The sequence below is a fragment of the Uloborus diversus genome, chromosome 1 (genome assembly GCF_026930045.1).
Source record: "Uloborus diversus isolate 005 chromosome 1, Udiv.v.3.1, whole genome shotgun sequence".
NCBI classification, from domain to species: domain Eukaryota; kingdom Metazoa; phylum Arthropoda; class Arachnida; order Araneae; family Uloboridae; genus Uloborus; species Uloborus diversus.
This window is the reverse complement of record NC_072731.1, coordinates 146204675-146268922: the sequence shown is the minus strand read 5'-3', so window position 1 is coordinate 146268922 and position 64248 is coordinate 146204675. Positions and strand designations below refer to the sequence as shown.

Below are 64248 nucleotides of genomic sequence, written 5' to 3'. Positions count from 1 at the left end.
CCAAAAGAAGAAATCGCTATGTAGCCGTTTTTCGAATTGCTTTGCAGTGCGAATTCACTTCAGTTTAAAATTACACATAGAAGTAAAGTAAACATTCTTAGTTCTGTTTCATATTTCGGATATTTATTAATATTTGATTTTTAATACTAGGACCGTTTGGGATATTTTTCCTATTTCTTTTTTTTTTCTTTTTTACTGATTGAGTTTTGACATGTTAACATAATAAAAGTCAATTATTAAATATTGTAGATTTTTGAGGTTATTCGGTAAAATTGAATAATGTTTTTATTTGTTTTATCAGTAGCATAAGAAAGGATATGGTGTCCATGTCCAAACCCGTAACTTGAAGCTTAAAATCAGCTACTTAACTCCTACAGAATATGTTCCTATAAAATCAACTCCTATAATGGAAATTAAAATTTTTCTCTTTTGTTTAAAATATGTTTTTCTTCACCAAAATCAATTTCATGTATATGTATGCCTATGTGAAATTTAAATCAAATTACACCTGTATCTATTTACATTTTCAAGTAACCGAGTTTTGTAAGTAACCGAAAAAATGTAGTTTTTCCAACCACTGATTCTACACTCAACCAACACATAATTGCGGCTAAAGCATTAAATGTATTTTAAATGTATGAGCATCAATGGAGCTCTGTGCCAAATTTGGCAAATATAGGATTTGAACTGGATTTGTATATGAAACATACACATACTTACTCACATAGATCCATTTTATTTTATTTTTTCAAATTTTTTGTTATTTACCATCATATATATATATATATATATATATATATATATATATATATATATATATATATATATATATATATATATGTATTACAAAATGCAAACAATAAACACATAAGGGATTTACAAAATTAACAAATAAGAATACTAAAACTAATAAGACTAGGTTGATGAAGGCAGAACTCCTCAGCAGTGGAACCTTCATCCTAAGGGGGACCTTTGGGTGAACAGACCCAAAATTTTAAACTAAAAACTAAAGCGAGGATATCCAGTTCCGAAAAAGCTAGCATTGAGGAATACATAAGGCTAAACGCACTGTATGCAAAAAATGAACACAGATTTCCTGGAACTAGGTCCAAAAACTATACACTGGGGTTTCGTCTCGACTATTAGAAGCCAATGGCTATCAATAACAGTCCTCCACTTCACCACCAGCAGAAATTCAAAGGTCTTACCTAATATTCCAGGTGAGAGCTCAGTACCGTGTCCCACAATCAGTTTTCGATCCAGTCGATAAAATGTAGATCCATTCAAATAAAAAGATATTTATCCATAAAAACAGTTCCATAAAACGAGCAAAAACGACCGAAAAACTAATGTCTTAAAGCTCTTATTTTCACTTATATACTTGCCCTAATGTTTTTCAGTTCAAAATAATCGTTTTTAACACATTTTCAGCGACCCAGTGATAGCTTTACTACTTGTAATACAGTTTACAGTCCCCCCCCCCTCCCCTCATTAGAAAAGGACATTTGCTATTCTCTTCATTTTCACTTTTAAACTGTTCAAAAAAGAAAAAAACATGATTTTTTTTCTTTTTCGATTTTGAAAAGTTATTATAAAGTCCTCCTAAGACTGGGGGGCATTGCCTCCCTCCCACATAAATCCGCCCATGGTATTAAGTCATAATTAAAATAAGTACTGCATTTGAGTATGAAAGCAAAGTAAAATTGAGGAAAGTATTGCATATTTTAAGTAAATAAAACCAATTATACTTCCAGTTGAAATTGAAGGCTACTGCCTGCATATATGCTCTTGTTACTGTAAACAAAAACGAGTCTTGAATTGTGTTGCCAATTTGGAATTGAGAATTTTAAACGAGGATATTTCCCATACACAGCTTTTTCCTTTTGTAGGATTAAATGTGCCAAAAAAGCTGTAGCTACGCTTGATCAATAGATTTATTTTTATTTATTCACTCTGCATACTCACATACAAGACCGTCCAGAAGCTCTTGCTGGAAGAACGATTAAGCGAGGGGTCCTAGCAAAATACACTGGCCTCAAAAAGTTAAAGTACAACCAGTTTTTGGCTTCTAATTTGCAAATGAATGAATGTAGAAACAAGAAACTTGGAAGATATGTGCATTAAATAGTTTTTAATTGGATGCGTCGTAGAAATTTGTATAAGTGTATTGCAAAAACAATTTATAACAAAAAAAGCAATCTTGGGTGGAAAAGTCCATTCTCGAAGAAAACAGAACATCACAGTGTTAGGTAGCAAAATGTCATAGAAACAATTCAAAAATGGGTTCAAATAAGGAATGTGTTCCCCCCTAACTTGAATGCATTGGCAGCATCGATTTTTCATGCTGTTTATTAAGTTGTCGGACACCGGAATACGAAGCGAAGACCAGACACAGAAGAAGCCTTGTTCCTTCAGGCAATAGAATACAGAAAAAGAGGAATTCTAATGCTCTAAAACAGTTGTGCCCAACATACGGCACGCAAAACTAATCCATGCGACCCACTGCTATCTTCAATGTCGGGAATTAAACGTGTTCTGGAATTTCTTAACCTATTAATTTATATGCATTTGAAAATATGCAAATTTGTAAACAAAACAAGTATACTTTTGAATCAGAAGATTGATTCATTACTGAATGGTATTTTCAAAAAAGATCTGGTTTAGAAACATAAAGAACTAAACTATGTAGATTTACTTCAAAGATCCAAAATACTGTCAAGTTACGTGGATGATTAAAGGCACTATTGGACACTAAAAGGTAACTTTTGAAGCAAATTTATTGAAACTTAGTGATGACTCATTCAACCTTTGTCCCATTCAATATCATTCTGCCTGTTTTAAAAAAAAATATTGGGCATTTAAGCATCATCATATTCGCTTCACTGCATTTTTACTTTACTTAAATTTATATGATGAAGACAAATAAGAATAGTTTAGTTTTTTAAATGTGCACTTATATTTTTTCCATTACGAGTAAGTGCTTCAATGAGGCTGTGGCATTTATATAGACGTTTTGCTAATGCTCATTTCCAAATATTAACAAGTTTGAGATTAAATAGTGCTATTGTCTTCGTGTTGTAACGAGGTCATGAAAATTTTCATTGAAGTCGTGAAAAAGTCATGGAATTTTTTCATCCAAAAAGAGTATGAACCCTGTCACCCTTGAGTTCTTTTGATTGAGTATAATGTAATGCATGTAGTATGTAAAATAATTCTCAGCAGAGAAAACCATTTCAGATTTAATAAATGAAAAATATATAATTTATTTTCTTTTTCTTCCCTTGCAAATTGAACTGTATGTGAACATTTTTTTTTTACTAGAATTGATGCTTGTGACAGTACTAATTTAACTTCCTTTTCCCATTTTACAGTTTTTATGCAATATAGTAACAAGTCTCATATGACGCAGTGAGAAGCAAAGGGATGTAAATGGCAAAATTAAAAATTTTGAGATAACCAGTACAAATGGTCGATGAACCTATCCTCTGTCTTGGAGCAAGATACAGTACTAGTAGCCTTGGTAGGTACTGTTATACAGCATGATTTAGAAAAACTTTTCAATGAAAGTCTACCTTGGACATAATCTTTAAATTCCCTTTACTCACACAAAACTGGAAAATATCCACTCATATCCCTTTGCTTCTCACTGCTTCAAATGTTCTATAATGATGATTTTGCTTTGTTGTTTTTATTTTTAATTATGAGAAATGTAAATGCACTCATTCCTGTGCTTTTTGCTATTTTAATTAAGTGTTTGTTATCAATAAATTTATTTTATTAACTAATTCTAAGTAACTATTTGTTCCCAACAATCAATAAAATCAAAAGAATATGTTTAGATGTGCATTGGAGTATGTTATGATGATGGTGGATCTTTTATCCTGCTTAGGGTTCGAAACTATCATGATATTTTCGAAAATATTGAAAATATCCAATATTTTGATATATATTGGATATTTTTATATATATCCGATATTTTCAATTAGCCCAAACTCAAGTCTTCAAAATAGTAAATGCATCTTTAAAACACTCTTTATTTTCTTATATTGTTATTACAATATGTAGACTAAATTTAAGGTTTCTTTTATTATTTATATCTAACATTTCATTTGACATTTTAATCAATTTTAATGGAATTAATTTATCATTAGCTGTTTTACTCATTTTTCTTCTGTTAGATAGTTTTACACAGTTATAATATGATTCAGAAATAAAAAATCTGTATCAGTTGGTGCATAGTCATAGAACATTTTCTTTTTTTCTGACCAAAGTTTAATATTAAATTAGGCACTTTTAATCGGAATTAAAATTGTTACATTACTAATAATTCTATGAATTTAAAATAAAAAAAGAATACTATAGTACTTTGTTATATTAATAATATATTAATACATCTTAAAAATATAGTACATAACTTTTTGGTTATTTTTAAAAATAAATGAACAATATTACTTTGATTAATATAATTTTTGTATTGAAAATACCATGGTTGAAAAAATAAATACCAAAATATCATGATATCTTCAAAATAAATATTGGATATATATCATGATATATATTGGCGAACCCTGATCCTGCTCCCCCTCCTCAATTTGGAAAATTTCTGTGTGTGCACTGATCTAAAAGTCTTAGTTATAGAGTTTCACTTAATTTTTTACCATTTTCAGCATAGTATAAAAATTTCCAAGAAACATAAAAATAGCTGATAAGTTTTATAAACAAGTATGATCAAAATGTCAATTGGCAAACATTATGCAAATTCATAATTTTTCTCCCTCTTCAGTACAAGGTGACCTATAGAAATCATGGTAACTTTATATATATGTTACTGTAAAACAACAAAAATGGGTAAATATCAACATTTGATGGTGAATGACATACCAAACACTGTTTACTTACCAAATACATGGGTGAAAAAATAAATATTTCTGTTGAACCCCTGGTGAATGTTTACATTCTCCAATTCCAGTTTTGCATGGTAAAACACACACACACACACACACAAATGTATATATATACTGGAACAAAATAAAAGAAAATTTTTAAAAAAATAAAATCAAATGGAGTAAACCACCAGCCCAACAGTTGAAAAATTAAGAGACTCATTGTCTCAGTACAATTTTGAAAATTCGCATTTAGAATTTTTATGTAAGGATCTTAAACTATAAAGTTGGTTCGATCCAAGATAAGAATTCTTGTTTTTGCACTTTCAGTTTCCTACAAAAATCTTTTAACAATCTACGTCTTTCTAAATTTCACAATAATCTCTTGGATTTTTTTTCCAGTTTGAGATCTCAATATCATTTTTTGTTTTAAATTCAATCCCCCTTTTTCCAAGAAAATCATTAACTATCATGACGCTGCAAAATATTTTGAAAATTACTTAGACCTCGATTGTAATTGTGCTAATTTTTCCGACACTGTTTTTTTCGATTTTACTTTTGGTCATGTGGTCATGTTTTAACTGGCGATCTGAATTTTCTACAGAACAACAACCTTAAACATATTTTTGCACTTGGTACCAAATTCCGTCCTAACTTTAGGATTAATTTTTTAAAGGCCTATGATACACTTTCTGGTGAACTTGATGATTTTATTAGAAGAATTTTCTGCTATATATATATATATATATATATATATATATATATATATATATATATATATATATATATATATATATATATATATATATATGTGTGTGTGTGTGTGTGTTATAGCAATTTGCATAAAAAGATTTTTATTAACATCATCATTGGTCAACTTAGCAGATTTTTTAAAATTTGCAATGATGACACGCTTTTTATTAAACAGGTCTATAAATTCATCGCTAATTTACATTATCAGAACAAATATCCGGCTGAATTTATACTTTGCTACTTGAATCTGTTTTGTAATTCTTTTCGGCAGAATCGATAATATTTTTGCCACCCCCCCCCCAGGAACTCAGCACTAAATCCGCCTATGCTTAATACTTGATGGCATAATAATATTGTGCATAGTTATTATACTACTTCCTCGTTTTGAAGGAACTAAGAATATCAGTAGAAGTTGAATTACCACTGTGAAGAGATATAATTAAATTCTCTTCATTGTTGTAATTTTGCTTGTTAGTACTATACTAGTTGAGAAAGAATAAGAAAAGTGGCTGTTGAAAGTGAGTAAATTTGTTTAACGTTCACTATCTTACTAATATAAAATCTCAATTCTGTGCTAGTATAATTATTTGCTAAAATTGCATTTATTTGCGTATTATGGTACATTAACAAAATGCATCAAGCTTAGCTACATAGCCCCTGCATAAGTTCCTACAATGACATGCATTGAACTCCCATTAAAAGTTAAACTGTGAAAGTCTGAAATCTGGTAAATGTCAACATTACCCAGTGCATATCAACATACACATATCAAAGACATCCGTAATACACTTAATATTTCTGGTGAATCACCAGTAAAAGTCAACGTTCTTTAATTTCTGTATTTTACAGTGACATATATATATATACTGCATATACATACTTTTTAAAAAGTACATACAGTAAAATCCCTCTAATGCGAACACTAACGGGACAAATTTTTTTTTGTCTGCAATAGAGAGGTGTCAGCAGAACAGGAGTTTAATAATGTTATTTGCATTGGAACTGGATAATTAAAAATTGTCCGCATAAGATGGATGCTCGTTAGGAGGGGTTTTACTGTAATTGGCAGAAACGTTTCGCTGTCAACAAATGAAGAAAATAAATATGGTCCAAATCCTGTTCCTTTTTTTTCAATGAAGGAAAAAAAGTGACAGCACTGCACAAAGGTACATACACACAATATAGTCAAGCAAGGAAGGGGGGGGGGCAAATTACGAGTTCAGTCATTTAATATTGGTTTGGGGGGGGGGGTGATAGTGCTAAGTGTACAGTAAAACCTGTAAAGTTGACCACCTTTCTATGCTGACTGCTTTTGTCAGGAACGGAATTAGTCCTGTCATATATAATGAAGAAAAACCTCTGTAAATTAACCAGCTCTCTATCTTGACCACTAATGTACAGCGTAGCAGGCCTCCACGTGGTGCACCCTGGGTTACGCTAAATCTGCTACAGCCTTTGCCACTTCTTGCCTGAAGGAATCTCTTAGTGCCTGGTCGGATAATTCTGACGGTGAAGTTTTTGCAATTTATATGTCCCTTAGGGCTGTCACTGAGATCTCTTGCCAAAAAATTGCTATTTTTGTTGACTCTCAAGCTGCAATACAATCAATCACAGACTATAACCTTTTCCCAACTGAGACTGAGTTTGAATGTAAACTCATTATTAGTTCACTTCTTGAGACCGGTAAAGACGTTGTGCTCCAATGGATACCAAGCCACAGCGGCATCCATGGCAATGAGCAAGCTGACTTGTTGGCTAAAGAGGCTTCAACATTAAATCCACCTTGCCTCTGGATACCTCTTCGAAACGCCAAGCGACATCTTGGGAACAATATCAGGCTCAAAAGAATTTCATTTCTCCGTGGCATTGCCAGCGGAAAATCTTGGGCGTGTCTTCTTGAAGACCAAACAAGACTGCAACTTTCCCTTCTCCCTAGAGTTGAAGGGGTTACGTCTTTTCGTCTCATTACTGGTCACGATTTTTTACAAGCCCATCTTTTTAAAATCGGACTGGCCGGTTCCCCGCTGTGCCCACTATGTGAAGGGACTAAGCAAATGACGGGAGCATCTTTTTGATTGCCCCGTTCTTCTCGACGTGCTGAAGGATGTCGACTTCAGAGAGCTTCCCCGCTCTGCTACTGCATCTTTGTTGTATTGGACTACAAGGTGCCTTATGTCCGAGAGGATGTTGGTGGGCGTAATTTAAAAAAAAAAAAAAACTAATGTACAGCGAATTTGGTTTGGAGTACTGTAAAAAACCCTTTGTAAGTTGACCACTCCATTTACGGGTGAGAAAACTCTGGCTAAAGTGTCGAATAATTACTACACGCAAAAGAGATTAGCCATCTGCCATCTCTAAAAAAAATGCAGCATTTTTTTCTAAAATCCATAGCTTAATCAGTCGCTCCCTTTATAGCTCAAAATCACCCCCCCCCCCCCTCCCAAAGTTTAAGAGTGCAATCTGCCCCCCCCCCCTCCTGAGAAATTTTGAAGAATTCTGCAGATATTTTGAAGATTTGAGGCTTTCCCTTCAGAAAAACTGCAGTTTTCCTGCTAAAAATTGGTGATCTTTGACCACCCGCCCTGGCAGACCAAGTGCGATCAATGCTTGGCTATGTATGTACTTTCCCTCCATACAGAAATTTTTAATATACCTTTTGAGTACTTTTTTTGTGTAGCCAGCTCTTGGTCTATCAGTTTTAACTTTTGAATTTAAACTTGAACATAACCCAAAACTAATAACAAAAACTCTCATTTTGCTTCATAAGTAAACATATTTTTACTTAATACTAGTGCTAATGTATTGAACTTGGGGAAACAAACATGTTCAAATCAAACAGATATTACAATAGGCAATTTAAATTCAAAATCCTCTAAGTATAATGTAATTGTTGTTGTGAGAAAATTATTTGAAAATCTTTGACCCTCATCAGATTCATTCTCATCGGATGATTATAAAATCGTCATTTTCCTTTAAACATCATGCGTTTTATTCAAAACAAATACAATATGCATGCGGAACATATGACGCATTTCTTAAACTGCAACATTTTTTTTTTTCCAGTTTTCTTTCTTTTCCAATTGTAGAGCTAAAAGTTGAAAAAAAAAAAAAAACACGGAATAAATCCATTACGCGAGGGAACATGAATTCAACATCAAAACAAATATTGCATCACGAATTTTTTTTTTGAGCAATCACGATTGCTAATTGTTTTCACTTGACCGTCGTTGACGTTCCGGTTCCTTTTTCAACCCCACCGTCCTCTGCAGGCGCGGCTCCTCCGGTCCTGAGCAATGTCCCCCAGAATCTGCTTCTCCTGGTCCGTGGCGTCCATGTCCTACACATACACTCTCACACACACGCACATGCCAACTTGCATACAGACAGGTCTACGCACTCACACAAGCCTACACATACACAACTATACACACCGCCCAAGAGGAGGGGCAACCTTGGAGAGACAGGAGCTGTTTCTAGAAACAAGCGAGTAGGATAGTAACCAATGAGTAGAGTCCTGTCGCAACTTGTGATTGCGAAAAACATAATTTGAATTCAAAATTTCAGAATTCAAATTATTATTATTGAAAACATAAAGAAGCTTATACTATAGAGCTCTTTTTTTTTTTTTTTTTTTGCCCATCTCCCCAGGGAGTTCAAACCTAATTCTCTCATTCGGAACTCCAGCGCTCGAATATGCTACCTTGCGGTGATTTACAAAACTGCCGATGGAACTAACACATTGCCACGTTTTAGTTCCATGTGTGTCTGTTGACGTAAACACAGGCAGTTTGTTCTGAGTATTTATTAACGCAATCGATGTGTCTTAGTTTGCTTTCAGCTACAGAAATTAATTCGTCTCTTAGTAGTATTCTCGAGCTTCTCAAAATAATGTTAGTTTTCCTTATTTCTTTCAAAAAAGTATTAAATGGTGGACGCGTAAACAAGAAAACTCTGGATTAACAAAATTGGATAACGTTATACCAGGTAAAAATTTTTATTGTATGAATTTGTAAGAATATGAGTTTTTTTTAATCTTAAATTAATTTAACTAATCATATTTTACAGCAGCATTTAGTTGGAATGGACAGTATGCAAAATATTTTCTTGGATTTATTATCGTAGAACAAAATGAAAAATGTTTAACCTAGAAAGAATTTACTTTATTCCTTTTATTCTCAGCTGAAAGGTTTCGCCAAATTTGTTTAGGGTTATAATTTTGGTATTGTGCGAGCAAAGTAGCCTTGGCGAGATTTCGCGTTTTTAGTTAAACCATTTTTAATTTTTATCATGAGTGGAATAAAATGGTTGTAAGATTACAGAATTCGATAAGTGAAAAGAAATAATGGTCAATCAACTGAAAAGAAAACTACCACCATATATCCGTGAGAATTTTGTTGATGATTTGCATAACATATGACACAATTAAATCGTAACTCAGAAATTAGAAAAATCGAAACAGAAAATTTTTAAATGAACCGATTCGGGAATTCGAAAGAAATAACTCATCTACAAATGGAAAAAAAAATAAGCGCTAGCCAAGCAAGGCAAAGAAGTATCATCTTCTTTCGATAATAATTTGTAATGTCATATTGAATTTTCTAGCATTAATTGTTGTTCTTGTCAGGCCACAATTATTATTTAGTTTTATCAAGAATTGATAAATATCGAATTCAACATCATGGAAATAGCTGCTTAGAACTACGAACTACGTAGTTTGCATTAATCTTTGACGTTTAGTAATGCTTCTTGAATTCTCATTTCTTTCTACGTGGGCCAGAATATCCACAAGACTTTTAAAATTAATTTAAAAAGAATAAAGCGAAAAAATCATACGTACGAACAAAAATCACAACACTTTTAGCATTTTCTTCGTTACCATGTGCGTTTGCTTTAGTTTTCAATTCCGCCATTAGACAGTGACTTCAGTGCCCCCTACAGTTCGTTGGAGTTGCGAATTGGTTGACATCAGTTAGTTGGTCCAAGTACATGCGATTATCATCGACCAGTAGCTCCTATCCCGACTTGCCACCTGCGATTCTCCTAAATGTTTCACTTGAATTCGATATCCAACAGCGATTGCAAATCTGGTCGATTGCGATTCTGTAGTGTTCAACTTGAATCCGGCCGTTAGCTTTTGAACCGACATTGGTTAATCGTAGTCGACAGGTAGCTCTATGCGAACATAAGCTTGGACTGAATTAAAAGTTTATATATTGTTATTTGGCAACTCCTTCTCAGCAGTCCCCTTTGCAGATTGTAAACAAAAGTTTCGGAAGTTCATTTAAATGCGGTGGTTAAATTTTTATAACGCCGCTACTCAGCAATTACAAAGGTTACAAAAAAGAAAACATGTGAAATATGGAGTTCCTTTTGTGGTCTGTCTTCTTTACAATATGCAGTCTTCTTTATTCTGTGATTTACTATCATGTTTCTAATTAATTTGGTTAAAGAAGTAACATGTTTTTTTTTTTTTTTTTTTTTTTTTTGCAGCTTTTGCTTGTTATTGGTTCATTTGGGATCGAGAAATTTGCATCGCTTCGTTATGAATTTCGGAGAAACGAAACGGTAATACGAATGGATTTTCTAAAACTTTATTGTTATTTGTTTTATGTAAATCAATTGTTCTATATCCGTTTAGACAAAATGTGGGATGGATGCTCAACCGCTCGATTTTGGAAATGAATTTGTAGGTATGCTTGATGTATTTGATTGCTCAGAAATTTCAGTACTTATAGTAAAGACATAAAATACCTTCAGTAAAGTAACTGGGTGTTGTGCTTTCTCTGACTGTTTCAAGATTTCCTCAAAGTTTTCCAAAATTAAAATCGCCCCGATTTTTATCCAAGTTACCGATAACCTTCCAATTGTTTGTTCCCAGTTGTTTTTATAAAGCATTTGATTCTTGAATTTGGCAAACATTCAGATCATTTTTGATTGAAAAAAAATTATTGGTTATTCACTATAATAGCTTTAATAATATCTTAAGTATGTCTGATCTTATTTTTGCACAGCTAAGTAAGAGTGTACATTCGTGCATTTGAAATATTCTCCCTTTCAATATTTTGTAAAACAACTCAATATCCCTTTTTGACCAAGGTTGGCAAAGTTTTGGACACTATGGTAAAAACCATCCTGACCAAAACTGTCCGAAAGTGTCCAAAACTATATTTTTAGAAAAATTGTATTCTGTGAGAAAACATAAAAAACAGAATAAGAAGTATCAAAGCAATGTTTTATATTGAACATTTATTCAATGAGAACATTCAACTTATTTTTGCCCCTGATTTTAATCTAGTTACATAGAAGTTGAATTCTTGATTAAAATTTCAATTTGCATGCATGAGTTGATTTAGTTTTTTTTTTTTTTCGATATTAGCAACCAAATTTTCTTATGTTTGTGTATGTGTACAAGTGAAATCAGGGTTGGTAAGGTTTTTACCATCCTGTTCAAAACCTTTGTGTCCAAAACTACTTTTTGAAAAATTGTATTTTATGAGAAAATATCAAAAACAGAACAAAATGTGTCAACATATTTTTACTTCCTTTTACAAAAAAGGAAGTATTGTATTCGCGAAAAAATTTTCACTCAAAAATCGCCCTTAATTTCCATTTTGCTCACCCGCAAATGAATGTTGAGTTTTTTTTTCGATTCGACCGCATGCGGAAAAGTGCCTAAGAATGTATAGACACGCGAAATATCCATTTTGACCATCACCGAGGTAATTACAACGACTTTTCTCGTGACGTCTGTATGTATGTGCGTATGTGTGTATGTGCGTATGTGCGTATGTATCTCGCATAACTCAAAAATGGTATGTCCTAGAAAGTTGAAATTTGGTACATAGACTCGTAGTGGGGTCTAGTTGTGCACCTCCCCTTTTGGTTGCTTTCGGATGTTCCTAAGGGGGTCTTTTGCACCTTTTTGGGGGGAAATCATTGTTAATTTCGATGTAAACTCAAGTGGCGTTATAATTTGTCGGACACTTGGCGATATATCGCCAGTCTTTTGGTCGCCAAGTTTTGTCGCCAACTTGGCGACAAATTTGGCGGAGTTTTTTTTTTTTTTTGGTTTCAATTTGGCCATTGTTGGTGATATTTAGAGAATAAATATTGAATCACATTAAAATAGCGAATAATGGGGAAATGACATTAAATTGGAGTAAAAGGAAGTCATGTGATGCACACATCAGCTCGTTTTTCACTATTTAATATATTTATTCAATGAATATTCAAGTACAAATATATATGTACTGATTTATACAGCTGATTTTAATCTAGTTACGTAGAAATTAAATTCTTCATTAAAAACTTCAATTTCTATACAGGAGTTTTTTTTTCCTCCATAAATCAAATTTTTCAACATTTATGCATGTGTGCAAAAGAAAGTGCTCCAAATACAGTGCAATAATTGACTTAAATGTAATGAAATAATTTTTTAGAGTTAGTATTATATTAAAAATATGAACTAAAAAAAGAATAGCACAAGTTTTATAACATAAGTGTTTAACCATTAATTTTTTGTTCTCTATTCTATGATTTAAAAATTAATTTTCGTTATAACATCATGCAAAACTTATTTGCAAAAACCTTTAAAAAAAATTAAGTTTTTTTTTTGGACTTACATATTGCACATTTAATAACATTCCTTTGAACTATAAATGGAGCTGGAATTAATTGTGTTGGTAGTGTTGTGAATTTCTTTTCATAACTGTACTAACTGTTACATAAAGAAGTTTTTATATAATAGTTATTGGTAAGTTTTTTAAGTAAAATATTTTTTTAAATGAACATTTCAGAAAAATATTATCAACTACTCATTAATTAAGCCTCATTAATATCTATATTTATGCATTACGAAGATTGTAGTAAATACAAATTGATTAGATTACACTGCTTTAGCTTTGGCATAGTTTTGGATGGTAAAAACCACCTGTCCTGTCCTAAACCAGTTTTGGACAGTCCAAAGCCCAACCCTGTTTTTGACATGTAAAAAAGTTGTTGTTATGTGCTTAGTGATGTAAAATACCCGGGTATTTATTTTTAGGGGTAAATACCCAGGGTATATACCCGGGTAAATACCCAAAATAGGTAAATACCCGGGTATTTATTTCAAAAATTTATATTCAACTAAAATACTTTTCTGTATGTATTCCATTATGTATATATACAATCAATCATATACAAAACAATAAATTTTTGCCCAAAAATTGTACTTTGATCACATGTTTAAAGAATTAATGTGTGAAACAGCTTAGCAATCTAATATGATATTCACATCAGCGGCGTACGCAGACAAATCAGTTCGGGGGGGGGGGGGGCTGAGCTCGAAAGTCTTTGAGCTGGGGGGGGGGATGCTTATGAACTGTAGCTAAGAAAAGTTCATGTATCGCTTTTCTGATATCAATACGAATGTAAGATTTCAAAAATACATCATAAAAAAAAACTTGTTCTTTATTATAATTTTTATAATTAATTTTGAAAATTTCGGGGGGGGGGGGGCTGTAGCCCTATCAGCCCACCCCCTGGGTACGCCACTGATTCACATTAAATGTGTTGGATATGCCTAATCAATGTTGATAGCCAAATTTCAGATATAAAAAACCATTCTACAAAAAGTAAAAAGCTTAACTGGTTACAAAAAAAGCAAACATCAATTTTTTAAGGTCTTTTATAACCCAGTAATATGTCCCTGCATGACATCAAAATGTAACGAAATGTTGCTCAATTTATTATTACTATTTATTTACCTATATCTTATGCAGAAATTTCCTCCAAACTTAGTTCAATTGTTCAGGTGTATTCCGTATCACACACACACATATATAGGGGAGATTAGGGATGGATGGGACACTGGGATGGATGGGACTCCTTCAATTATTCTTAAAATAAACATTGTTTTCGATTTCCGACTCTTCCACTAAATGGAGCAACCATAAAACCATGTTTGTTGCTATAAATCATTTTAGTTGCAGAGTTCTATGAATGTATATTAGAAAAAAGCTATTTTACAGCACCAAAAGTAAATAACTACTTTGTTTTCAAGGTAAGTTTTCAATCTTATTTATTGATGTTAACATAATTCTTTTTGCTGTTTTATACACTTAATAATACAGCTTTTAAAAAGTAATAGTTAAGTTAAACCTAAAAGTAGCATGCTTCTAGTAACAAGTTGTGTTACAAGAAAATGTTGTGTAAAGGGAGGGATGGGACAGTATGGTTTAGGGAGGGATGGGACATCCTTCCCTTTTAATATCTGCAGCTAAATAATTATACTGATTGTCCAAATTTTTTAATAGTTTATTTTTGGCATACTCTCTTGTTTTGAAATTGAATTGCAGAATAAAAAGCCATTGAAATTATAAACTTGATATATAAGAATATTATCAACTTCTATGATTTTTTTCGAAACTAATTTCTTTACATTGAAAGTTTACAGTAGTATGACTAAGTTTTGCTTACTCCTGTAATATTTATCAATGTAATTATTACTTTTATGTACTATATAATATACTTTCAATCAATTGGTTAGCTGTACTTCTTTGTAAGAAGTATAACAGTGGTTTCATTACAGGTTGTTTTCTCATGAAGCACATTATGCGAAGAAAAAACATATTGTTTACCAAAATGTAGTGTATTTTTGTAAAATGAAATTTTATATTGGAAAATAACATCCAGTTACTCAAATATAAACCATAAAATAATACCTTTTTAATGACTCGTGTTAAGTTTCAGACTAATTAATTTTGCTTTTCTGATTAGACATTTTAAAACACTAATAAATAAAAATAATTGATGAATGTATTTTATGAATTGAATCGGGCCCTGATAATAGAACTCTAAGAATTTCAATTATGTTGGAAGAGTTGAAAGCAAGGATAATGATGAGACCTTTCAAGTACTCTTTATGAGGAAAAATGAAAAAGGAAACTTTATCTTTTCACAAACAACAGATAGTTCTGTGATTGATAAAATCGACATTATTGCCAAGTTGCCCCCACCAAATATGGTTGGTGGAACTAGTCGAGCACAAAAAATTTTCATTTGATGCTGATTTATTAAAGTATAATGTTAGATAAAATAGATGTTCCCAATGTTCAATAAACCTTACATAAATAAATGACATACTGTCTTTGTCATTTTTCATAATATTTTTGAAAAATATGTATATGTATTTTAACTTCCAAAAATGTCCCATCCCTCCCTTACATGAGGGAGGGATGGGACATTTTTACTGCTATTGTAATTGTCTTCAGAAATGACCATTTTAATAATCACCATGAAATTTATATTTTTTAAATATATTAAAATGTTTCAACTTTCATGTCTGAAACTTTCAGTGTTATACCAGTAGAAAATAATTTATAAGAAATATTTTTGTGAGAACTGTCCCATCCATCCCTAATCTCCCCTATATATATATATATATATATATATATATATATATATATATATATATATATATATATATATATATATATATATATAAACACACATAATATACATAAACAATTAAAATTTTTAATCTTTTATTTTAGGGTTTATGCTTAAAAAAGAAAGTATTCCCCTTTTAATACTACCCAAAATTTGTTTCCAAAATGAGCAATTACTAGGTTATTTACCCTGCCTTCGGATAAATACCCAAAAAAATATTTACCTTCCCACCCTACAGGGGACAAATGCAAATGAGCAAGGCAACAGAAAAGAAAATTTTTGCTTTTTTTTTTTGCTTATTAATGTTAAAACTGTTTCTATATTTTCCATGTTATCACTTAAATATGAATAAAATAAATAACACCATAGTGTCTTAATAACTTCTCAGTTTATTCTTCCAAACATCCCTCATACTTCCTTTTTTTCATTTTGGATATGACTAACCTAGATTGTGATTTTGAAATCCTGAAGTTCATAATGAATTGCTTATACTTCTCCAATTATGACATTGAAAAGAAAGATTCTTTGGTTCACGATATGTTTCTTTCATGATTTCATCAAGTCTTTCGATAAAAAATATTATAAACTGTGTAATACATATGTATATATAAGTTTTACCAATTATTTCATATTTAGATTTTTAAAAAAAATTCTCATTCACTTTTTTGCATTTTTTATAAAATACCCAGTTTTTGGGTATTTACCCAGGCCTTGAGTAAATACCCGGGTAAATACCCAAAAAATATTTACCAACCCACTGGGTATTTACCCGATCCACATCACTATATGTGCTACAAGGCAATTGAATGAGAGAATCTAGCACCTCTTCTCCTCCCTGTAAGTTCTAACAATGCTTCTGAGACCAGGGCCGGATTTAGAAGTGTGGAGGTCCCGGGACAACAAAAGAGTGGAGGCCCCTAATCAGAGTTCGAAACGATCATCATATTTTCGAAAATATCTGATACTTTGATACATATCTAAATATTTTGATATGTATGTATCTATCCGATATTTTCGACCCGTGAAAGTTAGGATATTTTGTAAAAATTTTATTGTGAGGTCCCCTTTGTTGTGGAGGCCCCGGGGCTGTTGCCCCGCCTGCACTCCCCTAAACCGGGCCCTGTCTGAGACATCTATCTGTGACAAATATGTTGTAGCCCTGGAGGTATTTTCTGGCGAGATTTTGGAGGATGGATCAGGGACAATGGCGCAGTCAAGGTAGGGGTTTTACGAGAACCCAAGCACATTCATTTTCTTTGTTAAAACCAAAGGAAAAAGCAGAGTATTTGAGATTTCAAGTGGAATAGGTTTCAACAAAATATCTTGCTGCTTTTAATGATTGGGGAGCAGTCAGAAATTACTTTTCGATTCCTAAATATAAAAATTATATTTCATGATGAGCACCCCACCTCCCCACTGGCATAAGATAGCTAAAATGGTGTCAATAAAGCTCTACAGGGTATCATGGTCCCTCAGCACTTCCATCACTGCTAGTGATGTGGATCGGGTAAATACTCAGCGAGTAGGTAAATATTTTTTGGGTATTTACCCAAGGCCTGGGTAAATACCCAAAAACTGGGTATTTTACAAAAAAAAAAGCAAAAAGTGAATGGGAAATTTTTTTTTCAATCTAAATATAAAATAATTGGTAAAACTGATACATACATATGTATGACACAGGTTGTAATATTTTTCATTGAAAGACTTGATGAAATTATGAAAGAAACATATCGTGTGAGCCAAAGAATCTTTCTTTTCAATGTCAAAATTGGAGAAGTATAAACAATTCAATGATGAACTTCAGGATTTCAAAATCACAATCTAGGTTAGTCATTTCCAAAATGAAAAGAAAAAAAAAGGAAGCATGAGGGATGTTTGGAAGAATAAATTGAGAAGTTATTAAAACACTATGATGTAATTTATTTATTTTATTGCTGTTTAAGTGATAGCTTGGCAAATATAGAAACAGTTTTCACATTAATAAGCAAAAAAATAATAAAAATATTGTTTTCTGTTGCCTTGCTCATTTGCACTTGCTCCCTAGTACTTCATGATTCAAACTATTTTTAATATACGGAATTAGTGATGTAGGTTGGGAAGGTAAATAATTTTTTTGGTATTTATCCGAAGGCAGGGTATAATAAATCCCCTAGTACTTGTGCATTTTGCAAAAAACATTTAGGTGGTATCAAAATGTGATGATTTTCTTTTTAAAACATAAACCGTAAAATGAAAAATTAAAAATATAAAAATTTAGATATTATAATTTTTTTAATTAAAGACTTAGTGAAATCTTATCAAAAAAAAAAAAAAAAAAAAAAACCTCAGAATTTAGAATGAACTATTCTAAAACTTAAATAGGATGACAGGATAATTTACAAGAGAATTTTGATATAATTTTCGTGAATTTGTCTTTGCCAGTGGTAAATGATTATTTCCACACCAGGCATTTGTATTTTCATTACATTCTCTCCCCATTTTTTATCTTTTCAAAATTTGGCTGCCGCTTCAAAGTATGCATTTTTTGGATTTGTAGTGCATTTGCCTAACTATCCATTTGTGTTGCTTCCTCGTTCTGATACTGAATACTTTGAGATTTCCAATGCTGATGAGTTCAATCTCAAAGCAGCTTTTCTTTTTCTTTGGCTTTGTTTATATATTTTTTTTTATCCCCCCCCTTTTTTTTAAATGCTTAATTCCTTTTTTTATTTGCCATTATATATACATGAGCAGCGGAATACACCTGAACACTTGAACTAGGTTTGAAGGAAATTTCTACAAAAGATATAAGTAAATAAATAGTAATAATCAATTGGGAGCAACATTTTGTTACATTTTGATGTCATGCAGGGACTTACTACTGGGTTATAAAAGATTAGGACCTTAAAAAATTGTTTGCTTTTTTTTTTGTAACCAGTTAACCTTTTTACTTTTTGTAGAATGGCTTTTTATATCTGAAATTTGGCTATCAACATTGATTAGGCATATCGAACACATTTCATGTGAATATCATATTAGATTGCTAAGTTGTTTCACACAATTATTCTTTAAATATATGATCGAAATAGTTTTTGGACAAAAATTTATTGATTTGTATACGGTTGGTTATTTATATATATATATACATAGTAGAATACATACAGAAAAGTATTTTAGTTGAATATAAATTTTTGAAATAAATACCTGGGTAAATACCCATTTTGGGTATTTACCCGGGTATATACCCTGGGTATTTACCAGTAAAAATAAATACCCAGGTATTTTACATCACTAATCACTGCACAAATCGTTTTTAGGGAAATCTAGAGAGAAGAAGCCTACAGAGAGAGCCTACCGCACCAGATTTTCTGAGGCTCTTTACTAATTCTCATTGAAAGATTGAAACCGTTATTATTTAGCATTTGACATTCATAAATACATGAATGTATTTGAGGAGGAGGTTTTTTAAATGTTCTCGCGAAAAAAACACAAGAAATAAATATTAACACAAGTTTAATTTAAACAAGATTAAAATAAAACTAATGATAAATATTCTGTGCTTTTTCCCACTTAATTTGTTTCTTAGTGATATCAATGTGAATTATTAATTGTTTTTAAGCAGATACTGTAAATGGGTAATTACTAATCTATGGAAATTCTTTGATATTGAATAATTACGCATTGTAAATGAATTTGAATAAAGCAACAATTTTTGATTTTAAAAATCCCCTCTCAGAAAATTTTTCTGGCTGTGTCACTGATAAGAGGGGGCGGTTGCGCCCTTAAAATTTTTACTAAGAATAGCAAAAAGTGAGTAAATTCAATTTAGATAACTTAGATAATCATTTGTCTGCATTTTCAGAACAGAAAAAAAACTGATAGATAGTAATTGTTTACCTTAACTAGAGAAGTAATCTCTTCATGTGTGTTAAATATTTCAAAATTGTGTACTGTATGTTATAATGGTGCATCTTGTATGAAATGCACGTACAGTATTGAGACTGCGCAATATTTACGTGTAAACTCCATGACATTTTATATAAATTTTTATATTCATATTATAACTTAATCTTTATCTAGTAAGAGCTCGTTGATTCCTTGTACCAGAAACACATTTTAGCTACTTAATGTTATTATAAGCTTTCATCGAAACATTTTGTAAAAATACGCTAGTTTTGAAAAACATCCAACATCAAAAAATACTTTCACATCAACAAATATATCTTGAGGCTCTTGACTTGACAATCTTTGAGTGACACAAGATGGTATTCAAGAGTTAAATCTATAAAAGCTCCCTGGAAGAGTTACTGGAAAGCGACCTTTTCACAATGATAGAATATCTGATGTCATTTTAATATGTACTGACTTAGTTTGGATTTTTTATTTACTTTATTTATTCTGCAAAGTGTTTTTTTAACAATGCTACACTCTATCATAAAAATTTCAATCCGCTAATCCTAATTCTTGACTGGATAATTGAACCTCTTAGATATTAACAAATAATGGATAAATAACAAATTTTAATTTTACACTTAGTAATGTTTGCTCAAATGCATGCTTGAACCAAGTGTGGAGCTTTGTGACAGAACTTTCCATAAAAGTTTTTACTGTATACCAACATAGAATAGGTGACATAACCCACATGAAGTTGTAGTCAAAATATTAAATCAATATTTTAAATAAAATGATCAATTCAGTTTCTCAAAAAATTAAGACAGGGAGATGAGATACATTTGTCATTGGTCTTAAGTCCAATATCATGTAGGTCGGTTATAAAAAACAAAAAAAAAATTACACTTATAAGTAAAATTAATAGCATGAGGGAAGAGGAATTGTTTTGTGAATTTCGATTATAATTTTTAATGACGAAAAATAAATACTAGCCCAATTTAAAAAGCTTTCTTGGTTATTTTAAAGAGCTAGCTGTACTGGCAATAAAGCAAAACATTGGATATTGATTAAATATAGTTACAAAATTTTCTGTTCTTTCTGACTCTAAAAATGGCTGATTAAAACTTTACTGAAAAATAAAAACTAGTAGAGATATTTTGAGAGATGACTTAAATGACAAAATTAATTTAAAGCTTCAGTAGCAAAAATTTTAATTATTCTTAACAAAATGAATTATTCTTGACATGAAAACCGTTTTATTACAACTTCCTGTTAACCAGTATTTTATACTGTACTGAGGAAATTCATGTTGGAGAAACTCGACCGCCCCCCCCCCCAAACGAAATGCTAAAATGCTGCCCCTGGGATGAATGCATGGTCTAGCAGTTTTGTCGGCAGAGGCCAAAATTCAAAATACTGCTCTTTCCTCCACATGAAAAATGTCCTATGTTTTGTCCTAACAGGAATAATTACACAGATCATTTTGCTATTTAACTAATTTAATAAGAGATTTTCCATGAGCTCACATCTTTTTGCATTGAAAAAATAGGTTCATTGCAGTCTCAATTAGACCTCATTTGGAGTATGCTTCAGTTTTGGTCTCTTTATCTCAAGAAAGATATTTCTGCTTTGGAAAGGGTTCAAAGAAGGGTTGAAGTATGAAATGAAAAGGGGGGCGCTTGAAACCAGCGCGAGCACCGAGACCACAGGTCTATTGTACTATCCCCGCTTAGACTACTAAAGGAGCCCAGTAACAGAAATAAATCTCAGCAGTTGCCTAATCGAAATTCTAGGCAGTTCCCAGGGATCTACATAGTGGTATCCCAAGTGCTCAAATCTTTGTGCAGAGTAGACAAAGAAGGGTTACTGGACTAGTAACAGGACTTTCAGATTTAGACTACAATAACAGATTTAATAGACTTAATATGTATAGCCTGGAGCAAAGGAGAGCCTAGGGGATATGATTCAGTTGTTTAAATTTATCAAAATGAAAGATGTTAATGGGTTAAATTTTCTCACAGGAAGCAAGACAAGGGGACATTGTTTTAAGCTATTCAAAACTCAGGCTAAACTGGAAATTAGGAAAAATTACTTCCTTAGTAGGGTCGTGGGCACTTGGAACAGCTTACCGGAAGAGGTGGTAATGAGCAAGGGGGTGGGGGGGGGGATAGCTTTAAGATGGCCATTGATCTTCATTGGGGACTTATAAACTGACTAGGACCAGCTTAGCTGGGCCCAGAGCCTGTTGCTGGTCGTCACATTTGTATTATATAAAACACAAGTCTGTAATATTTAGTGATATCTTGCTCTTACAACACTGTTTTTTTTTTTTTTTTGTTGTTGACAATTTCTTGCTGATAATAGAATTTGTTTGTAGTATCTGGCTTAATTTATATTTTTTCATCTTGAATATATTCTGTAAAATTTAAACAAGTAGTTATAAGTAGAGCTCGTCCAAAAAAAAAACTTACATAGTGATGTAAGGTTGGCGATACATCACGATGTAGAAATTCCACCTGTAAATGACACCTGAAATCATTTGAAAAGTTAATGAAAAATATGGAAAGTACTTCACTTTTAAAAAACTCTCCCAAAAATATCTTAAATTACATTTAATCTGTCAAATTTCAATGAAAACTGAGCACAATATTGCAGGAAGGGAGCTGTTCACATACATTTCAGGTTAAATTCGACATAAATTAAGTTCACAATTTATCCTTTTCTTTTACCATTAACATTCATTACACAACATAAATAAAAATTTGTTTTTGAAAATTATAATTTTACATTTTCACATAAAACATTAAATGAAGATAAAACGGGGGTCATGACCTCCTGAATCTGCCCCCTTTAGTCTATGGGCCGAGTGCAAATATCGTTCAAGTTCGTTTACCAATCTTAGGGACTACGTGAACTTGCCTGAAATCTATTATAAATGATGAATTCAATAGAAAAACACAATGTTCACATGCTGGAATTGTCTCATTAAGTTTAAATTAGTAATTGAAACAGGAACTATGCTCCGTGGACTGTTAGCACTTACACAAAAAAAATTGTCTCTAGATGGCGCTATTAAACACAATACTTATAGTCTAAAAATTTAATAAACAGTCTTTCAACCGAAATTTTACTGTTTTGCTCAATTTTTCGTTGCAAAATATATTAATACGTTTTATATTACTTACTTTCGCTTAGTTATATTGTAACTAAAAGGAAATAAAAAATTGTATCAATCCGCAGCTCTGAATGATCTTCATCTCAAGATTTCGTCTATTACACTAGAACCAGCGCACATAGACATTGTTAAGTACAAAAAATTAGAAGGCACTTTACTTCACAAAAAAAGATATTAATGAATCACCGAATAGCAATAATTGACCAACAAAATCTTAAGAACATAAACAACTCTAACAGATGCCAATTGATGTTTAAAAAATATTATAAAATTAAACATTAGCAGACGATAAATTAAAAGCTAAAAAGTATATTTCATATCACGATGTTTTATCTTTTCCTTTTTAAATAATATTGCTTTCTGATCACAGACGATATTTTGAGCTCATTTTTAGTTTACTTTCTCGTCAAAGTAGTGTAAAATAAACGAGCTGATGTGTGCATCACATGACTTCTTTTTACTCCAATTTAATGTCATTTTCCCATTATTGGCAATTTTAATGTGATTCAATAGTTTACTCTCTAAATATCATTACCAGTGGGCAAATTGAAACCAGATTTAAAAAAAAAAATTGCCAAATTTGTCGTCAAGTTGGCGACAAAACTTGGCGACCAAAAGACTGGCGATATATCACCAAGTGTCCGCCAAATTATAACACCACTTGAGTATACATCAAAATTAACAATGATTTCCCCCCAAAAAGGGGCAAAAGACCCCTTTAGAAACACCCGAATGCAACCAAAAGGGAAGCTGCACAACTAGACCCCCACTAGGAGTCTACGTAACAAATTTCAACTTTCTAGGACTTACCGTTCTTGAGTTATGCGACATACATACGCACATACGCATATCTGCACATATGTACATCACAAGAAAAGTCGTTGTAATTAACTCGGGGAATGTCAAAATGGATATTTCGAGTGTTTATACGTTCTTATTCACTTATCCGCGTGTGGTCGGGTTGAAAAAAAAACTCAACATTAATTCGGGGTTGAGCAAAATGGAAATTAAGGCCGAATTTTGAGTGAAATTTTTTTCGTGAATACAATACTTCCTTTTTTGTAAAAGGAAGTAAAAACGAAAGTTATTAATAAATATAGAAATACCATATCTCATAGACTTAACATTGACAAAAATCAGAGATTAATATGACTGAATCAAAATGAATTAAAAGCGCAAATGTTTTTACCAGGGCTGCGGAGCTGGAGTGAAAAAGAACCAATTCCGGACTGTGACTCTTACCCTGTCCCCTCGTTTGTGCATTAACTATCAAGCAAATATTCATTGCTGATGCTTGAATAATTTAATCCAGTGGTTAATAACCTTTTTTTTCACTTGCGGGCCACAACTCACATTAATAGGAATCTCGTGAACCAGAACAAATATCAAATTTATTTATATGGTTTAAGTTTTTCTAGATAGCATGGGAAAACAAGGGAAACGAAAGACAATTACAAACCAAAATTGCTGTCTTAATTGCTACATGCTTATTTTATTGCATCTGTGTTTCAGAAATCAATTTATGACTACTTGACTTCAAAATTCATAACACCGAAAGAAGATTACTAGTATTTTTGGAAGGTTTTAGAATATATTTTTCGTTTTTTAACACTGCATACAACGACGGGGCACATGGGTCATCATTTGATCCGCGGGCTGTAGGTTGAGCACGACTGATTTAATCCATGGTCCCAATTCATCAGAACATTGGATGGACTATAAATGCGGACAGTATTGAAATACAATGGAACACTATTTCCATTGCACCAGATAATGTTCAAAAACTAGTCTCCTGTGCATGCCCGAAAACTCGGTGTTCTTCGAAGAGATGCAGTACATGCAAGACGTAAAATCGTTCATACACATAATTTTCCTCTAATGACTAGCTGTATAAACTCTCAGGATCAAAATAACTCTATACGCAAAAACAGGATAGATGAATTCAGTGATTCTGACGATGATACTTCAGAATGAAGAGTTTGCTTCTTGAAAAAAAAACTATTTTTTGATGTACATGCGTAATGTTTTTAACGTACTTGCATAATATTTTAAATGTACATGTACAATATTTTTTATGTGTTTAAAATTTCTCTTCCTCTTGCTTGTCAGTTTCACTCCTTTTCATGTATCTCTAATGGTCTGTAAAAAAATTATGAGACACTATTTTTTTGTGAACATTGGGTTTTTTTCATCTGTAGACACTAAGGGTTCAGAAAAATATCACTTTTTGTAGTTTCCGAAGTTGGCAAACGAAACCATGTTTTTAAGCATCTTTTATGCCTTCGTCCCACAGCCTACTTAAGCGACCAAATTTTGCCTAAAGTTGTATTTTGAAGGACTATGTTTCAAAAAAACTGCTTCAGACCTTTGCTTGAGCACAAAATTGCAGTTTTACCCATTCCTCCCTTTCCAATAATGAGCCCCTCCAAAACCAAAAGCTGTATCCACTCCTGAGGGGTGGGGGGCAATGCAAACTATTGCTGACACCAGTGCTACTAAAGTCACTCATCTAGGTATATGAGGGGTCAGAGTGGAGATTTAGAAAAATTTAGGACACAATTTGGACAAATTTTTGGGACAATAAATAACATATCAACAAACACAAACACTAATATTTTGAGCATATGCTTCACTTTTGTAAATTTTATTATGGACCTTTATCCTCTCTACCAGAAAACTACACAGGGATTATTTTTTTCTTTGAAGAAAAATCAGAAATAATTTCTAAGTTTTTTTTATCATAAAATGTTTGTACATTGCAGAGAGTTAGTTTTCTTTTTTTTTTTTTTTTTCATAAGATCAAAAGAAATAAGTCACACATGAAGATGAAAGTCTAGCTTCGTGAAATAGGAATTCTTGGGCTTAAACTAAGACTAAGAATCACTAATTTTGCATACTAGCTGTGGTGCTCACTCTTGAATTCAGATTTTACAAAATATCGTCATGGGGGGGGGGGCATACATTTGTATATTTTTAAGATTACAAATTTGCTTAAAACCCGACAGTGGCACCCTTTTCTTACCCTACTTGTAAAAAAAAATCCCACCAAAACATAAAATGTACAAAAATGCAAGTCTTGCTTTTTCTGTAAAATGTTGTGAGATCAGTTAAATTGTTTTTGTTAACATCTTGAGAAGCACCTGCTTAACTACTATGTCATACATAGTTTCCTCTATTAAATTGTGTTGCAACATTTATAGGGACTGTATCATTATGAGACCACTTAGTTTCTAAAATAAATACAGTGACTTGGCAATCTCATGCCAATATTACCTAATAATAGTAATCTGAGCGCTGTATTTGTGCTTGTTTACATTTTGCATCAATTAAGCCAGCAAGCACTTAAAAAGTAAATAAACAATAATGCTCTAAATAGTAGGTTTATCTGTATTTTGCACTCAAAAATTCTCGCCAATGAGACTCTCGACATGCATTTGTGGACACTCATTATACGTGTAAAAAATATAAGTAAAAAAAATCGAATAAAAAGTTACCAGTGCAGATATTGGGTTTGGGACCAGCAAAATGGTAAATACCATACTGTTACGTTAGTTTGCTTTGCGATTGCCAATTCACGAAATTTATTTCAGAAATAAAGATGTCTGTAATATTGATACAGTCTCTGTAAATGTTGCAAGGTTAATTTAATAGGAAACTATTTATAACAAAAGTTGTTGAATAGGTGCTTCTCTTGATACTAACTAAAACTTAGTTTTACATGACCTCTCACAGCTTTTTATAATGGAAGCAAGGTTTACATTTTTGTACATTTTATTAGAGACGTACCGAGTACTCGGTAACTACTCGGTACTCGGCCTACTCGGCCAATTTGCCGAGTACTCGGTACTCGGCCAAATTCTGATCAGATACTCGGCCAATACCGAGTAGTTGCAAAAAATTGAATATTGTCCAAGACAGATACTAAAATTTATAAAAAAAGAGCAAGCATTATATTCTGCAATCATTTACAATTAAAATTTATAAGTCAAATTTAAATTTTGAGAATAATGAAGTTTGTAATGCTTCAATTGAATAAATCTTTATTTTAATGTCCCCAAAGTTAATAAAACTTATTTATTAAAAATTACGCAAAAAATGTAAGTATAGAAAATATGGAATTTTTATATTAAAAATGGATTTTTGCTACAAACAAAAATTAGTTATAAAAAATGTAAAAATACATTTGCTTAAAAAATAAAACAACCTTAAAAGTACAGTGCAGGAACTCTGCAGACACGTATTTTGGCATTACAAGGAATTCCTTTTTCAATGCACAAAATGGGGGCTCGTAGATTTAAAGGCATTTGACAAAAGTCATATTTTTTTTGTTGAATGTCTTTACATTCTTTAGTTCACATGTTATGCACTGAAAAAGACGTTCCTTGTAATGGGGGGGGGGGCAGAAACACGTGTCTGGAGTGTTCCTGCACATTTGTTTTATCTGCTTTTAAAAAATTTTTATGTTTGGCAGATTAGAACTATAATTGATTGGTATACTGTGAAACCCCTCCTAACGGACACCCCTCTTATGCGGACAATTTTTAATTCCCCAGTTCCAATGCAAATAACATTATTAAACCCCTGTCCTGCGGACACCTCTATGTTGCAGAAAAAAAAATTTGTCCTGTTAGTGTCCCCATTAGAGGGATTTTACTGTAATTTGTTTTAATTCCAACTTGATTAATCATACCTTTTACTTATTTATTTTTAATTTTAAAAATTATTTTTTTGTAAAATTTTTGACACAAACAAAATTGTATATATATAATGCCTAATTAAATTTCAGCAGGAATTTAGTTTTAAAAACTATTGTATGGACAAGGAAGTTTATACTACTATTCCAATAAGTTCAAAATTCATCACATGTGTGTCTGTGGTTCTTCTTAAAACATAATTGGTACTTGGAACTCGGCCAGTTAGTGAAAGGCCGAGTACTCGGTAACTCGGTACTCGGCCGAGTAATAAAAGGCCGAGTACTCGGTACTCGGCTACTCGGCCAAAGTGCTACTCGGTACGTCTCTACATTTTATGTTTATAATAGGATCTCCTTTCTTTTTGTAGGTATTGCTTCCTAGAGTAGTGAACATCGATGGAAATGAAGCAGATTAAGGAATATTCCGATCACTGGAATTTTTGACAACAATAGTTTTACTCTGTAAAAACTGTGGAGTCAGAGGGAAAAGTACTAACTCCGACTCCCAAAATTTTACAGCCTTTGACCCAGCTTTTTTATCACAAAATCAGTCCGACTCCAACTCTGCAGCCCTGAATACATTAATTGAGTTGACGTAATGAAACAGATTAACTCTTACTTAATCGTAGGGCATCAAGAAAATTGATGACAAAAGGAAAATTACCAAGAATCCCAGTCAAAAATTTCCCATTAATAAACTTGGAAAAACTAAAATATCTTCGTATTAATTTCAGAAGTCTTGCATAATAGACAAAGTTGTCAATTGATAATTGAGACTGTTATTTGTTAGTTGGGGGAAGAAAACTTTAAATAAAGATACAAATCAAAGATGTCAGCTGATGAAGATGTCATATTTTCTCGGATATAGTCCTTAATATGCATGAAACATCTTATTTTTAAATGATGCTTTCGACTCAATGATTAAGCTTATGTCAGTTTATCTTGTAACCTATTTTTTAATCTTTACTGTACCTCGCAGACTGCTGAAAACACCAGGGGCGCCGACTTGCAAAAATTATTGGGGGGGTTAGGGGATTACGTATTCCCTTAGAGTAATCTCTCCCATATTTTCTGGTGTGTATAATCTTAACAAACAATGTGTGACACGGCGTTTTCGAAGCAAAAGAATCTAAAAATTGGTTTACAAATTTTCTGGTTCAACTTTTAAATCATATCACTTGTCTTAGTAAGAGATTTTTTTTTGTTCTATTTTATGGGGAGCCGTGCAGTGCCGTAGCTAAGCATTGATATTATAAGGTAAGAAGGACACTTGACTTGAATGGAAGGGCACTCCCAGAGACGCCGACTATTAAAACAATAGGGGGGGGGTAAACCGGGGGAAATTTTCTAAATTTGAGATGAAAGATAGTCAGTTTTAAAGTTTTCTTTAAGTATTTTAAAGTCATATAATCAACACTATAACTCCGAAAACTCGACAAGCCTGACACATATTTTTTGGCTTTGAAAAAAGGAAAAAATAAATACAAACACGCACAGTATTTTCGTAAAAAGGTAATTTAATTTACGCATGTTTTTTTTAAAGACCAGTTGGTTTTTTCATTAGTTATACCGGCTAACATAGTTAAGTGTAAACGCAGTCTCTCAATGTCTAGGTTTTTTTTTTAAAACTCAGTTGATTTTTCAAAATTTGTTTCACTTGTGTTTAATAAAAGCAAGCACTCTTGTTCAACTGCAATGATCTGTGTGAGTCCAATTGATGTAAACCGCCCAAAAATGCAAGATTGCACCATTTTTCAAACCTCATTGTATAGTGCCTTAGTACTCCTTTGGGATTTTGAAAGCATGCGGTGAGCTGGCTTCGTTGTTTTCATACTTCTTTGGTATACGTCGAAACGAAGGATCATCATTTTGTGAAGATTTTTTCTTTTAAACACCATCCCCAAAAGTATTTGAAACTAGCACGCCTCCCATTTAATATACAAATCAAACAAGATCAGCAATACTTAGATGAGCTCGCCGCAGAGCTGCCCACTGGCAACATATTTGACCCGTAAGTTCGCGCACTGGGACAAATTCTAAGTGTGCTTGCAGCACTATAACACCATCATTATTCACACTACTCATTTTCAGTTAATCTGCTTACTACCGTAATAATTATTTGTTTTAATTCATTACTGAATGTATTTTACAAGGTAAACTATCTTCAAACAAGGGAAATAAAAGATAAATTTATGAGTTTAGGAAACATAATATAACTAATACTTTTCTTGATTTATTGGGAGGGCTCTGCCCCCTCAAAAATATTTTTGAGGGGGCTCGGGCCCCCTCAGGCCCCATGGAGTCGGCGCCACTGGAAAACATTTTTGCTACTGCGGTGCCATTATATCAGCTTTTGTATATACAGTGAAACTTCTGAGGAGCAACAACCAGCCATTCTGAAAAATATCGATCATCAAGAGAGGTTGTCTTCATACCACACAGAGAAATGTCAACTTTAGAATGCTTAAACAAATTTTTCCTATTATTTGTGAACAATACATAAAACAATTGCTTATGCTTCTTTGGATTTGATTCTGCTTCTATGATTCGGTGGATTCCAGCTGTAACGGAAGGACAGTTAGTACAAAAATTCGATTTAATTTTGTCTGTGAGCATATCAAAATACATCTTTTTTCAAAAACTGATACATAGACTTTTATACACTTCATAGTAAGTTGCTAAAATCGCCAAAGCTATAAATTTTTTGTTAGTTAACTTTTTTTTAAAATCAAATTTAAAATACGGTAACAGAAGGACATTTTTGGGACATGAATTTCACGCTATCATGTTCTCCTTAAGAGTTCAGCTAAACTATAAAAAGAAAATTCTATAAAAATATGAGCACATACAGGAGTGTTCAATCATTACAATTTCACTTCTAGTTAAAAAACTATATGTTTTAAGCATATAAATTATGTATTTGTTAAGGGTAACAGAAGGACAAGAAACCCAAAACAATTGAACTTGATAAGTTTCAAATTACAAAAATTTATTCAGCTAATGCAGCAGTCTGAAACATGGTATCTAGTGCTTGAGCCATCTGTTACAATTCTGAATTCTTTAAATACTCAATAATTTTATCAGAATCCATAGAACATTTATCTCCCCCCCCCCCCCCACATTATTATGCATTTTCAAACAAGATATTTATTTCTATTCCTTCATCTTCTATGTGAAGTACATGTCCAACATTGCTCTTAGTTAATTTCCTTCCCTTCCATTCAACTAACAAAACTTGTCCAAACCGTAATGAATCCTTTGGCATATACTTATGTTTTGGTTTTTTGATTCAGCTGTATCTCCATTTAAAACATAGTTTATAACTGTCAGTCAGTTGACTTTGAAGTGGAATCTCCTTCGATTTGTGGAAGTGCTCACTATGTTCAATAACATAACTTATTACAGGGTTCAAATAGTGCATATTTTGGGCGTCAGGGTGAGAATGAATATTTCTCCATCTTTTTGAAAGTTGATCTTTGAATTTACTGATCTCTTCACAGTACCTTTAACGGTTAAAGCAATGTTCTCAACAGTCCTTTCCTGTGACTTGTGGCAACAAATCTGAAAGTAGTTTCAATATTGCATTTTTCCCAGTGGTTGGAAAAAATTCATTTTTTTTGTAGCGAACTACAACTACAACTACTTTGTTACAAATGTAGTTAACTACAACTACTTTTTTCAAAATGTAGCAACTACTAACTACTTTTGAAATGTAGTCGCTACTTCGCTATTTTTCAAAAAATAAGTAAATAAAGTGCATACACACTAGGATGTCCCATAAAAAATGAAAGCATACCCTCTTATATTTTACCTCTTATATCAAAGCAACTGTGAAAAAACTTGTATGCTAGGCCAAATCGAAAACCCCCCTTTTTTTAGAAACTCAATATTTCTGTTAATGAAGTGTTACCCTTATACCCCGCACCCCACATGTATCACAAAAACATTTATTGAAATTAAAAAATATTTAGATATTCCGCACTTGGCCTAAAACTTAAAATTGTCTTTAAAAAATTAATTTTTTCCATTTATTTTTTAAAAATTTATATATAAATTTAAATAGAATATCAAATTTAAAAATTTTTAGCAAACACATTTTTAGATCAACATTTGCAAATGAATAATAAAGAAATAATATATTTAAAACGAAAAATTGTACTTGAGAGCCAGTTTTTTTTAAGGATCAGCCAGGCTGGATAGTTGACATTTTTGATTTTGCTGAAATTTTCAGGATTCTTCCTTTAGTTAAAACTACTAAACACCTGCTTTTTTATTTTTGCAAAAAAAAAATTTTTTCTTGAAGTTTTTGGAGGTCAAAATTGAACTTAGTTTGTTTTTTCAAGAAAAACATATTGATTTACATGGGCCAATAGTTTTTACTTTAAGAGTGAACCGTGGCACTGGCAATTATTTTGTATTCTACTACATGCTCGATGTCTGTTAGTACATAATTAGTTGTGGTTGACTTCTTTCGCAAAGGGCTCAAAGTTGTACGAAAAAAGTTTTTTTCTGCAACTTTGTTCGTCGAAATCTTCTTGCGCCAACTGTGAGCCGCAGTAGTATATATTTCAGTAAAAACATTCCATAGAGTAGTATCCAAAAAGAAAAATTTGTGTGGCTGACATTTGGCCCACTGAAATATTAGACTCTGAAAATGCAGAAATCACAAAATTGCATGACTTTCAAGGTCATTAATTGCTTGTGCCAAGAGGCAGGAGATATGAAACTACCTGGAGAAGAAGCCTTTCTTGTAATAGAAACAGAATCAATTAACAGACCTATGGATAATGTTTCAAATTTTACATAATATGACTCTAAACTTTGCTCAAAGAGTGTTTTTCAGCACTTGTGAAAAAATGCTAATTACCTGCTTTTAAGTATTTATTACTATTATTTGTAACAATATTATGATTAACTTTCATGAACTAGCTAAAATGGTAACAAAAGACAACATAAACTAGGACCCAAATTGAAAATAAAGTCCAAAAACTACTCAGTATGCAACAAAAACTCTTTTTGTCTAAGTTAAATAAATACCCTTGTGAATGAAACGTAAAAAAAGAAATATAACAACGTCAAATAGCACGAATGGCAGATTACTGCAGACACGTGTTTCGGTGTAACAAGGAATGCCTTTTTCAAATCAAAAGAAATCGGCTTATGGATGAAAGACATTTGACAAAAGACATACTTTTTTTGAATGTCTTTTCATCCATAAACTCATTTCTATTGCGTTGAAAGAGGCGTTCCTTGTAACGCCGAAAAACGTGTCAACACACGTTGTCATTTCTATTTTCTATTTGTCTACTTAGCCAGACGACTTATCTTGAAACATCTCGTCTTCCCTTTCCCATTGGAGAATTATGAATCTGCTTGAGTGTATAAGGTTCAAACTGAACGAAAAAACTTATATAAAGATCAAGAGTTTGAATGGATTTCTAAGAGGTTAGGCCCGTTCCGACATCAAAAAAACATGCTTCTCATATTAATAACAAGACGCACAATTATAATATTTTCATGAAAGGAGAGGAAACTGGTATAAAATCATCTGCAAAAAGCACAACAAAAGAAATCAAAGACATACGACAGAAGCGTACGTCTTTTGTCGGATGCCTTTTCATCCATAAGCTGATTTCTTTTGATTTGAAAAAGGCGTTCTTGGTTACGCCGAAACACGTGTCTGCAGTAATCTGCAATTCGTGCTATTTGACTTAGTATTTATTTAACTTAGACAAATAGAGTTTTTGTTGCATACTGAGTAGTTTATGGAATTAATTTTAAATTTGGTGCCTAGTTTATGTTGTCTTTTGTTTCCATTTTAGTTACTTTAGGAAAATTTATTATAATATTGTTACAAATAATAGTAATAAATAATTAAAAGCAGGTAATTGGCATTTTTTCACAAGTGCCGAAAAACACTCTGAGCAAAGTTTAGAGTCAAATTATGTAAAATTTGAAACATTATCCATAGGTCTGTTAATTGATTCTGTTTCTATTACAAGAAAGGCTTCTTCTCCAGGTAGTTTCATATCTCCTGCCTCTTGGCACAAGTAATTAATGACCTTGAAAGTCATGCAATTTTGTGATTTCTGCATTTTCAGAGTCTAATATTTCGGTGGGCCAAATGTCAGCCACACAAATTTTTCTTTTTGGATACTACTCTATGGAATGTATTTACTGAAATATGTACTACTGTGGCTCACTGTTGGCGCAAAAGAAATTCATTCATTTCTGAAGAGAATGGTATATGGTAAGTGACAGAATATTAATTTTTAAAATTCAAGTGTCATGTCCCCTTTTTCCTGAAATTCACCATTTATCAAATTTTGCCAATTGTAAATTTGTTTTTAACTTTTAGGTATAAAAAAAAATAATTATTTTTTTCTTTTTTTTCCCCTGAAGAGGTCTTACATGCACTTTGAAATTGATCTGGTAAAGTTAATTTTTCATATAGTTCCCCTAGAAAGGAGGTTTTGTCGTGGGGTCTATGTGCCGAACACCTCTTTAACACTTTCTGTTGATAGTGCCTTGGAAAATTGGTCATTAACGGTAGCTGTGTAAAGTTGCCCTCACACAGAGGTTTCAATGTACAATTTATTTTCAGTTGAATAAAAGCGCGAATTTTATCCACTTTTTTTTCTAAAAATACTTATTTCTGTTTCAGTTAAAACCAGAAAATCTTGAAAAACTAGGGATTAAGAAAAAGAAAGTTGTTTTGGAAGAAGAATATGAAGTGAGAAATAAATTTTTTTATTCAGATCCCTTTATTCTTATTTATTTCTACCACATGAAATTAAGAATTGTTTAAAACTTATTAAACTTTTATTTTAGGAATACAAAAAAATTGATATTGACTCATGGGAGAACATTAGAGGTCCAAGACCCTGGGAAGAATCACAGCAAGCTCCAAAAACAAGCTGATATTTTACTTGATATTGTACTATAGTTAACAAATAGCATACTGTAAATAAAATATCACTTTTTTGTACATTGTTTAATGTTTTCAAAACAGGGTTGTAAGAGCCAGTGGTGTTTTTAACTATGGATGAAACCTGTTAAAACTGGCTTGGATAAAATCAGTTTTGGACATAGGAGGTGGATATAGGAAATAATAAATTTTGAAATAAATGAGTACCTAATTAAAGGACATATGAGACATCAATCCCATGATCAGTCACTATTCATTATTTAAGTAAAGAGTTCATTTTACACCCTAGGTAAGTAATAAATGACAGCAGGTTTATTCACATAATAGGAGAAATATGTTATAATTATTTAAAAATACCTTTTGAACAGTATTTATTTTTTAATTCTTTGAATACATGATCCCCAAAGCATAAAACTTGGCGATGTTCTGCAACTTAAAATCATTTGACCAAAATGGTTCTGCAAGTACTTCCTGCAATACACAAGCAACCAACGTGACCTTTTCCTCAAATTGGGACCCCTAAATTAAAATCGTTTTATACAGGAGGTTTTTTTTCTTTCTTTTTTTAGTTCTTAAAACTTCTGTTGCTATGTAGTTTTGTAGATCCTAAACCGATTGAGATTCTCCAAAAATATTTCATATGATTTCTAAAATGCATAGAAAGGGATTGATTGGGAAAAATAAGGAAAAGAGGAACCAAAAACGCTAGAAAAATCAGAATCTTTTTAGATTTAGAAAATTAAATTTTTGCAGAAGCTGCCGAATTTCTGCAAAATACTTCAAACTCAAGATAGAATTTTACTCAAATTCTGCAGTTCTTAAAATTCCTGACATTTTTCGCGAGCTTTCCGCCGAATTATCATAATTTCCGAGAATTCTTAAAGAAGTCTGTAGAATTTGCAAAAGTCTATCTTGAGTTGGAAGATATCAGCAGAAAAGCTGCAGTTCCTGCAAATCTCCACAGAAATCTGTAAATTTTTGCAGAAAATTTGAGTTATACTCTCACATTTGAGCAAAATTGTTCTGCAGCTCAGACGTCTGTTCTGCGACGTACGTCGCAAATTTAGTAGTATTCTGCTTTGGGGTACATGATACAAGTTTTCTGAAGAATAGCTATTAGTTTATATTGCAGGCTGTTTCGTATTTTTAATAAACGAATGTCCTTTGTTGTGAACAAATTTTGATGTTTATTAGAAAAGTTACATTTAAAACACTAAATCAGTTTTTAAAATTATTTTAATTATGATAAATAGACATCCTATTTATTTTAATTATGTATTAAAAAATGCAACATTATGCATGCAAACTGAAGTGTATACATATTAGTGTGCTTTTATACAATACATTTTTGCCCAGCTCTATGGTGGTTAAATCCAGCTTTGACTGGTTTTACACCGGTTTTTGCCAGTGGCATGGCCAAAATAGGTTTTGGTCGGCTAAAACTACAACCATGTTTCAAAAGCTTGAAATGAAATGAAATACTTATGACTGTAAAACATGTTCTGATTTCACTCTTCAGAACAAAAGTGCTTTTAATTTCAATGTAGGTATTATAAAATTTCTGCCTGTGGACTACCACCACTGAATGTATTAGGTGACTGAATGCTACTGCCACCTGAACTGAATGTACGATCTTTCTCTGAACGCTCTGGCTTTTCGTGATGACGCTTATGTTTAAGCTTGTGCTTCTTCTTCTTCTTCTTTTTCTTCTTGTGCAGTCTAGCTGCTTGACTTAAAAGTTCTAAAGCTGATGGAGGGAGTTTGCTCTCAGGAATGTCGGGAGACGGTTTTTTAAACATACTGGAATCAAAGCCGGTAGGTTGTTGACCAAAGTTACTTTGTAATCCAGGCAATGACTTTGATTGTGAATCATCAGAATAGGCTTCAAATGTGCAGAACTGTGCTGGAGCAGGAGTGGAGGTGGAATCTAAACTGCTACTGGTAGTTCTTAATAATGACATGCCAGATGCACCAGGAATTGGTATTGGCGGTCCACTGCTTTCCCTTACTCTAACTTTATTTATCTCTTGGTTTTCATCAATTATTAATTCTGCCTTGATTTTCCCATCTGAAGAGTAAAAGTTGTTGTGATTACCAAAGTGTAAGGGACTTGTTGCCTTTCGCTTTTCACCAACACTATCACCTACATCAAATTTTTCAATTTTTTACAGTTTCCAGCAGTATAGCATCAGTAGGAAAAGAATCTTCCAATTGCATACCCTCATTTGAGCCAGAGTTGATAGGAGGACGAGATTTCTTCTCTTTTAAATTAAGAACAACACCTAATTCAGGGGCTGGTAAAGCTGATGGCCTTTTTCTTCCGTAAAGTGTATGATATAAGTCCATAACAGCACATCTCATAAGTGAATCACAAGCTGTACCACAAGTCATTAGTTTCCACAGTCGTTCGACTAAATCTTCTGAATTCAATGGGTTCGGATCGGATCCTGTAAAAGGTGGTTTTTCAGTCAGCATTCTCAAAACATGGTATTGAATTGCAGGTACTGGATCGTTTTCAACTAAATCTAACAAAAAATTAAGATCCTCTTCTCTTCCATCAGCACTAGTAAAATCAACTAAAGCTTCTAAAGCTGCAATTCTGACATCATTAAACATGCCATATGCAGCATATTCTCTAAACAATGATGGATAATTAGGAAGGTGACCCATCTTTTGCAATTTTCTAATAGTCTTTAGACAACTTACAGTTACAGTATATTTGTAACTTGAAAGCAATTTTTCCATATTCAAGCATCTTGTAATTTCTTCCAAAATCAGTTTTGTATCAGATGACAAAGAGTCTGCTGTTATTGTAAGCCCCGTATGGGGTAAAACAGATATGACTGGTGTAACAGTTTCTGCTAAAGCATCAATTAATGCTGCCCTATAGTAATTGTCAGAAAATTTGTTTTTACTGTTCTCATTATATTTAAACAGATCAAGCAAAAATTTCAATACTTCTGGTGGGCATATACATTGAACAGTGCGGAGACCAGCCATAGCAACGGGGATTGTTTTTTGAAGAAAATAATGTTGTAAATTTTTGAAGTTATTGAGTCGTATAATATGCATACAAGAATGGGAACCAAAGAATTTTCTAAAGATAGTCATCATGGCTGGAGGTCCAGCCCATGTTGCAACCATTGCATTCGCTACTTTCTGAAGACAAAAACAAGCAAGGCAACGAATCTTGAAAAAGCAATGTTCATTTTCAATTGTGTAGGTAAGAGCAGAGCGAGAGGCAGGTGTAGGAAATTTTTCAAGGGCATCAATAGCCTCCTTTTGAGCTGTAACATCTCTTTCATAACGTAGTTGATACTGCCACTGGTAATCTGGCTGTTCAATTACAACTTGCCTCAGTAATAACATGTCAGGATCAATACGTATCCATAATACAGGAGAATCAGCATCCATTGCACTCAAATCCATATCCACCTCTTCTCCAGTGCATAATGGAATCTTTTTCTTTTTGTTCCTCCTACTTTTTGAATGACAAGTAATATCATGTTTAGTGGCATTTTCTTCAATTTGCAAGTTATGCTTGAACGTGCCATCTAATTCTTGAATGGTGATGGTTAAGGGCCCAACGTAACGTCTTATACCTCGACTTTGAATATCTAGTTGTTTTATTTCTAGTTCTACAGTATTTCTCTTCCTATTAAAAATGAAATTTGCAGAAAATTTTGGATGACCACCTTGTCTTACCCACTGATCTAAGAATGTATTTATATCTTTACCAGTAACAGTAAAAATTGCTTTTTGGAAACTACTAGTTGATAATAGCATATTAAACCATACATTATTAGTAACCTTCTGCTGAGCGGCATTAGAAGCTAATGATAACAATTTGTTAAACACCTGTAAAAGTAATTCTCTACCAATTCTATCTTCTAACATTCTGATAACCAAATGAGACTTTTTTGATAGAATTTTATTATACTCGGGGGACGTAGTGTGCAAATGCTGGGTTGGAAAATAGAAGGATCCATCTTTGCCCTGAGCTGCTGCAGCAACACTACCAGGGGGTAGGGACTACGCTGCAATCCAGAACTAATCCTCCATATTTCTGTTCGTACTTTAAAACTTCATGAAAATCTTCATGCACCCATAGTCTATATTCGTTGTTGCCAAAGGCTTTTTTTAGAAAGTGGCCTGAGAGGTACATGGATATACCTTTCGGTAGCCATGCATCAGACCAAGAGTTCATACTGATGAAACAACCAAAGAACTGCTCAGCTACTGCATGGGCCATTATCCTACGAGAGATATAAGTTTGATCAATTATTTGAGGAGAACTCAATAAATTAGTGCTCAAAATGGTTAAAGTTGCATAAGGCCTGGAATCTTGAAATGCCTCATCAACAAATACTTGTTTATAGCAAGTATATGGATATCTGCTGGATAGAAGTTCTTCATAAAACTCAAATGCTTCATGTAAAAAACTTGTGGTATGTTTTAAAAGGGGTAGCAATCGAGGCAAACAAAAATGCGTAACTTCATGCATTTGTGGATCTACGAATATTTCAAAAGGTCCAACAGCAAGTCCTATATTGGGGGCACATGTAGGATTCGATAAGCTGTAATGATAAGTCTTTTTTCGCATATCACCAGTGTACACTGTTTCTATAAGATCACCACTTGAAACTGCAACCATCGATGCATCAACAGTAAATTCCATCCTCCATGTACAAGGTTCAGAAAAGGAATCAACGCAGGGGAACCATAAGCGTGAAGAGTTATCAGTGCTGTAAGTGAACATATGAGCACATCGCTCAGCCATGCTTCCTTCACAGTCAGGTACTACAAAATGGATACCACCTTGTGGTTTCTCCAGAGCAAATTCTATGCTGATTCGAAAAGATTTCATTTCAGTCACAAGATGCATCATGTCAGGAGGTATTTTGATACTGATTTCTCCATTACCTTTGTCAGAGTCAACAGAATTCACTACTTCTAAATGACATGAATTAAAATGATCGATGCTTTTTTGTTTTGTTTCGCCTTGACAGATGTCCAAACATGGATCATTGTAATTAAATTGAGCATCATGAACGTCATTGATAGCTATTTTATAAATTCGTATCTGTTTAGCATTCAATCTGATGCGTCTGAAGTCATTTTTTAAAGGGATTATTGTCAATTCGACAAAACCGATGAGGGACTGTCTTTGAAAATTTATTTGCGTTATGCATAGCACTTGATGAGACAATTTATAAGGCCGAATCACTGAATCTGTTGATTTCTCAACCTTCTTCATTTTCTTTTCTAGTAGATTTTGAAAATTTTGCTTATTTAAAATGCATTGTATGACCAAAGTCGCTTAACACCTCAAACACAAACATTTTCCAAACAAACACTGCAGACTGCAGTAAATAAACAAAAAAGTAACGAAACGAAGAAGTTGAAGTTATTGTATATTAGTGATTTCCTAATTTAAATTCTCGTGATACAAACCCTTTTTTGTTATTTATTACATGATCAGGGGTAAAATGAAGTCATGTTTTCGAAAAATAACATGTTTAATAGCTGTTTAAAATTGTGAAAAATTTAAAAAAACTTCTCAATCACAAACGTTAAGTTGAGTTGAAATACGTGATTATGATCTTTTTATTTATTTACTTTTCGCTGCTCATCGTGTATTTTTGATTTTTTACGTACATGTATTTATGATTTCTTTGTCATTTCAGGGAATAACTGTTGTTTATATTTGAAACTTTTTCTCTAAATATTAGAAACATATTTTTCAAAGAGTAGTATCTCATTATTCTAATATGGCTACCGAAGCTAGAAGCTTGGTTTTGCCGATTGAAGATATGAAAACATTGTTGAATCATAATGTTCCAGTAGAAGATAGAGCAGTAAAGATCCGTTTATAATTGTTATAATCCCAAATGAGTATCAATAATTCTAATGCTTTATTATCTTAATGAATGACAGTAACGGTTCTTTTTTTTTTTTAATATAAAAAGTATTAACCTTAATTTTTGCTAAAAATGCTTTACGTATTACATTTTTTCAACACATTCGTGGCTTGTTTTTTTCTTTTATTAGTCATAAAATGATCAAAAAGTTTGAACAGACCTTCGGATATTGGGGCAGCTCATACTTAATGCCTGGACTAGTGTTAATTAATACCAGTGCAATTGTTAAAAATATTGTCTATGTTAAAAATGTTTTAATCTGTTGTTTTTCTTTTTTCTTTTTTTTCATTGCTACTTTTACAACATGGTCAGGTTAAAGGTTTACCCTGACTACATTGCAAAAGTATGTTAAAAATAAATTTAGTTTTTTAAATGATCATTTTGATGCCTTTCCCTAATGGGTCCAATAATAAATTTATTAATTTAAAGTGTTGACCCCCAATATTATTTCAGAAAATAGAAGTAAATTTTTCATCAATATTGTTTTATTACAATTCTGGTACATTAATTATCTTTTTTTTTTCCAATAAGGTTTTCTTTGCTCTATGATGTACTCAGTCTATGTTTATTTGATGTTTCTAGACCTACCAGCTGCAATATGAAGCAGAAGTTGCATCGAATAATATTGATTTTCAGACAAAATTTCAGTATGCGTTTTGCCTTATCCATAGTTCTAATCGCAACGATATAAAGAAAGGAGCACTTATGTTTGAAGGTAACATCATTTTCGATTTCCTAATTGTGATTTTTAGTTTTTTCATGCAGAAAACTACAACAAAATTTTATTTAAACTTTTCTTATTTGTTTATCAAGCATCCCAAAAGCAGAATACTTTGTGATGTTCTGCAACACAAAATCATTTGACCAAAATTGTTTTACAATATAAATTCATACATTATGAATTTAGCTTCAGAATATTAGGATTTCATGCAGAGCTGGCCTTAGCAAATGCGGGGCCCAATTGGAAAATTTTGATGTGGGGGGGGGGGGCTTTACAGAATGGTTGCACAAATTTGAGCCGTGCTTCTTCATAAATTTCAAAAAGCGAGCAAAGATTTGAAGCTGCCACAATTATCCAGCTTCTTTCGATTTCCTTCATCAAGTTTTATTTATTTTTTTAAAGAAAATAATGAATGAATACCCTCAAAAATAAGTGTGGGTTCCAAGAAGTAAAATAAGCTTCGAAATTCTTTATGAGCCACGCAATTTATCGCTTTGACAGAAAAGTGTATATTAAAATTTAAAAATGAAATTTTGCATATGAACATTTGCAAAATTTAGAACACTGCACCTAATATTGCATAACTTATATTATTTTACTGCATTTTTCTTAATCTTATTTCATCCTACTCTTGATTTCTTACCTAGATTTAAAAATAGGCAATTGTGCTGTAATCTGATTTTGATACCTGCCTTTCAACACCTTAGTCAAAAGCATGATCTTGCAGTTGAATAATTTAATCTTAATTCTGTGCTCCCAAATATTTCCTACTTATGAATTATGTATGTATTGCCCATTAAGTTTAGGATGAAAAAACTTTCAAAAGTTAAATAATGGCAATTATCTAATCCTTGAAGTTGATTTTTCATTTTATAAACAGCTCTTCACTAGATACATTCCAATAAATTTGTTTTTAAAGTAAATTACGTTTCAAATGATAATTACTGATGTTTTCAAATTTCAAATTTTCAATAGGTAAACCTTGGACTATTAAAAAATTGTAGTATTCCAATGCTTGAGTTTAAAACTTCTGTAGCAAAAAAGCTAAAACCGGGAAAAAAGCTTGAGCAAAATGCTGAAATATTGAAGATGGTTATTCACATATCTTTCTAAATGCTTCCATGTTTTTCATCTTTAGTTAAATACTAAATTCAAAATTCCACCATGACACCTTGAAAGAAATAAAGTACACAGTAGCGCTTTGTTTTATTATTATTATTTAATATGAAATAAAAAGTTTTAGAATTTTGCTTACTATTGAGAGAACACGAGTTTAATTTTCAAAATGGGACAACCCCCCCCTAATAATGCATTTATTAGAGGATATACTGACTTTAAAAACATATTATTACTTATTATTTGAGTAAAAAGGTAAATTCATGTCAAATCATCCAGGCCATGCAACCCATCATCTCCGATTTTTTTCAAATTTGGTATACTTGTAGATTTTTTTATGCTAATTATGAAAATATAAATTATTTTCATATTTTTGAAGGGCTTGAAAAGTTACAAGCCTTTAAATATATTATAATATATTTTTGCCGCCTTTTCATTGGCACAAACACGTGTATAAATGGCTATAACTCATTAACAAATTATCACAGAGCTTTGATTTTTTTTATAGTGCAAGAAAATATTACTTGCAATTATTTTCTTACGCTTCATATGAAACAGAATTTATGCAACACTCATCGATGTTTACCCTTATCGAATTGAAAATACATCAGCTGAAGTAAGTTCAAAAACATGGAGTAATATTTCATGTTATTATTCATTTATTTATTATTAAGTTTATTTATTGATAAGATTATTCATAGATATTTTATATCATACTTTTAATAGTTTCGGATTCAAATTTAATGTTTTCGGTGTGTACTGTAAGTCAAAGTGGTAAATACCTTCATTGATAGATAATCTTATCTTATTCTGATTTTTGTATTTATTTTGCACACACCTAAATTCTCATGTTGTGGCCCCTTTTACACGTTTTGACTTTCATTTTAAGGAAAATGCAGTTTAATAAACTATATTTTTGAAAGGAGTTGATTTTTTTTTGGGGGGGAGGGGACCGAAAATAAAAAATTGTGTTTTTAACAATTGCCTGTGAATGGCCCACCGAGATTTTTTTACCAGATGTTTTAATACACCTAGGGGTACCTGTGTACAAAATTTGGTTAAAATTGAAGAGGGTATACTTTGAATAAATTTCTGTCAAAGTTACTCCGTTTTCGAGTTAAAAAATTAAAAGTAAACCCTCACAGAAATTTGAAAAAAAAAAAAAAAACAAGTTAAAACCAGTTCAAATTCAATTTTACATCATACTGAACAAAATAAAAAAAAATTCAAAGCTCTGTAACAATTTGTTATTGAGTTATAGCCATTTATACCCGTCTTTGTATCAATCAAAATGGCAGCAAAAAAAATCATCTTGACATATGTTTAAAGGCCTGTAACTTTTCAACCCCTCCACCAATCCGAATATAATTTATATTTTCATAATCAGCATCAAAAAATCTACAAGTACACCGAATTTGAGAGAAATCGGAGATGGTGGGTGGCATTTGCAAAAAATTCTGGATGATTTTACATGAAATGACCCACAATTTTCTTCATTAAGTTTAGTAGTTTAAATAATATTTTCGCAATTTGCGAAAATTGGACCATTACGGAAATCCTGGTGTGTTCATTTTATATATTGATAACTTTTAAAAGCAGCACCTGGCATATGGGCTTTACTAAAGTGTTACGCATGTCATGATATACAACATTCTCTTCATTGCTTCACGCAGATTTGGTAAAAATTTTAACTATGTTTTTTCAGAAATATTCAAGGAAGGAAATGAAGAAATTAAAAGAGATAGTTTGTTTTACTTGGCAGTTGCAGAAACAAAACAGAAGGTTAGTTTTATGTCTATTGCAATATTTATTTCTTGCATTTGCATGCTACGTTTTGTTATTTATGTATTTGATTATTAATGAATAAAGCATTTTCAAAGCAATGCTATAAAATTTCTAAAAATAAAATAATTTTTTTTGTCCATTAATAAAGTATGTAAGACATGGATTTTTATCATGAATCATTTTAGTGTTTTCCCACATTATATAAAAGGGGGGGGGACGGCAGGTTGATTGCTATCTAACATGCAATCACAAAACAAATTTTACTCAATCTGAAAAAGTTGTTGTACAACTTTTACTGTGTTGTAGTTTTTTAACAAAACTGCAGTGAAGCTTTTCTTTATGTATTTGCTGAACCCAAGCAGAACATCTGCTCTGAGGTGTCTTCTCTTCAGAGTTAAAGACTATATCTTGTTGCACAATACACAAGTTAATTTTTTTTCACAGTATCGGAAGCTGGAGATTTTGTGGTGGGGTAATGATAACATAGTCAGTTTCATGAGACAGGAGATAAACACTGGAGTTGGAGGGCTTTTTTTTCATTTCAGTGAAACTTTTAAAGTTATTTAATGCCTCTTTTAATTTATTTGGCATATTATTTTGAAATTTTGTGGTTTGACTTATTTATCTCACGGAATTTTTATATTGAAATGGATCTTTTGTAATTTGCTGTGTTGCCAAGATTTTTGAAAATTCGGCCTCAACCACTTTGCCCAAGTTGCCCAATGTCACAAAAACCCATTTTAACCAAAAGTCTCCTTCAGTTATGCTTCTAAAATAATATTCTACAACAGTGGTTCCCAAACTTTTTAAGCCACGGAACTCTCAGTAATTTGCTTTTATTTCAAGGAACCCCATTTTTGTTTATGACTGAAACACATAAGTGTTAAGGATCTAGGTGTCAAATGATAAAGGTGAAAAATCATCATCATTCGGCTTTCTGTCCGCCTGTTTGTGTTCAGCATGTATTTGACTGATTTCTTGAGAGCAATCTAACTCAAAAAGTAATGCATGAAATTGAAAGAAACTTTATATACATATGCATCTTCAAGTGAGCAGACCTTGATTAGTTTTGGCACTAATCTCTTCAGAGGTTGACCCAATCAAACAATTTCCACTTTAAGCGTGATTGCTGTCTGTCAAACAATAACAAAATGATTTGCATAAAAATTGGTACCGCATATATGTACCTATATGGGAGAAGTGGAGATCAATTTGTGCCACAAATCATTTCAAAGAGGTGACACAACAGAATGCTTTCTTCGTCAAGCATTACTCCTTATATCTCGAAAAATAACAGAAGAATTAAAAACAAACTGAAATACAAGGAGACTTCAACTGATATATTTGTGGAAGTGCGTTTGGTTTTGGTGCGTATTGCTCAAGAGAAGGTCTTTGAAAGCCTTAGTTGTCCAGCATGACTGATGTTTTCTTTCAGGACTCAGTGCCTGTGCAGTGTTTTTACACATTGACATTTAATTTTTCCAACTATGTTGTGATGATACATAAATTTGTATTTCCTCCAAGACAGCAAATTACGCCAACCTGGCTGATATAAATCATATCATTCAAATATCACCATAAAACTGAATTTTGGTAAATGTGATAAGATCAGGGGTAATTGTGTTCCGATATTTTACCGAATTTCCGGTATTTTCGGACGTATTTCCAGTATTTTTATGTCCGAAAATACCAGAATTATGTTTTTTTGTTATGCTTTTATCTCCCTACCTCTGCATTTTTTTAAAAATTATATAATACTCATCAAATATACCTGCAAGAGCCTTAAGATGGACACCTATCCCTTAAGATGGACAAATGTCAAGATAATTTTGTATAACACCAGCTCAAAAGTAACTTTGCAACTCATTAAAATTTTAATCAAATGTACACACACTATTTTGACTCTGACTATTGAACTATTTAATACTATGGCATAGGTGCACTTAAGTAATAGGGGCCAAAGATTCCCCCCCCCCCCCATTCTCGCTTTAAACTTTCAGGTATTTATTTTTTGATAAGCTCACAATCACCCCTTTAATATGTAAGTATCAATTACTCATATGAAATGCAGAGAGGAGAGTTTCGTTGTGTCCAAATAATACTTCAATGCACACCCCAGGGTCATCTGTAATGGCGGATTTATCCTGTCGAAAATTTCGAGGGCTCTTTATGACCCCTGAAGAGAGTACAAAAATGCACATGATATATGTTTTATTCAGTTCTGTGGAAGACAAAAGGCCTTAAATATGCATTTACCTGCCCCCAAACCTATAAATCTGCCACTGGTCCTCCGTACCTATCACAGAGGTTGTTTTAACAGTTTTTAAGGTGGCCCTAAAGACAGCTTTTTTTTTTAAAAATCCTGTTCATGGGCTAAGCAACACCAGCCCACCATCCCTAGAGTTATTGATTTAGGATGAAACTTTAGTCTTCAACCACAACTGATTGAACATGCACTAGTCAAACTAGCGGTGGAACATCGACAGTAGTCAGTATCGAACCCATCACCCTTTAACCACGAACTTAGTGCCTTACTAATTGGGCGAACTCGGCTCGTGCAGCATATTATTTGACTATGTACTGAAAGCAATTTTTCAAAAAATTATGAGGCATTATGAACAAAAAATTACTGTATTCAATTTGGAATAAGACCTATTTGTGAAAAAATAGTTTTCCCATGAAATTGTTGCAACAGTTACAGTAATAACTGTCCCCGCAACAAACTAAATTAATATAAAGAATGAAGTAAATTCATTTTAAAACTGACAATATCTATAAATTTTTGCTTTATGTCGGAAGGTTGAGTGCGTACAACAGGAGCAGAATCCAACATGTCCAGGTACATAGTTAAATAATATGCTGCAGGCACGAGCCGAGTTCGCCCAATTAGTAAGGCACTAAGTTCGTGGCTAAAGGGTGATGGGTTTGATTCTGACTACTGTCAATGTTCCACCGCTAGTTTGACTAGTGCACATTCAATCAGTTGTGGTTGAAGACTAAAGTTTGTTTTTTGTGTTTTGCACTAAATTTGTTTTTTGTGTACGCTTAGGCTGGAAAGCTTGTTTTGCATTGATAAGTTATTATGAGGGGAAGAAGTTTTCAGATTCAACTTTGTTGCCCAATAATGAGTGTTCCTCTTCAACTCCAAACCAAAACTTATTGAGTGAAACTGAATCAGAAAATTGGTTTCCAGTAGATGAACTCTGAAGTGCAATTATGATTCATACTCGGACACGAACAGTGTCATTAGGTTTACCAAATCAAGAGTAATGGTTTTTAATATCCCGAAATAGTTGCTTTGCATTGTGTTCATGGAGATTGTTTCTGGCAAAAGTTCCCCTTAAGAGAGCGAAACATTCTAAGTTGTTTTTTTCTGGCAGGGAAAGCGAAAATTCAGCTTTCTTTTTAACGCTGTAGTTTTATCTCTCATAACAAATGGGGTTACTGTTTCCCTTTGACTGAAAATAGCCACTTGGTTCAACTCACCAAAAGTGTCAACAAAATATTTATCAGCCATTGTTCCTCATGCAAAACATTGCAAACAGCTGAACATAATGATACATTTTGCTCCTGTTGAAAAACCCTCATTTCATCTGGAAGTTTATACAACCTTTTAAAAACCTTTTTTTTTTGGATAGCCAGAATATTTCATATGAAATAGTAGTGATTTGTGCACCTACCCATGTCTTCATAACTATCATGTACCTATTTCTGAAGCTTCATCAAGAAATTTAATCAAGTCAGATAGTAGTTACTTGATTATGCTGGCGTGGCGATGCGAAACACTGTGATGACTACTACTTTAATCTGGAGTGACATTTTAAATCTTTGGTATTTTTTTTTTTTTTTTTTTGAAACTAGTAGAAAATAAATTTACGCAACGGCTAACTCGCGGTGTAACCCTTCATATATTTCGGTGGAACCCAAGGGCCGCGGAACACACTTTGGGAAACGTTGTTCTACAATGTCAGTAGTTAAGAGACTATGGCTCAATTGCCACATTTCTGGCAATATATTTTTTTTTTATTTTGGCAACACAGCAAAACTAAAAAAAAATTTACTGCTGTTAATTTTATCTTTCTAGTAAAATGCATTACAAAAAATACGAGCTTTAGAAATTTCACCACAATTATACAGGGGTAGAAGTAGTCCTATATATCCTATATTTTCAAAAAGAGCATCAAAAGTGTCCTATATTTCCTGTATTCTTATAATTTGTTATAAAAAATTGTAGAAAATTACCATTGAAAAGCCTTTTGGTCACTTGATTTGCTAATTCAAGATTGCTTAAAAACAAGATGCTTGTTTACAAAAAAAATTTTTTTTTTTTTTTTTTTTTTGAATCTCTGCCAGCACCTGTCTCTTTAAATTTTGTAGAGTATTTTTGACAAAATTTTCAATTTGTTTTAAGAGAAAGCTTCAATGGTCTATATTTTATGATAAGCTCTCCAAACTATTGATGAAGCACTTTGCCAATGAATTTTCACTAAAAACAGCCGCTATTAATTTTAAAAAAAGGGCATTTAAAATATTTAAATGTAGGTAATTATGCAAAAAAAAAAAAAAAAATTAACCCTGCTTGCTTTTAAAATTTGAACTTCTTACTAAAATCAGAGTTTTACATTATTTAAACACTATATTTTTAGCAGAATTGGTTATTAAAAAAAGGCTTTTCAGAAATTTTAAAAAAGAAATAAAATTTTTACAGGATCCTTCCATTGATACGTCACTATCTTGATAAAAATTTTGAGGAATGGGGATTGGATGTTAATTCATTTTGGAAAAATACTTCGTAATGATAAAAATTGAACAGCTTTCTTGATGCAAATACTTAGGTCTTTTAGTAGTGAAAGTCTTTAGCACCTTTCATAAGATTTAGCACCAGTTGAAAGAGATTTTTCTCGCAAACAAAAAAGATACTGACATAAGAAAGATCATCTTAAGGCATTGAATCTATAGGGTCTGGTGGGGTAAAGTGGTCATAAAATCGCAGATTTTCAACTTAGGTGAATAATAAATACAATCAATTCTTTAAACACTTAAACTTTTTTTGTTTTTATTTTACATTGCTTTGTTAAAGAACAAGTTACATTGAGTTTTAGGAAAATAAATATTGATTTAAGTAGTTTTATAACACTTTCTTTTCTCTTTGTATTTATGACCACTTTACCCCATGGGGTGGGGGAAAGTGGTCATAGCATGGGGTAAAGTGGTCATAGTTAAAAATAGATGTAAAACCATTATAAATAACCCTAATATTCGCATATTTCGGTTATTTTCATAGTTAGAAGTATATGCACAAGCATATGTGTATACACGAGTATATACGTGTCGTGTAAACATTAGTAAACATGTTCATATATGAGTAGATACAGGTATGCATCAGATACATGCATGCACGTGCCTACTGAAGTATATATACGTATCTACTACTCATCACACACACACACACACACACACACACACACATATATATATATATATATATATATATATATATATATATATATATATATATTGTGAAGCACGAGTATATAAGCATGTATACGTGATTACATACAGGAGTATATACGTGTCACGTGTATGTACGGGTATATACGCGTGTAAACAAACATCATATGTGTGTATGCACATGTATCTCGAGTATATACGTGTACAGCAGACATATACACGCATACAATAGACGTATTTACGCATATATAAGTGTACATACATATACGGGTATACACGAGTTAATTCGTGGATACATCCAATGCGTGTTTGGGGGATACGTGTCCATTCACACACACACTCACACATAGTTATATATATTGTGAAGCACGATTATGCACGTATGTATACGTGCAAACACGATTATATGCCTGTATAGACGTATATACTTACATTTAAGTGTATACACCAGTACATGTATGTATACACGAGTATATAAGCGCACATACATGTGTGCCTACAGAGTGAATCCAAGCTCTTGGACAAAATTCTAAGGGGTGTGAGAGGGGAGAATAAGAAACAAAGAATTATAAGAAACTTACGTTAGCTGACGCGCTACATGCACACAAAGTCAGAAACTTATGGATGCAAAATGAATCACAAATTTTTTGCACAAAAAATGATTTTACCCAACATTTAATTTTTAAGAAATATTTAGACCAGTTGCTAAAAGTTACGGCCTGTAGTAGCTCTAATACAAGAATCGCAAAAAAGGCACAGCGACTGATGAAAGTTTTTCAAAAGTATCGTTATTGCAACAGAGAGTGGTTTGTGATTGCGACGCATGCGTAACAGCTGCAGGCTGAAAATTTCATCAATCACTTTAAAACTTTCTTGAGACCAAAAATGTTGTTTAAAATTGTCTTTGTGTAATAAATTTGTGACCTGTTTTGCATCCATCAGTTTCTGGATTTGCATGCATGTAGCGTGTCAGCGTTGTGTTTGTGACCATATGTTCCTAAAGTGTGATTCTTGCTTCTTATTCTCCCCTGTAACACCTTTTAATAATTTGCCCAAAAGTTTAAACTCACCCTGCATACTTGTATTTCATATGCTTGTATGGAAGTGTCTACTCGAGTACGCATACGTATATACGTGTCTGCCTGAGTATATAAGTGTTTATATATATATATATATATACACGAGTATAAGCGAGTACATACGTGTATAGTCGAATGTATATCTGTATAGATTTAAAATACTTGCAGATATCGGTATACGTATTTATTGGTGCATTTATGTGAATACGTATATACGTGCCTACACTAGTATAATGCGTATGCATACGCATATACTCGTATATTTAACCCCGTTTACTGTAAAAACAATACATATTAAGTGAAATTAATATTTAATTTATATCTTCATTATACTTAATGATTGAGTGACATTAGAAGAACAATATTTGTTAAGCCTAATATTATGACCACTTTACCCCATCTTACTTAAACTGTTCTAAAAAATTATCTAAAATAGATTCAACTAACTGCTAATGAGTAAGAGTTCTTGAGACATGTAGGAAGCTTTCTATGCAGTCAATCTGTTCATAATTCTAACAAACAAAATTTCCCAAGGAAGTTAAAAGAGGTGTTTAGATTTACAAACTTTTCATATTGACATAAAATATTTTTTTTCACCAAATAAAATTTTGCCAGTTTTAAAATTTTGTATTCAAAATGTAGTTTTTAACTGCCCTACTCTATAATAAAATTTTCACATTCATTCGAACATTTATTTCCAAGCTATATCCATTTATTTGACGAATGACCACTTTACCCCATTGACCACTTTCCCCCACCAGACCCTAATAAGAGTTTTAAGGTTAATTAAGGTACTGTGATTGGGAAAGCAATAAATTATGCATGCATTACCAAGGAAAGAGTTTCGTTTTATTATCATGGTACTAAATACAAAATTCATAAAAAAATTTGAAATTCTTGTAGAGATGCATAACAATCAGAGGCAAAAGAAGAGGTTCATGTACCTTCCAAAAAAAAATAGTGAAACTTAGAGAAAAAATTGATTTTGCAGAGTCTGATTAATGTAGGCAGTCAAGGCATAGAAAATGGCCTCAAACCTAAATACATATATGTGTATAAACTTTTTTTTTCTGAAGCTATTCATTCAAGAACTGCAGACTCATTCTAAGTAAAAGTTATAACTTTTATTTGGGTTTTTTAACTTATGCAGCATGATTAATTGAAATCATTGATAATAATTTGTGCAAGAATTTCTATGAATATTATGTATTGTTTATTTTTTCATATCAGTGTTATTCATAAAACATATCGTATATTTGTCCTATATTTTTAATGGAAAATGTCCTATGTATTAAAAGTTGACCACTTCTACCCCTGATTATACTCTGCAATTACTATTTTTTTTAGATCTGCCTTACAAGTTCGCTTGGAATTCTTTAAAAAATTTTATTTAGTTAAGTGTTAATTGTGAAAATTTCAATAGTATCAATGTGATTTTTTGTCATTTTTATAGAATTATTGCTCTGCCCAAAAATATGCTAAAGCCTTTCTAAGTGTTGAACCTACAAACATTCAAGCTCAACAATTAGATGTTTATATTCAAAAACAACTTAAAAAAGGTAACATTTTAAAATGGTATTCTTATTTCTGGAAACCTAAAATTTATTATTAATCTTCAATTTAAAAATGAATTTTTAAAATATTGACTATTTTCTAATTTATTCATTCTATACATTGCCATTCCTAATATTTTGGAAATTGTGCTTCTTTATATTTTCATGTACATAGATTTATAGATTACTATGAATGAATAAATGAGTCATATTAGAATCACCTTATGATCCCAAGATGCTGTTTTTATTGTCTTCCAACCTTAATCTGCATAACAATTTTGTAGGCATATAATAATAAACTTTAGGAAAGCATAAAATAAATAAGGTGAGTAAATAACTAAATATAAAAAGAAAATGAATGTGAAGAAAAATTTATTTGATACTTTGAAATGATTGCTGAAATACATTTCATAAATGTGACTAATTCCAATTTATGCACTAGCATAACTTGGGAAAGCTTTTAACGCATAGAAAATACTAGTTTAAAAATGCCGTTTAACTGAGGCAAGCAAAATTTTACTGTACATATTTTAAAAAAGGGCTTGACCAAAACTAAGCATTAAATCGCTAATGAGCATAAATTTTCAGCACTGAAACCGAAGCATTTAGGGAGTTCATTGTTCTTTGGTGAGATAAAAGCTTCTGATTTCAGTTGGAAACGGCAAGAAAAAGATGCCAAATGGTATTTTAGGTTAAATATAAAATTTTATTGAACTAGAGGGGAGGAGGGCATCAATTTTTTGCCTCTGGATTGAATCTGAAAATTCAATTTTTGTTTTAATTTAGTTAAATTATTGCAGTTTTATTCTTTTTGAGTTTTTTATTCACATGATTTTAGATTTTAATAATGTGAAAATGTGGTGTACAAAAAATATTTTTATCAAGAATACATTACTTTTACATTTGTACAAAGTAAGGTATAAGATTTGACCAAGGTTTGTTCGTTTCTGTAATTTTACATAAGCAGAATGTGGGCTAACTTACTCTTCAATCAGGGCAAGTTGGCCCAAGCAACTAGGTGATCATCTATGAACTTAGTTTTTTTTCCCTCTAAGTGTTTAAACCTAATTTTTTTTTTAAATCATAGACAGGGTTTGTACTCAAATTCAGAAATAAAATGAAGGAGTTTTGGAGGAGTTTTGAAGGACTAAAATGAGATTTTGAAGGAGTAATTTTGGGCTGTCCTTAAATGTCAAACTTTTCTTCTACATATTTGACCCCCCTTCCCCTTTTGTCACAAAGTGTCACACTTCACCTTTCTCCTTCTCTTGTCATATGTCACATTTTTCATACACATACTGCTATAAACTGTGTGATGTCATTTTTTGTCACCCTTTCTCTTCCCCTTGTCACAATTTTATGAACCCGTCTGCCCTTTCCCCCCTTTTACCATGTTCTCTAACTGGGTGCTGTGGCACCTTAAAGTGCAGTGCCATAGAAAGAAGTGAAGAGTGCCATGAAGTGTCCATGAAATCAATTTATAATGCTAGGTGGGTTTACCAAATAGACGAATTATGCCATTCCAATTTTTTTTATACAGCACAGTAAAAACTCGCTAGCTTGTGACTTCATCGTCATCAGAAGGTCTAATTGATGATAAAGCATTCTCAACAAGCAGTTTTTCTTCACTAGGAAAAAGTAACAAATGTTATTACAGAAGAGTGATGTAAAAACTACCTGATCTTATTTTGTTGAAGTTTAGCTTCTACATGGATCACTGTTAGGGTTACATGAAGTATTTTAAATGACTGTCATAAAGGAAGATTATGTAGCATTGAACTAAAAAAGAAGGAGTTTTGAAGGAGTTAAAACCAAATTGAAGAAGTGTGCAGGGCCCTTCAAAAAAATTTCCTAAATGAAGGAGTATTGGAGGAGTTTGGAAGGAGCATATGAACCCTGATAGAAGAAAAAGCAGGCCAACAATTCTATTTATTTTGGATAATAAGTGACTTTATTTTGCATTAGTTTTTTTTAAATGTATATTCTGCAGATTTTTTATTTTATAATTATTTTTTTAATGTATTACTGGGAGGAGCATGGGTGCCAATCCATAAGTTTGTCAAACTAAGAATCCCACTGGTCAGTAGAAAAATCTTAACCAGTAAATTTCCTGATATGAATTATTAAACTCTTGGTACAGTCAAATATCGATAACTCGAAGCTTATAACTTGAATATTCCTTGATCTCAAAGTTTTTATCGGTTCCCAAACTCTTGACACTGTTGTGGAAACTTGCCATAACTCGAATGTTTTAGCTGTGCCCTTGGGACTATTCAGTTATTAAATGTTGACTGTATTTAAATACATGTTTAGAAAAAAGGATTTTTTTCCTTTTAATTAAGGGAGCAAGATATTTGATCTCATTTTCATTGCTGCAGTATTTCTTGTCTTATTTTGGAAGTATAGTGTCATTTTTCTTGTTTATTTCTGCTGTCTTTGTTCGAGTTTTTTGAGTGGTAAAAAACCTAAATATTCATATAATGCTGAGTGGTTAGGTTTTAAAATTAACATTAATCCACAATTTATTTGTTAACAATTATGATTCACTGACCTTATCAATACCAATAAGTTTGAAAAATCAGTACATTTCAATGCTGTGTTTCTTTCTTTCTCCATTTTTTAAAAAATTTTTTTATTTATTTATTTATTTATTTATTTATTGTGTATTTGTGTGTGTGCTTGTGCCTTTTATTTATTGATTGATTGAAAGCTATTGCTTGTCTTAGAGTGTCAATTGATCCTCCCATTTTTTTTTCATTTTTTTTTTACACTGCAATATGCTAAATTTAACTTTCACAAACTATGTGTATGTTAAAATGTTTTCCAATTCTCGGTCTTCCTTGATGCATTTTTCTAATTTTTTTCAAAAAACATTTTTAAAATGGTTTAAATTTTGAAATTACTAGCCGGAAAAGCGGCTAGCATGTGCAACCCACCTGCCGTGGATTCGTTTACACGACCTTTGGCGGTGTACTTCAGGGGCTTCGCTCTCTTCTTCTTGCCGCCTGCGGTGGAACGTTAATTAGTAACCAGTTCATTAATCTTTTTCCCGACACATCTCTGGAACCATTTCATTCTAATTCCCACTTTATCAAACACTCAAATTAGTTAATGAAGAGTAAATGAATTTTCAGCACGGAACACCTCTAGCACCATTTCATTGTCATTCCACTGCGCTTTCTAACCAGAAGTTTGAACCACTCAAAGATCAAAACACTTCGCTTAAAGCATATAAAGAGAAAAAAATTATAAGAACAGTAAAAAGTGGCCATAATTTTGCTAAGGCCAAAGGTGACCTTGAGAAAGAATGACTTAGTAAGAGAAACGGGCAGGCTACCAAAGAAAGCATTTCCGCTTTGATGGGGAAAATGATTGGGAAAAGCGAAATTGTCTACAGGCGAAGCTATCTAAAAGTGATTCCGAAAGAAGGGCCAAAAGGAGAATAGTTACTTTTTTAATTAATATCTCTGCTAATTAAAAACACACAATTATAATAGCACCTAACTAAACATGTAGCCAAGAAAATGGCTTATCTATCGATACCTGGTTTGATGATCAGTTTTCTGTCATTCACCAGGAGTAGTGATGACATAGTTATATAATTACAAAGATATATCAGTTTTTGTTAATTTTAGATTCTAAGTTACCTTTCAGTTTCATGTAACTGTACTTCATTTATTTTATAAAAAATTTTATGTGTGCATTAAATTTTAAATCCTTTATTTGAAAGGCACACTATTTAATATAAAATGATGCGTAATTATTTCTAGATGGCCTCACTGGAATGGCTTTGTTTGGAGCAGCTACTATATTTGGTGGGGCTGCAGCTATTGTAGTCGGTAGTCTGGCTGTTGGAGCTGCTCTAGGATATTCTCTGGTGAAGAGAAAAGGTCAATGAAACAATTCAGTTCCTTTATTTTTCTATATAAAATCTTTGTGAAACATTTAAATGTTTTTTTAGTCTGCATCTTAAACTCATTTTTATTCGTTTTTCTTTAGTCTACCTTACATTTTTTGTAAAAGATTTATAATAATGTTGTTGCTGAAGGCAATGTAGCAGAATTACTCTTTGTTTTAAATTTCATGCCAGGTACATGAGCAAGATGTATGTAATCGTTTGTTTACTAAGCTTACAATGTAAGCTTGATATGAATTTTAAAATCAATGTTTCTTCTATTTCCTGATGTTACTGATGGAAATTTTGTTTGGAGAAGTGTTTAAAAAAATCCAGTAACAATACATTTAGTGGTGCATCCAAACAAAATAACCAGGGAGGAGAGGGCGCACAAAGTCAAGTTTCTTATATATTTATTTATTGACCTTCTAAGAATAAAATTTTAAAAGAACAGGAAAATGAAACGCAGGAAAAATTTTTTAATGGACTTTAGTAAATTTATGTGTTTTATTTCAAGCATGCTTCTTTGCAAATATATTTAGAATCTTCAGAACAGCTTCAGTATAACCGCCGGGTTGGCAACACTTTTTTTTTTTTTTTGCAACTTTTTCCTATGATAACTCGTCAATTGTGTTGTCTTGTGTTTTGTTTTGCCTTTACAGGTTACAAGGATTGTCCTAAAATTTAACGCATTAGCATGGTTTGGTGTCACAAAATGTTGCCAACCCGGGGATCATACAGAAGCTGTTCCGAATCTTCCCAGGATAAATTTTGCATAGTCTAATGAAGGACCTTTCAACTGTGACAGTTGTGATTTAGTGAAACAAAATAAAAAATCTTAATTTACTCCTTATATTACGTAAACATTGAAGAAAATTTAATATTTTCCACTGGATGAACTAACGGAAATTTGTTTGTCTGAAGCTCTTTTCATAAAAGTAACCATCAAGAAACTACTTTAATACTTGAAGGATTTCTAAACATTATTGTAAAAAGTAGCCACCAGGTCAGCTTGCCCTACTAAGGTACACCCCTTCATCGGTGTACTTAGGAGACTTTTCCCTCTTCTTACCACTGAAGCTGCTTAAGTTAACGAAAGAATCAATTGACGTTTTTATGAGGTAAATTACATTCCTTCCAAATATTAAAAAAAGGCAATTCATTGCATCTTTGAATTAGAAAGGCGGCTTACTCAATCCACTTTGACTCAACCAGGAATTATTGATGTGCGGCCAACATTACTTAATCCACTTTTGATTGAAACAAGCATTATTAACAGGTTGGCAGCTGTTATATTGCTCTAGAACGGGTAAAATGTTGCTGAAGAGATTGATGCTTCATTTAATCCCCGCTAATTTGAATTGTATGGAGATGTGTCCTGGCCAACTATGATCTTCATAAAATTTCGAATCTTTTGATATTTGGTTGTACCCTCCCTTCTTATTTGTTCTCTACGAGATTGCATGACATACATACATAACTAGATATCGTTGGATTTTAATATCTGAAATTTTGTTGAACTCTGTGATATGGGATGAAATTGTGATGAGCAAAAATTTGATTGATATTAATTTTGTATTAAATATAAATTGTATTCATTTCTTTTTTTTAATACATTATTTTAAAAATGCATACAAATGTTGCTGTGATTAAAATTAAAAATATAAGTAGAGTATTTATATGTTATGAAATTGTATTATAGTTATGTCTGTTAATCTTATTTTAAATTTATATGTTTAGAATTTAAAAAATATCATGTTTATATCATTGTTTCAAATTTTAATATGTTGTTAAAACCAGAGTTTTTTCTCTTTATGACAGAAAGTTTACAAACTGTTGCTTGGAAATATTTTTGCAATTCATATCTGTCATTGTCTTGTGCTTTTCTACAAATAATTGTAAATAAAATTTTTAAGAATATATTATTAAAGAATTTTATAACTGTATTTCTTCTTATTCTTTTTTATAAAAACAATTTCACTAAGATTAATCCACCATGAGAGAGCATTTTAAAAACAGCAAATTTTTACATTTTATGTTTTGAATCTAAAATTCCATGGTTTTCTTATAGACCAAGAGCTGACCCCCCAAAACGCAATTTATCTCTTTTATGGCTTGTGGCCGGTTAAAATAATAAAAAAATGCAATTAAAAACTTTGGCTCAAATCCCCACCACTAATTTTGGGTCACACGGCTGCGTGGGTGGATGAAAGGTCAAAAAAAAGAAAAATATTAAAGTGATGAGTTAAAAGGCTAAAAATTATATAATAACATTAAATTAATGAGAAAAAACACGTAGCGAATTTCTCCCCCAGCTATGTTGGGGCGAACGTGGTGGCCCCCAGGGGTAAAGTATCGATTATAAAACTTTTTAAAAAATGATCACTTTTGTGGGGGGGAATTTTACAGTTTCATTATTTTGATTGCCAAAAAAAATTCCCCCCTAGTAACTATGGGTCAATTTGTCAAAATAAAATTTTTTGTTCCTCTTTATTTGGTCCACGTCGAGTATTATTCGAACTTACGCATGACTGTTTAAATTGCAAAAAAAAAAAAAAACCCCAAAGTTTGAACGTTTATTCGATAAAAAAAAACTCGTAGCAATCCCCCCTTTACACCTATGGAGGGGGTTGCTACGCGGTGCGCGGTTTTACAACGTGGTGCCCCCCCCCCCCCCCGGGGTGAATTATCGATTGATTAAATTAAAAATAAATGATCACTTTCGTGGAGGGAATTTTACAGAGCATACATTTAATTGTTTTAATTTCAAAACAAAATCTCTCCTCCCCAGCAATTATGAGTCTACTAGCTGCATTGTCAGGCGTTGCACGGTCTACCTCAAAAATGTACGTGTATTCGGCGTTCCAAGCATTTTATACAATTACATAAATTTTCCCGTTTTCATTACATTTCTTATTGCTGCTCCACTCCTATTAGTCAAAGCGCAATGTTATATAGCCTATAGCCTTCTCAATAAATGGACTATTCAACACAAAATAAATTTTTCAGTTCGAACCCGTCCCTGTAGACCAAGAGCTGAGCCCCCAAAACACGGTTTATCTGTTTTATGGGGGGTGGCCGGATAAAATAATAAAAAAATGTAATTAAAAATTTTGGCTCTAATCCCCCCCCCCCTCCGCCCACTATTTTTGGGTCACACGCTGCATAAGTGGATGAAAGGTCAAAATAAAAGAAAAATATTAACATGATAAGTGAAATGGCTAAAAATAATATAACATTAAATTAATAAAATAACCACGTAGTAAATCCCCCCTCCAGCTATGTTGAGGCGAATGTGGGAGCCCCCCCTCCCCAGAAGTGAATATCGATTGTTAAAATTTAAAAAAAAGATCACTTTCGTGGGGATGGGGATTTTTACAGGGTATTTGTTTCATTATTTTGATTTCCAAAAAAATCTCCCCCCCCCCAGTAACTATGAGTCAATTTGTCAAAAAAAGTTTTTTGTTTCTCTTTATTTGGTCCGAGTCGAGTACTATTCGAACTTTCCCATGACCTCTTAAATTGTAAAAAAACAATTGCAATTATTTATTCGATAAAAAAAACACGTAGAAAATCCCTCCCCCCCCCAGCTATGTTAGGGCGAACTTGTTGCCCCCCCAGGGGTGAATTATCGATTGATTAAATAAAAAAAAAGATTACTTTCGTTGAGAGGGGGGATTTTTTCAGAGTTTAAATTTGATTGTAGCAGGAAAAAAAATCTCTCCCCCCCCCCCAAAAAAAAGGGTTTTTAATTTAAATTAGAAATTTTGAAATATTTTATGAAAGGAAGCAATTTAGCGTCCGTACATCTGCTTCTACCATTGTGTGCTCAGTATGAAAAGAAGGAAGGGGAAAGTACACGCCTTGCTGTTTCGAGGGCAGTTTCGTCAGTGATCAACTGTAGCCAACACAGTGAAGTCGTTATAGCTATTGGTTTTTCTTTTCGGAGCACCCTGTACCGCATCCTTAAACTGAAAACGTAAAAAAAATCCTTTTTTCAACAATATGTTTTGATGTTTTTATATTATGAGTGTTTTAAAGGGTAATTTTAAGTGTAGCCAGCCACCAGATAAAAGATTATGTTTTCACAGAAACTTTATTTGAAGCATTAAAAGTTTCAAAGATTCGTAAACACTGAAAACAGAATTTCCGTGATTTAGATTTTTCCGAGTTCTTAACAGAAGCAGATTTATATCATCGAGATTGCAGGAACATTTTTATCAAACTAGATAGACACTATCACAACCAATATGCCAAAGGTAAATAAATCTATATGAATTTCCAAATTATAATTTTAAATATTCATTTAACGCATTAACATTTACAAGTTAAAAAATCGTTATTGCAAATTTAACATAAAATCACTTTTGTTTGTGAAATAAACTCATAATTACTGGGGTAGGGGGAGATTTTTTTTTTTTTTTTGCAATTAAAACAATTAAATGTATACTCTGTAAAATTCCCTCATGACAGTTATTTGTTTTTTATTTAATCAATCGATAGTTCACCCCTGGGGGGCACCACATTGTAAAAACCGCACACAAATAGATGGGGGGAATTTGCTACGAGTTTTTTTAACGAATAAACATTCAAACTTTGTTTTTTTTTGCAATTTAAGCGGTCAGGCTAAAGTGCGAATAGTACTCGACTCGGACCAAATAAAGAGGAACAAAAAAAATTTTTTTTTTTTTGACAAATTGATCCATAGTTACTGGAGGGGGGAGATTTTTTTTTTTTTTTCAATTAAGTCAATTAAATGTATGCTCTGTAAAATTCCCTCCACGAAAGTGAATATTTATTTTTAATTTAATCAATCGATAATTCACCCCTGGGGGGGGGGCACCATGTTGTAAAACCGCGCACCACGTAGCAACCCCCTCCATAGGTGTGGAGGGGGGATTGCTACAAGTTTTTTTTTAATCGAATAAACGTTCAAACTTTGGGGGTTTTTTTTTTTTGCAATTTAAACAGTCATGCGCAAATTCGAATAATGCTCGACGTGGACCAAATAAAGAGGAACAAAAAAAATTTTTTTGACAAATTTACCCATAGTTACTAGGGGGGGATTTTTTTTGGCAATCAAAATAATGAAACTAATACCCTGTAAAATTCCCCCCCCCCCCCCCACGAAAGTGATCATTTTTTAAAAGTTTTATAATTGATACTTTACCCCTGGGGGCTACCACGTTCGCCCCAACATAGCTGGGGGAGAAATTCGCTACGTGTTTTTTCTTATTAATTTAATGTTATTATATAATTTTTAGCCATTTAACTCATCACTTTAATGTTTTCTTTTTTTTTGACTTTTCATCCACCCACGCAGCCGTTGTGACCCAAAATTAGTGGGAAGGATTCAAGCCAAAGTTTTTAATTGCATTTTTTTATTATTTTAACCTGCCATAAGCCATAAAAGAGATAAATCGCGTTTTGGGGGCTCAACTCTTGGTCTATTAGGTCTCGATTCAAACCTGGTTTCAGTCTGAATTTTCAAGATGCAGAAAACCATCAGCGGTGTCCTATAGTTATGCAGCATTTAAAAGATCCCTTAAATATTTTGGTCTTGAATAGCCTCAGCAATATTATATTCCTATTTAGGGAAACTGGGTGACAAAGTTCATGATAATTGCTATCTGCTAATAGAGGTGGTATATGAAAGAATAGATACCAGATCTAAGGGAATGCAGTAGATCTGCTAATGGTGAGGAACCAATATGCTGCCCCATTATAAATCAAACAGAAAACAGGCTTTTTTTTTTTTTTTTTTGTATTACGGATCTACTTTATTTAAAAATAAAACTGCATTGTGCAATTTTCGTGAAATTACTGCACAATAAGTTTTTGCATTTGGCTGTATAATAGGTTTATATATAACCTAATAAGTCAAATTATTTTTGTAAAAAGATTATTGAAGGCACAGAAATAAATAAATAGCAAAAAGATGATTCAAATTTAGGTGAAAATTTTATTGATAGTACAACATTCTTTTTACTATGCTGTTATGAAAATATTATAATATTATTCATATTACAGTTGCGGGAAAAATTGAATGTGGTAGTTTTTGTAAAAAGAATAATCTTTCTTCATTTTAAAACAAGACTAAACAATTTACTAAAGAATATTCTAAAGCTAAGATTCTCATCTCAAACTCAACAGTATCCCCCCCCCCCCAATTCTTTCAATGCAAATGGTATACCACTCTAGTTAAATTTCTTTGAATTTAGTACCTGGTAACCAGGTTGCAGAACCAGCATGAGTATGCATCACATATTCTTGAGAAAGTCTGCCGACTATTTCATAGTTGAGAGAAAAACCTAAAAAAATTTTTTTAAGAGAAAAAGTCTAAAATTTCAGCTAGTGAAGAGTTGTACCATATTTTTTGGGATTTTATAAGCTGGTAGCATGTACTTGTACTAACATCTTATTCTTAAGCTATGTGTTGCAATCAGAGGCGGCAATTAGGACTGAAGGGGGGGGGGGGGCAAAAAAAAAAAAAAGACAAGTAAAAGCCATAGGATTTTTACCAGCAGCAAAAAAAGAAAGAAAAAAAAAGTACACAATTTTGCTAAGGTTGGTTTTGAGCGCATATGAGTGGTAACTGATGTAAACCTAACAGCTTAACAAACTTTTTTCTTAACATTTTGATGAATTATGTACCCAATAACTTTCCCCGAAGAAAGGCTTAGACTTACATTATTTACCCCAAAGTATTTTGAGATGTCACAAACACTTGGTAAAAGTTTCACTAAGCAAGTATGGCTTGTTTAAGTAAAAGAATTGATTTACTAATATCTAAACAATGAATACATAAACCAAAAGTTACTGCTTGTGCTAAATAATGTTTTGTAAACAGATATACAATGTAAAACAAATAATTATGATCTGAAAATTTTGACATTTCTTCTTTTGTTATAATTTCTAGTTTTGATTTCTAAGTGAGAAAATAAAATAAATAAATGAACCATAAAAAGAATTGCCACCACTGGTTGCAATAAATCAAATGTCAGTTTAACTTACAGACTATTTTAGATTTGCGTTGCAGTCTGCTGAAAGAAAATCTGCTTTAGAGACTGGTAGCATTTCATAACAATTTTTCCCCAGTTAGAACTTTGGTGTATTTTTGCAGAAAAGTTTTAATGCCTGTTGTGGGAAATGATTCATTTCTGTTATACAATTGCTTTGAAAATCTAAATCAGCAAAATAAAAATTTAAACCAAAAAGTTGAAAAAAAAAAAAAAAAAGAAAGAAAGAACTGATGCAAAGTGCTTATCACTTTAAACAAGCAGCTACAAAACAGAGATAGTTTAATAAAACCATGTGCATAAATGGGCAAAACGGCTCACCTCGGGGCACTTTTTTTTTTGGTGTTGATCAATTATTGTCAAAATATTACCTGATATTCTTTAAACCTTTGCTTGTATTAGAAAATTGGTTTCAGTCATATCTGTTTTGTTCCTCAAAGCAAGACTTGAGTTAGTCACATTATCACCATGTTGCAGGAGAGCATAAAAAGTTGGTCTGGTACATACAAAGGCTGGGACATGCACTCTCATAACACTGGTAAATAATTATGAAGGAATTGTTTTTATATAGAACTATGTTATTATGACTCATTGCAGAATAAGATTCTACACACAATACAGTAATGACCTGAAGGTCGACATGTGTATTTCATGTATTTCTGCTTTAACCCTGGCTACAGGTTGGTAACTTACTGAACACAATCATTTAGATATTTATATTTACAACTAGGGTCAAAAAATAACAAGCATTGGTTACGTATGTTAAATAAAAAAGTTTTATGCTCAATATCCCTTTGTTAAAATATTTTGAATAACAATTAACCTAGGCATATAATGATTCCCCAGGTGCCCATCTCTACCCATCCCAAAGTACTCCATATACCTAGAAGGAAAATTTAGAGTGTTACGATGTTAGACTTAGCACTAAAACTATTACTATACACTAGTTTTATGTAGGGAAAGTTTTAAGTTCCA

General features: G+C 32.3%; 3 protein-coding genes across 3 annotated transcripts; 2 read left to right on the top strand and 1 right to left on the bottom strand.

Annotated features, from left to right (window-relative positions):
- Positions 1-10859: 10859 nt before the first annotated feature.
- LOC129221945 (cytochrome c oxidase assembly protein COX16 homolog, mitochondrial-like) lies at positions 10860-34793 on the top strand. The gene is made up of 4 exons (XM_054856336.1): positions 10860-11011; positions 11127-11201; positions 34470-34538; positions 34637-34793. The coding sequence occupies exons 1-4, from the start codon at positions 10922-10924 to the stop codon at positions 34724-34726; spliced, it is 324 nt and encodes a 107-aa protein (XP_054712311.1). The 5' UTR covers positions 10860-10921; the 3' UTR covers positions 34727-34793.
- A 256-nt stretch (positions 34794-35049) lies between these two features.
- LOC129221937 (transcription initiation factor TFIID subunit 2-like) lies at positions 35050-40024 on the bottom strand. Its single transcript, XM_054856324.1, is given in 3 exon segments — positions 35050-36898; positions 36900-38756; positions 38758-40024. Coding segments are annotated over 3 exon segments (3705 nt in total). The 5' UTR covers positions 39991-40024; the 3' UTR covers positions 35050-36283.
- A 449-nt stretch (positions 40025-40473) lies between these two features.
- On the top strand, positions 40474-58055 carry LOC129221927 (mitochondrial fission 1 protein-like). The gene is made up of 5 exons (XM_054856313.1): positions 40474-40591; positions 41237-41369; positions 44197-44273; positions 52260-52365; positions 56130-58055. Exons 1-5 carry the CDS (start codon positions 40505-40507, stop codon positions 56255-56257), a joined length of 531 nt encoding a protein of 176 aa, XP_054712288.1. The 5' UTR covers positions 40474-40504; the 3' UTR covers positions 56258-58055.
- Positions 58056-64248: the final 6193 nt, after the last annotated feature.

What these genes read in the sequence shown, in the direction of transcription:
- LOC129221927 (XM_054856313.1), top strand. Translation starts at nt 40,505, where the DNA reads ATGGCTACCGAAGCTAGAAGCTTGGTTTTGCCGATTGAAGATATGAAA. An exon ending in AGGAGCACTTATGTTTGAAG is followed by an intron (nt 41,370 to 44,196) that starts GTAACATCATTT and finishes ATGTTTTTTCAG; the next exon opens with AAATATTCAAGGAAGGAAAT. An exon ending in TCAAAAACAACTTAAAAAAG is followed by an intron (nt 52,366 to 56,129) that starts GTAACATTTTAA and finishes AATTATTTCTAG; the next exon opens with ATGGCCTCACTGGAATGGCT.
- LOC129221945 (XM_054856336.1), top strand. Translation starts at nt 10,922, where the DNA reads ATGCGGTGGTTAAATTTTTATAACGCCGCTACTCAGCAATTACAAAGG. An exon ending in AATATGGAGTTCCTTTTGTG is followed by an intron (nt 11,012 to 11,126) that starts GTCTGTCTTCTT and finishes TTTTTTTTGCAG; the next exon opens with CTTTTGCTTGTTATTGGTTC. An exon ending in AATTTCGGAGAAACGAAACG is followed by an intron (nt 11,202 to 34,469) that starts GTAATACGAATG and finishes TTTCTGTTTCAG; the next exon opens with TTAAAACCAGAAAATCTTGA.